This window comes from Simochromis diagramma, unplaced genomic scaffold (assembly GCF_900408965.1).
Source record: "Simochromis diagramma unplaced genomic scaffold, fSimDia1.1 OVJJ01000685.1, whole genome shotgun sequence".
NCBI classification, from domain to species: domain Eukaryota; kingdom Metazoa; phylum Chordata; class Actinopteri; order Cichliformes; family Cichlidae; genus Simochromis; species Simochromis diagramma.
Window position 1 is genome coordinate 374,304 of NW_024387477.1, and position 72,089 is coordinate 446,392.

Genomic DNA, 72,089 nt, shown 5'->3' on the forward strand with positions numbered 1-72,089 from the left:
TGAGAGTTTTGAAATGTGGCATCATTTGTAAAAGTTTAAATTTCTTTGGTATTGAACAGAAGAAACTAGGCTTTCTTGTCGGAGGTCATTTTTGAAATCAAAAACAAAAAAACAGTGGCCGACAGCACTGAACACAATGGTAGACTGGTGCAGAAAAAGCAAGCAAATAATGTAGAAAACGGAGATTTTTGATGGTAATTGATTTTCAAACCTACCCCTACTGTGTGTGTATCACAGTCCCTGTGTCTACCCGACCGCCTCAGTAAGGCTACATGTGCTCCCGCCTTTGGCCCGCGCTCCTGCTGCTAATCACACACCTGAGGCTCATTATGTGGCAGTCTACTGGCCGCCATTTAAGATGGTGGCTCAGAGCTTGACTGTTGTATTGACTCACGTTAGTGTAACCCTGGCCGTAGTAATCTCTTGTGTTTCCAGTGATTTCCTAGTTGTAATTATTCCATCTGTCTAGATTTCCCTGAACGTGTTCCTGAGGTTTTTCTTGCCGTAGCGTGAGTGTGAGCTGAGAAGTGTAACCAGTTTGCGTAGAGTGTATTGGAGTACAGGAGTGGAGCCAGTGTAGGAAGGAGTGGAGCGAGGATTGTGGAGCGAGTGAGGAGTGTGTGTTTTCCCCACATGCTGTGGATGACTTTGTACATAGTTAACGTGGTGCTTTGTACATAAAGATTGTTTTGGCTGATTTCTGAATCTGTGTGTGAGTCCTTTACGTCAGCCCTGATAGTGTGGGCTTGTTTGGAAACAAGCATGCACTGTGGACTCAAAGAAACACTCTGTTACGTCCATCGAGTCATCCATCCATCGCTCTTTATTTCAAGTCCCACCAGCACGCTCGCTGATCCATCTCACCAACAAGACAGTGTGTGTCAAATCTTAGTGAGGATATGACACTAAAACCACATTTCGAGCCTCAAAAATGTCTTCAAACTCGTGGGGAGGAGCATTTGGTCTCCATAAGCATAATACCATGCCAATTATCTGTCCTCACAAAAATGTCTAAACATGTACACACACACACACACATACACAATTCGCCCGCTTGTTGTTCCCACTACTTAACAAGCTTCAGCTAACAAACCACTTTGAAGTGACGAAAGACTCGAATAATTAGAGAACAGTGAGGAAGAGAAGTGGCAGAGATAGAAAAGAAGCAACTACTGAGAAGCCATAATAATGCCAATAAACAATGAAAGACGAGATGATGAAGTCAAGGCCAGTGGGACATATATACATACACATGTATACTGAATGACAACAACATCAGAGAGAAGGAACAGGAGACACTTGAAAAGGACCAAGGGCTCAGAGAAGAGCTAGGTGAGTGGCTCCAGTAGATCCCAGGAACAACATCCAGAAGAGCGCAGTCCTAGGAACGGCTAAGATGCTGCAGCTCCCTCAAGCTCAAGGATAGACCACCCGCAGGAGCAGGAGGTGAATTTATATATATATATATATATATATATATATATATATAACATATATAACAGTACATGTGTTAATGCTAAACAAGACTTTGTTCATGAAATAAGAGAAATGTGGAAACAATGTGCTTTAGTGCTGCTGGGGTAATAGGCTGGCCAAAGGAGGAGATAGAAGCCACTGACATAAAGACAAGAAAGCTCCTTACCATGCATGGAGGGTTTCACCCCAAGTCCAGCACCCTGAGGCTGTACGCTAAGCGGAAGGAAGGGGGCCGGGGACTGGTGAGTGTCAGCACCACAGTCAAGGATGAGACAACGAACATCCAAGAATACATTGGGAAGATGGCCCCAACTGACCGAGTGCTCAGTGAATACCTCAGGCAGCAGAAACCCAAGAAAGAGGAGGGAGACGAGGAACCATCATGGAAGGACAGGCCCCTGCACGGTATGTACCACCGGCAGATAGAGGAGGTGGCTGATATCCAGAAATCCTACCAGTGGCTGGACAAAGCTGGACTGAAAGACAGCACAGAGGCACTAATCATGGCAGCACAAGAACAAGCTCTGAGTACAAGATCCATAGAGGCTGGGGTCTATCACACCAGGCAAGACCCCAGGTGCAGGCTGTGTGAAGATGCCCCAGAGACAATCCAGCACATAACAGCAGGGTGCAAGATGCTAGCAGGCAAGGCATACATGGAACGCCATAACCAAGTGGCCGGCATAGTGTACAGGAACATCTGTGCCGAGTATAACCTGGAAGTCCCGAGGTCAAAATGGGAGATGCCCCCAAGGGTGGTGGAGAATGACCGAACTAAGATCCTGTGGGACTTCCAGATACAGACGGACAAAATGGTGGTGGCTAACCAACCGGACATAGTGGTGGTAGACAAACAGAAGAAGACGGCCGTAGTGATCGATGTAGCGGTTCCGAATGACAGCAACATCAGGAAGAAGGAACACGAGAAGCTGGAGAAATACCAAGGGCTCAGAGAAGAGCTCGAGAGGATGTGGAGGGTGAAGGTAACGGTGGTCCCCGTGGTAATCGGAGCACTAGGTGCGGTGACTCCCAAGCGAGGCGAGTGGCTCCAGCAGATCCCGGGAATAACATCGGAGATCTCTGTCCAGAAGAGCGCAGTCCTGGGAACAGCTAAGATACTGCGCAGGACCCTCAAGCTCCCAGGCCTCTGGTAGAGGACCCGAGCTTGAAGGATAAACCGCCCGCAGGGGCGTGCTGGGTGTTTTTTATATATATATTAGGGGTGCAACGATACACAAAATTCACGGTTCGGTTCGGTTCGATACTTTGGTGTCACGGTTCGATATTTTTTCGATACAAAAAAATGTTCATGCATTTTTAATTTGTCATTTATTAAAATTATAAATATATATTTTAACTCAAAAGTACAGTTTTTAAATTTAACCCTAACCCTTGTGCGCGTTTTTTATTTTGACAGCGAATGCGCACCTGCGGACCACTTATGTGCAGCCCTGGTTATTTAGCTCGTCATATTGTAGCCACAGAAATTCTTTTGTCCATGAAACCATAAAGCTGCACTTTCTTTTTGCCTTATAGTCTCATTTGTCATAACTTCTCCGTTTTGTGGTAAGCTTTTCTTTGGCTGTCACTTCTTCACCCTGACCTGTCTTATTTGGCTCAGCAGAACTAAAATATATATCGTGCTGCTTTTACACACGGACTCACATAAGCTCAGCGATTCTCTGCGCGATCAACCTCTCACATGTTTAAGCTTGCTGCAGGAGATTTCACTTGTCATGTTTGCATAGTAAGCTAACAATTAATAAGACGATGTCAGAGGAATTGGTGCACAAATTATCATCACTCACAGATCAGTGCTGTTGCTCTCTATACACAGTTCGCACGATTGCAAAGTGAAAGCAAAAAAACAAGCGCAAATTCAAACGCGATTTCAATATGTCACATATTGACAGTGGCTCACCGATGCCAATGACATAATTACCCAGCTACATTTCTGAAAGAATGCAAAAGCATTGACATATATTTTTCCTTCCTACGATAGCCCGACGGGCAGAGTAGCCCGTCTGAAAAAAATCGCTAGCCCCAGGACGTCGGGCTAGCGATATTGCGAGCCCTGTATCTGATTGAGGAATTACTCATCTTTGGAAAAGAGAGTTTATTACAGAGAAATGTCTCTTTCCAAAATAAAAGCTATACTATCCGCTTCTTCTGGGCTATATTCTCAGCAGCATAAGGAGAATCATGTGCTAACAGCTGTCTAAATGACTCGGCTAAAGTTAGTAGCATGCTTGCTTGTTTTTTTCTGCTTCCACTTGTCTTTGCACTAGGATGATGTCGGCGTAAATGTGCAGTCATATTCGTTGTGTTCCCACTAGTGCTTTCAGGTTAATCTCGTTGAAATGACCTTAACGCCACAACACGGCAAATCTCCGTTAACGAGCTACCGCCGATCGCTCCCGTGCATGGGGCTAGACGGCCAACACGTTAACGAGCTAACTGCGCTAACACACTAGTTCCCACCCATGTAATTAAGCATTGCGTGGCACATCCAACATACTGTTTTACTTTAGTCCATGACTCGCTTACCTTCAGGGTCATACGTCACATGAAAACCAAAATAATTCCAAACGCCAGATCTGAATGAGAGTGGGGGAGGTCCATCTTGCAAGGAGAGCTTAACTTCTGTCTTGCTAGCTTGCCCTGCGCTCTTCCTTCTGACTATGCTGTCTGTGTTGAGCGCTCAGTGGATCTGCGCTCGACAGTGCAGCCTAGGCGGAGTAGTCGAACGCAGATTCACTGAGCGCTCAACACAGACAGCATCGTCAGAAGGAAAGTTGATAAAATAAATTACAAATGTTGTATTGTTCGATACATATGCGTACCGAACCGAAAGCACTGTATCGAACGGTTCAATATCGATACGAATATCGTTGCACCCCTAATATATATATGGATATATATATATATATATATATATATATACAGGAGAAATGAGAAATGAAGGATAAGAAGGAAGAGGCAAAATACTGTAGTGGAGTGCTGGTACAGGAAGCAAGAGAGGGATTATTTATTTAAAATTGTTTTCTATCCGGTATCGCCTCCAGGGAGAAAAGAAAAGGGAAAAAGAAAGAAAAGGTAGAAAGAGAGAGAAAGCGCATAAGAGGGAGAGGAAGGATGCTGCCAGAACAGTTTCTGTTAAACACACAGGGAGGAAAAACATGCTTGCGGCACATAGAGAAACAAATACAGGAAAACACAGAAACAAATACAACGCCAGCACGCTCACATGCACATGTAGGAAAATACAGGATAATAACAGGGGCAAATGCACACAAATGGGTCTGCTTGTGAAAGTGGATGCACATTCCGGTAGATAAGAGAACAGCAGGCAGGACTATCAGTTAGATTGTATTGTGACCTCTGATCCACAAACTCAGCTGGTGGTTAGGGCTGAGAGAAGGAGAAACCAGAGAGAACACAGATGCAAACCCAGGAAAGCCGATTCCACACTCAGTCTAATCAGACAAATTGGGAAGAATTTTATCTTCAGCAAAGATACTGAAAGCCTTTGTTTTCATTCTCTAATAAAGTTTTGATATGAATCAGCAGCCAGCTGACAGAATTCATGGTGGTATAGTTTATGGCTCAAGTATGCCTTATAAGGAAAACTCTCTATTCCCGTTTGTTTATCCTTTACTTGTTTTACAACTGTAGGTCTTTGCTAGAGAAGAGCAGGGATAGTGCTACACTGTTTTAATGTCTAATTAAAATAGTTTGGCCCCATTACCATCTTTGACCTGTGGTAAATGGACTGATTCTTATATAGCGCTTTTCTACTCTCCCGGAGTGCTCAGGGCGCTCTAAATAACATGCTATATTCACCCAATCACAGCCATTCACACATGCACTGTCTTCTACGTTTCTTAGTGCTTCCTAACTACCATTCATACTCCGATGAACGCATCAGAGAGCAGTTTGGGTTAGTATCTTGCCCAAGGATACTTGGCATGTAGACTGGAGGAGCCAGGGATCGAACCACCAACCTGCTCTACCTCCTGAGCTACAGCCACCCAATGTATGGATTGTGATTGGTGGATGGTATCTAGTGAACCCAGTAGAGGCTTTATCACCACCTAAATCATCTGCATGCATGTTGCAACTCAAAGTTTATCTGTTTGTGTTGTTACTAAACACTATAATAATTCAAAGACTTGCACAGTTTGATATCTTCATATTATTGGATCTAGTGCCATTGGAATATCTTATATGTGTACTGCACTCAAAAACAGATCAATTCTTTAAGGTGTGGGAACCATACTTGAATTATGTGGAACCTGACGTTTCTAATATTATGTTACAAGGATTCTCTTGAGTGTTCAAACTGCAACGTACTACTGGGACCACAGGTATTGTACTGCATTGTATTCTCTCTTTATTCATTTATTTATTTATTTATTTATTTATTAGATGGAACTGAGCTGGTGTTCTGTGCTTAGCTATCAGTCTGTTTGTTTTTGTTTTGTTTATTTGTTTTTTGTTTGTTTTTGTTTTTTATTTATATATTTATTTTTGGTTCTGAATTGTACACTTTATTATGTTATGTAATTATGTATTATTTGTGAAAACAGAAAAACTAATAAAAATACATTATAAAAAAAAATGAATGGAAATAAACAGAGATGAATGAAAACCTCCTGCTAACACAAATCAATAAATGGAAACAGTGTCTTGCTGCTGTCTCAAAGGATGTTTTCGGTTTTGAATTGGACAAGCTTCATATGAATTGTTACAGTAAAAGAATATCTTTAGAAGGAAACAAGGATTTAACACTTTATTACTTTCACTTTTTAAAAGAGTTCTCAAAAGAAAAAACAATGTTTTTATAAATCAGCATTTGCAGGAGAATCTTGGACTCAACATTCAATAGAAAGTACAGCATATTCCATTTTCTACTTAAGTCATTTTTCCTTTATCCATATATGTGATTTTTCTGGGGTTGCAGTAAACTACAAGAAACTGCTGTGGACCTCACATATAGGGATGACTGATCTGGACTGCCGCGTCAGCCTGATAACAAACTTGTTAGTGAGCATTGTTCAAAGGCGATTGCTGCAAATAAACTCATTAGTGTTGACAGGGGAGATTTCCGTGGAGGTCTAGCAGCTTCAGGCTTAACAGCCAGAAGGCACAGCACTGCATACAGAGATAAGCTCTGTGAAATAATCTGAAAACGTCACTGGAGAGCTGTTCACCTGAAGAAAAGAATGAAAGAAAAACACGATGTGCCATATATAGAAAAAGCAGTTTGCAGTCTTAATATCTGCATGTGTGAACTTTTATTTTTAAATCCACCTCCTGATCAATTATAATGGCACAAATTTGCTCTCGCTGCATGAATGTGATACATCAGTGTGCATACTGAATGCTGACACAGCAGCAGTGCTTTCTATTTTACTACCTGTCGCTTTTCATCAACACACTTCAGCTGTGTCTGTTTTCTTCCATCGTTCCCCTCACCAACTGAAACCAAATCTGTGGTGTACTCCGAGCACAATTAAGTCACCATTTAGAGATTATTTAGTCCACGACTCTTTATCAGTGATGCGTAAATTAAAAATTCATTTGGCAGTCAAGCAAGAGAGTCCTTATTCATGAGGGTTTTTTTTCATTCTACAAACAAATCATTGCTTTGGAAAAAAAAAAAAAAAAAAACCCACCTCTTGACTAAGCAAAACGGACAGTTTAATATGTTTATTACAGTTGCTGTTGCTGTGCTAAGCCAAGATGCTGTTACTTCCTTTGCATTTTTCTTTTTTACACTTATATGTTTGCATTGCTTTGCCATTAAAATGAGCTATGAGTTACACTTTGAGCTAATTAATATCAAACAAGTTACTTTAACTAAAATCCAGGAAAGTGAGAAAATGTAAGAACCAATGGAGTTGAATTTGAAAGTCACAAGGTGTTGTATTTGCATTTTTAGTAAGTTAGACTCAGTCATAGCCCATAATAACCTGAAGCATGCTGATGTAGTGGGCAGCACTGTCGTCTTGGACCAAGAAGGCTCCTTGTTCAAATCTTCTGGCTTGCTTGGGTGGAATTTGCATATCCTCCTTGGGTCTCAAGTAGTCCAGCTTAGTGGAGTACTTAAAATGTAATTTGTAGTCTAAAGTGCTTTTTCAGTGCCCAGCAAGACTGAAAAGTGTAATTATATAAATGCACTTGTGTTATATTAATACCAACCAGCAACTTCCTTGGCTTAAAACATGAATAAATAAATAAAAAGAGTGTTAATGTCAAAGCAGAAGTTTGTTCCATTGAAAGGCTGGTGGACTCTGTTATAGAGACTTGCTCATTGGCCCTTTGTCTGCATGAAATGGGTTGAGATCAGGTGACTTACTTGGTCATTGAGGAATACTGCACTGATTTCTCCTGAGAATCTCTTGGGTTGCTTTTGTGGTACGTTTTGGGTCATTAGCCATTTGCACTGTGAAGTCCGATCAGTTTTGGAGCATCTGGCTGAATCTGAGCAGCCCTGTATGCTTCAGAATTCATTCTGTTACTTCTATCAGGAGTCACATCATCAGCTAACCTTACTGGCACACTTCCATTGGCATGGGCAGACATAGACATACATGCCCATTGGCTCCAGTGTGTTTGAAAGGTGATGCAGTACCTTTTGGATGATGACCTGTTCCTATGCTTCTCCATGTTTTTCTCCAGTTATCTTGGGTTCACCTGTCCAAAGATTTCTTGTTCTTCAGTGTAACCAATGCTTCTTGGTGGGTTTGTTGTAAAACCTTTGCATTTATATTCATGAAAGCATCTCTTGATTGACGACTTTGACAAGATGTTTCTTCTTTTTTTATAACCAAGAAAAGAATTCTGTGAATTCTGTATCATAATCTTCATAACATAAACTTGTCTTCTGTGGTGTTCTGGGTTTATTTGGGTTTCTGAGCTGGTCTGGTTCATTCCTTTTCTTAGGAAAGTAACAGATGGTGCTTTCACCACTCCTTTCTATCTGTGTGATAAGTTTATTTTGTGTTTCAACCTGATGACAGCATCTTTACATCAGCATTTCTTTGGACTTTAACCGGTCTTTAACCCTTTAAAACCGCTCAGAGCGGGCATGCTCCGTTTTGCGTAACTATTTTTAAATCCCGGCAGCACTGCAACCACGTGAGCTAGCGCAATAATTTTTTTTGCATATGAAACCGGAGGAGTTGTACTTACATCTTATGCCATCAGCTTGTCCTAGGTCACAGTTTCCTTCCACATATAGCTTTGCAAAAACTGCATAAAAAGCACTTGCAGCAACAAAAACATAATATTCCAGAAACACACTTTGCTGATCCGATCAGCTGTTCATAACACTTCCTACGTCCATCAGCACGAAATATCGCATGTCCGCCATGACCTGCCCGAAACCGGAAGTGACGTCATTTTCACGGAAATGTAGTTTTTTACCATCAAGTCCTCATGAGCTTATACTGGTGTTTTTAAAAGTTATGTTTGACTTTATGACTTTCTGTGTCGTTTCTGGGATGCTTAGGACTAATATTGCACTGCTGGAAATAGTTTATTTTGATGCATATGCTGCTTTTTTGCATATTTGCACTATAATGTGGTGGGAAACTATTTTGTGCAACTTTTTTGTATTTACAGTTTTGAGGGATAAGCCTCTTAAATTTTTCTAACTAGAAATATATGTTAAAAAACAAAAACGATTTTCAATTTTTTTGTAGTTTATTGCACTTTTTTTGCAATTTATGTAATTACTATGCACTTAATGCATGCATATTATTAAAATTTAGGCTGTAATGGTTGTATTTATGTATAGCAACTTGAAATGCTCCCAAAAATGGCTCTACAACATGTAAAAATATAATATAAGCTCTGGCAGGCTTGGTTCTATGGTAGGTCTTAAAGGGTTAAGTGATGATGTATGAACGTTTATAAAGGCTGTTGTGTTTTTAACATGTTTTAATTCTTTGTGTCTTGCTCTGTTTAATTAGTCATTGATCACTGGCTCTCTCAGTTTTTATTACCACTGTTCATTTTAAAGCTCAGTTTTTTAAAACCTTACAATGTAACTACAGCCCAGCCCATGCAGCAGTATATTAATAACTAACCTTGTATTGTGGATGGATTATCTCAGTTGTTCTCCTGACTGAAGTTTGGTCCGTTTACAGCATCCTGCCATGCGATTGCATTTGTCCCTAACCATCGGGAACCCTCACATTAACTTTTAATGTGAGGGTTCCCAATGGAGTGATCGTGGCTCAAGAGTTGGGAGTTTGTCTTGTAATCGGAAGGTTGCCGGTTTGAGCACCGGCTTGGACAGTCTCGGTCGTTGTGTCCTTGGGCACGACACTTCATGATCAGAGTGCCAGTGTCCGGCAGCCTCGCCTCTGTCAGTGCGCCCCAGGGCAGCTGTGGCTATAACGTAGCTTGCCATCACCAGTGTGTGAATGTGTGTGTGAATGGGTGGATGACTGGATGTGTAAAGCGCTTTGGGGTCCTTAGGGAGTAGTAAAGCGCTATACAAATACAGGCCATTTATCATTTTTTATTGAGTGGAAAAAAGTTAGCGTTCATCCTCCAGCTTCACTGTGTTTATGCTATGCTAACATAGCTGTGTCACTAGCCATCACGTAGCACACCATTATATACCAGCTAGCCCAACTTCAGTAACCCTACAAACGTCACTGCTGTTTAGTTTTCTGTCTTCATTTATGTTGGAAGTGATAGCAGAGCTGTATCTTTTAATTTGTTTCAGAAATCTCTCAGTCAGGACATGCTATATCCTGTTTAGGTGGAAGCTAGCGAGCTAACTTCCTGCTAACTTCTAACTCTGTTAATTTAATAAATTCTGTTTTCATGGATTCCTGGATGTTAAACTTAATTGTTACACCTGGTAAAGCAGCAACACTGATCATTTTATTAAAGATGAAAGAATTTAGACAGTTTGTAACTCTCAGTGATGCTGCAGTGTTCGTTTGACTTTGGGACCTGAAGCAGACGGAGTTTTGGACCCAGAAACAGCTAATGATGCAGAATTGAACTCCAGATTTTTTTTTATCTGATTTGCCATAGAATGATGAGGGAACACATCCCAGCTTGACAAGAAGCAAATTTATCTTTGTCCAAAAACCTTTGAACATAATTAGATATCAGCCAAACAACACTCATAGTTAGAAAGCATGTTTGCATTCGATAACTGGTCTGAAACTGATCTAACCAGCTCTATCAATCCAACAATCTCTTTCAAAAAGGTATATTGTATATCTGAATTGGTGGTTCCATAGTGTAGTCATTTATATATTTCCTTGACAAGCCAAAGATTGCTGCTGGAGAGACAAATTGGGTGTATGGATCTGATACAAACCAGGCAAATCAAATAGGTGGAGCTTCCTGCTATGGTAACCGCTTGTAAAAGGGAGCAACTGAAAGTAGCTTTATACTTTAGATCTGAACTACTCTCTAGCCTCTGATTAATTTTAAACAAATATGGCAGATTCTACCTTTAATTACATCTGCAGCTTATGTGAGAGCACATGTGCAATGTTTTGCTCCACTTTTTCAGGTAATTTAAATATGCAAACCTCATTTTCTTTTGAAACCACACTGCTTGTTGTTTTGGCAGCATTTGCACACATTACTATTGACTGATTAACTGGATATTTGGAGTAATACAGGGGTGCAGATTATGTTATGTGCTGTGTGTAAATAAGTCTCATGTTTTGTCATGACCGTTGATCCTTCAGCATCTCATAGTTTGGCAACACTGCTGCACATCAGTGTGTTAAGTCTTTGCTAATTAAATGAGCTGGCAACTCATTGTGCTTTGTTTGTCCCATTGCTGCTTTTTTTCTGCAGCAGACAAGAGGAAACAGGGACATGCATATTTATCAGTCCAGTACTGGATGCCGCTGTTTTATTTGTTTTACTTCTTTTCCGCAGAGCTGAATAAAATGTAACAATATCAGCAAAACAGCCCAAGGTCAGCAGAAAAACAAAGTAAACGATAAGCTATGCACGATTGTGTTATTGCTGAAGCACAAGGGAGTTGTGCCCTGGCTATAACTGCAAACTACAGTGGAAAAAAAGGAAAGAAACAAAGGCAATGCAAAAGGGCTCTAACTTCTCATTCACAGACCTAAAAGACAGAAGTATCCTCTCAGCCATCAGGCAATGTTCAAGGCAAGAAAAAGACTAACCTTGACTAACTTGTTCTTAGAGTACAAACACCGATTTTTGTGTAATGTACCATTTTTCAATGAAGTTCTCGGTCTTGTCATATGGATAAGCAGCTGTTGACAACCTTCCAGTATTAGACAATTCTACAAAGTGATAATTAGTGTATTAGCCATCTCAATAAACTTGGGGTCCAAGCATCTGTCCTCTCCTCTACCAGCATGACTCTAGGCTGAATGGTTTTACCTTAGAAAAGATTGTAAGGCAGGAAGCCAACTTCACACTGGCCAGAATTGTATTTGTGGGGCATATCAACTTATTAAATGATGTATCAGGATGCTGGGAACAGGAGGCTTTGCAGATTCATCAGCAGATTTTCCATTACAGACACTACTGGCTTGAACTACACAATAGTTCTGAAAGGGGAAATGGAAAAGAAGCAGAGAGCAATAAGTAAGTAATTGAGTAAATTCCGTCTTGCCCTCAGATGCAGGCATGGTGATGGTGTCGTGTCTGGTTTCACACTGGGTAAATTTAGTCTTTCCACTGTGCGCAAAACTCAAAGGAACTTTTAGGGAAATCTAACCATCAGATGTCAAAGCCTGTCGGTATTACCTGAGGGTGCCGAGTGGAAAAACAGGATGAGAGGAGATGTTATTTAGATGGAAGCGTGATTTGGTTATTTTACAGTCACTTGAGTTTAGGGGTAATGCTCTCATGTACTGTAATAGTCTATCAGTGAAGCAGTAGGAGATAAAAACTCTTATTTTCACTGTGAGCTTTTGTACATGTGTGAGGAAGATGAGGTATCTAACAAGTACACGTCCATGCTTCTCTGTGTGTGTTTGTGTAGGTGTGTACTTAAAACCAGCTGTGTTGTGTAATTTGTCCTGTGGGGAATCCAGGTCAGGACTAGACAACGTTTCAAAAACTCAACACTTTTCCTCTTTTACTGTTATCCTTTCGACATGTTTGGTTTGCATTATGTATGAACAGAAGTGGATGTATAGCCATGTGTTCTTTTACCCCTTCAGCGTATACCTGTAACTGTCTATCTGGAGCCTCTTCGTGTGTTTGTCAAAACCTGAATATATTTTTTGCTTGCCTGCGTGTGTTTGCGCTGGCCTGAGGCACGGTGTGTGTGTGTGTGTGTGTGTACGAGACTATGTGTTTAGCCCTGGAGTGTGTACCTGTGAGTTCCTGCTGATATATACTCTTAGCGACATTCTTCCCCTTCCAGCTCCTTTCTTTTTATTCCTCCATTTCCTTATCCAGCCGTCTTTCTTTATTCCCGTGACCGTGTTTCTCTCTCTGCGGTCATGGATTGTATTTGTTTTTCTTTTTTACATTTAGATTCTCAATTGGTTTTGACGCAGAGCATAATACAATAAAACTTCAGCTCAAGACAAACTTTGTATTACTGAGTTATGTAACAAAAATGAGTCAAAGTGTAGGGTTTGGGTTAACTTGTTACTGTTCGTACTTTTGTTGTTTAAAGAGCACAGCATGTCGTTCTCATACACCTTTGCCATCACTTTTCTCAGGCAGCTAAAGAAAACAGCAGTTACAGATGCAGTGCTCTGATTAAACATCGGCTGATAAAACTAGGAATTAAAAGTCTGAAACTGGAGAAAACACTGAAATAGCTGTGAAGGTTTAGGGCACGTCTATTCATAGTTTTCAAGTGATGCCGAATCATTACGAGAACGCCTGACTGGAGGGGGAAATTAGACTTTCTTCCACTGCCTGCCAGTTATTTTTACTACAGCTTTGTTTGGTAAAAATGTCAGAAAGTTGTTAAATCGGACTAATGACTAGTTACTCGGTTTGTTCACATCTGCTATTACAGCTCAGAGTAAGGCACTCCAGCCTAACACACTTCTCAGCTGCATTGCACCCGTGCCGCCTCCTACAGATGACGTTTTTATACTTTTGTAATTTCTTTAATTTTTTCACATTTTTACTTTGTTTCAGTTTTGTTTTGGTTAGCTTTCAGACTAGATTTGCTTTGTCAGTTTAGTCTGCGCTTGTTGAGAATTAGTTCTAATCATTTTGATTATTGTTATTATTTGCCAAGGGCAGTGACATGTGAGGATTTTTACACAAAGCAGAGATGAAGACTATTGTGGAGGACCGCACCAAGAATTTGCAATTTAATCTTTTTTATAAACTGCTATTGGTAAGAGTAGATGTCGTAATCAGACAGTGAAAATGTTAAATAGGCACAGAAAAAACACCAACATTTTCTGTGCAAGCTTTGGTGAAAGTCCATCCGTTCTCTTCCACTTATCAGTGGTGTGGTGGTGGAGCCTCTCCCAGCAGCCATAGGGCAAGAGCCAGGGTACACCCTGCTAGTCTTTTGCAGGGCTAACACAGAGAGACAAACAAGCATTCACACCTACGCAACATTTAGAATCACCACCCCCACTGACTGCATGTCTTTGGACTGTTGGAGGACACTGGACCCAAAGACAGGGAGAACATGCAAACTCCACACAGACAGCGGGATTGAACTCAGCACCCTATTACTGTGAGGCAACATTACTAACCACTGCTCCACCATGCTGTCCCTCGACACAAAGTGCTGTTGCTATTTTGCTTTGTTTGCTTGTAGTTTAACTGCATGAGTTTTCTGTTTTGAGCTTTAAAATCAGGTTTCGTTTTGTCACTTAGGAGAGAATCGGCACCTGAATTTCTTAAACTTCATGATCCAGAATTGTTCATATATTTGTTCTTCTACAATCCATAAGTGGCAGATCCAAAGAGAACCAACAGCTTCTGAGCATGTCTCCTTATGTGTAGAAAGGTCTTCTCTTTGAGAGAAAAATCTAATTCCAGCAGTTACAGTGACATAAAGTGAGCCCTGCCAGTATTGAATCAAATGTACATGCATGTGATACTGTACACCTTCTTTGATCATTTTAAGTATTTTAGTCACAACATTAACATCACGCTAAACCTTTAATTTTCTAACTGACTTTTACAACATCCGTCCATTTTCTTCCTCTTATCCGAGGCCGGGTCGTGGGGGCAGCAGCCTAAGCAGAGAAGCCCAGACCTCCCTCTCCCCAGCCACCTCCTCCGGCTTATCCAGGGGAACACCAAGGCGTTCCCAGGCCAGCCGAGAGATATACCGTACTTGTCACGGTCCTGAGTCTCCTGACCCAGCGTTTTTAGTTCTTTGTGATGTTTGTATTATTGTACTTGTGTGAGTTATTCTATGGTTTCTTGCCCTTCATGTTTCTCTGTGTCCCCTCTGTTCTGTGTAAGTCTGTGTCTGCATGTTTGAGTTCCCCTCTGTGTCTTTCGGTTCTTAGAGTCCTCTGCCTTATGGTTTATGTCTCTGTGTTTCTTAGTTGCTGTCTCCACTGTGTCAAGTTCGCGTCTCTGTGTGATCCTTCCTGTTTTACTTTGAAGGTCCGTGTCTTATGTGAATGTGTCCTGCTTTGCTTGTCTCGTCAGTCCTGATTTCTCCCAGCTGTGCCCTCCTTCTGTGTCTCATTCCCCTTGTTACTCCCCAGTGTATTTAAACCCTGTGTTTCTCTGAGTCAGTGTCGTGTTGTCCCTCATGCTGTGTGTTTTTACCTGTAGCTCCCTCTGTGTTTTGTTAGAGTCTTTCCAGTTTAGATTTTGTAGAGTTTTTGTGTTCAGCAATAAAAGCCGTCATTTTGAGTTCAGTCCTGTCTCCAGTGAGTTTGCGTTTGGGTCCAATTCCTGCCGGCACACAGCCGAACTATGACAGAACGACGCGACCACAACATTGACCCAGCAGACTTACCCGGGGAGAGCGATCTGATACGTGTCCAACGCCTAGTCGAGTGGATAACCCACACTTCCAATACAAGGGCAAAGATTGTGGGGATAAATGCTATCGAAGCAATCCTCAAAGGAAATTCCCATCTCCGCCAGGTCAGAGGATGTTTGGACTTATTGGCCAATTTGAATGAAGCCCGGGAGGCGGCGCGAGCTCGGGAAATATCAGACTTGGCCCAGCAGCAACAGACAACAGCCACCCTGGAGCAGCCGCGTCAGCCTCACCGGCCGGATGTGGTGTTGCCCGGCCCTTCGGAGCCATCTGCGGGGAAGAAACGACGATCACGCCGCCAGCGCGCCACCCCACAGCCGGACGTTCGGACTTGTACATCGCCGGCTGTGGTGAGTAAGGACTCTTTTTCTGTGTCGAACCATGGGACTATTCGTTCAGGGGTTGTGTTTTGTGCTACGGATGGTAATGTGAACAGTTTATCAGCTGCCCAGCCTCCTGAAGCTCTCTTAGCTGCCCAGCTACGAGCTGCTTCCCTGCTAGCACAGTCATTAACTCCACCACAATCTCCATTTTCACCTCTACCATCGCTTCAGTCATCAGTTCGGTCTGCCACTCAGTCGCCCTTAGCTCCATCATCCACACTACCACCTGTTTCTCTTCCACCACAACCGTCACTACACCCAGCCATTCAGGCTGCTACTCAGTCAGTCATTCAACCCATAGCCCTGCCATTAAGGCACTCTGTAGCTGAGCCATTAGCAACCCGACCTGCAGCCAATTCAGCCGCTCTTCCACCCATTACACCTCCACCACAATCCCCAGTGCAGTCTCCGGTGTCCCCAGTGCAGTCTCCGGTGTCCCCAGTGCAGTCTCCGGTGTCCCCAGTGCAGCCTCCCTTAGCACAGTCATCCACTCAACCACCAGCTCCACTTTCTCCCCAACCATCACTACCACCTCTAGCTCAGTCTCCTGTGCAGTCACCTCTAGTTCATTCTCTTGTGAAGTCATCAACTCCACCACCAACTCCACTCTCACCACCACCATTACTACAGACATCAGTTCAGTTCCCTGTGCCAGTGCAGACGCTCTCAGTTCAGTCTCCCGTGCAGTCATCTACTTCACCACCACCAGTAGCTCAGCTCCCACTCTCACCTGTGTCTCCAGTAGCTCAGCTAGCTGCCCAGCAGTCACTCTCAGTTTTGCTCATTCACTCCATGCAGGGAGATAACTTAATTTCTACTCAGGGTACTCTTCATGGTTTAGCCACCGTTGGCACAGTTTGCCACTCCGGGGCTTCCCCAGAGGCTAGGTCTCAGTCCCCAGCTGATTCTGGACCCCTGAAGTTTAAGCAGCTCCCTAAGAACTGCACCATGTTAGCATTGCCTGGGCAGAGTCAGTGCTCGGTGCAGCGGCAGTTGTCCTCATGTCCGCCAAAGGACTTCATGCCTGTTGGCTTTGTTTTGGCCTCCGCTGGAGGGTCCGAGGGACCGCTCCGGCCTTTGCCTCCTGTCTCCGCTGGAGGGTCCGAGGGGCCCGTTCAGCCACCCGTCTCCGCTGGAGGGTCCGAGGGGCCCGTTCAGCCTCCTGCTGCTCAACCAGCGTCATCCACGCCAGCTGTGGCCTCAGAGTCTTCATCCTCGCCAGCTGCGGCCTCCGTGTCTCCACCCACGCCGTCGCCTGGTCCAGCTCCAGCATCATCAGCTTCAGTGTCGCCTGGTCCAGCTCCAGCATCATCAGCTTCATCCTCGTCTGGTCCAGCCTCATCCGAGTCTTCATCCTCGTCTGGTCCGGCCTCATCCGAGTCTTCATCCCCCTCTGGTCCTGCCTCGCCTGGTCCTGTGCCCTCCAAGCCTCGGCCAGTATGCCTGACACTTGGGAGCCGCCGCCGCCTTCCACACGGCCGTCCCCCTGAACGGCTCCATCGTCTCCTTCGCCGCCGCCGCTGCCTTCCGCGCGGTCGGCCCCCTGAACTGTTTCCTTGTCGCCGCCGTTGCCTTCTGCCCGGCTGGCCCCCTGGCCTGTTCTTTTTTTTTGGACTCCTGTTTTGTTTTGGGGCTTTCTTGTGCTTCGGTGTTTTGTTTCGGGGCCCTCCTTCCTGGGCCCCCGCCGCCCACCCTGGTCGGGTTGTTTTCTGTTTTGGGCGGTTTTTGTTTTTTTTTTCTTTCGTTTTCTTGTGTTGGGCTGTCTGGAGCCAGCCCTTACGGGATGGGGGGTACTGTCACGGTCCTGGGTCTCCTGACCCAGTGTTTTTAGTTCTTTGTGATGTTTGTATTATTGTACTTGTGTGAGTTATTCTATGGTTTCTAGTTTCGATCCCTTGCCCTTCATGTTTCTCTGTGTCCCCTCTGTTCTGTGTAGTCTGTGTCTGCATGTTTGAGTTCCCCTCTGTGTCTTTCGGTTCTTAGAGTCCTCTGCCTTATGGTTTATGTCTCTGTGTTTCTTAGTTGCTGTCTCCACTGTGTCAAGTTTGCGTCTCTGTGTGATCCTTCCTGTTTTACTTTGAAGGTCCGTGTCTTATGTGAATGTGTCCTGCTTTGCTTGTCTCGTCAGTCCTGATTTCTCCCAGCTGTGCCCTCCTTCTGTGTCTCATTCCCCTTGTTACTCCCCAGTGTATTTAAACCCTGTGTTTCTCTGAGTCAGTGTTGTGTTGTCCCTCATGCTGTGTGTTTCTACCTGTAGCTCCCTCTGTGTTTTGTTAGAGTCTTTCCAGTTTAGATTTTGTAGAGTTTTTGTGTTCAGCAATAAAAGCTTTTGAGTTCAGTCCTGTCGCCAGTGAGTTTGCGTTTGGGTCCAATTCCTGCCGGCACACAGCCGAACTATGACAGTACTTTCTGGACTATAAGCCGCTACTTTTTTCCTAGGTTTTGAGCCATGGGGCTTATACAAAGGTGCGGCTCCTCTGTGGATTTTTCGTCCACCACTAGGGGGACTCTAACCAGAATTAGAATAAAAAAACAAGATAGATGAAAAATCAATGCAAAGAAGAATACGCTACTTTTTCTTTAGCAGATAGAACACGCACAACAAATTACCAACTGGTAATTATTTTCAAATCCTCGCCCCTTCATCATGGAAACCACACGAAGAAGTTTGTATGATGCAAGTTTTAAGTTGAAGCCATCGATCTTGCTATCCAGGAGGGAAACCGCGCTGCTGCACGCAAGCTTAGCGTCAATGAGTCTATGGTGAGACGTTGGAGGCGACAGCGGGAAGAGCTCATGCAATGCCAAAAGTCGAGAAAAGCTTTCAGAGGACATAAAAGCAGGTGGCCTGAACTTGAAAATGTCCTGGAGGATCCTGTTCCGTTTTAATCAGCAAAGTTGCTGCCGTGTTAAAAGGCATTGTTTGGAAAAAATCTGTTCAGGTACATACATGTACATTTGCAGTACAAGATTGTTCTGTACATGCAGTAAATATCTATTTTTTCATCATAGATATCTGCGGCTTATAGCCGGGTGCGGCTTGTATATCTTTTTTTTTTTTTTTTAATTTTTAAAAATAGAGCGGATGCGGCTTATATACAGGTGCACTCTATTGTCCAGAAAGTATGGTAATCTCTCCAGCGTGTCCTGGGTCTGCCCCGGGGCCTCCTCCCGGTGGGACATGCCCCGAACACCTCACCCAGGAGGCGAGGAGGCGAGGTGGTTCGGGCATCTTTGTCAGATGCCCGAACCACCTCAACTGGCTCCTTTCGATGTGGAGGAGCAGCGGCTCTACTCTGAGCCCCTCCCGGATGGCTGAACCTCTCACCCTATCTCTAAGGGAGAGGCCAGCCACCCTTTGGAGGAAGCTCATTTCCACCGCTTGTATTCGCGATCTGGTTCTTTCGGTCCCACAGCTCGTGGCCACAGGTGAGGGTAGGGACGTAGATCGAGCAGTAAATTGAGAGCTTCGCTTTTACACTCAGCTCTCTCTTCACCATAACGGACCGGTGCAGCGTCTGCATCACTGCGGCCGCAGCACCAATCCATCTGTCGATCTCCGGCGCCTCGCCTCTGTCAGTGTGCTCCAGGGCAGCTGTGGCTACAATGTAGCTGCTATCACCAGTGTGTGAATGGGTGGATGACTGAATGTAGTGTAAACTGCTTTGGGGTCCTTAGGGACTAAGTAAAGCGCTATACAAATACAGACCATTTACAATCACTCGCGAACAAGACCCCGAGATACTTGAACTCCTCCACTTGGAGCAGGAACTCATCCCCGACCCGGAGTGGCACTCCACCCTTTTCCGGCTGAGAACCATGGCCTCAGATTTGGAGGTGCTGATCCTCATTCCCGCTGCTTCACACTCAGCTGCGAACCGTTCCAGTGCAAGCTGGAGGCCTTCACCCGATGAAGCATCCGCAAAAAGCAGAGACGAGATTCTGAGGCCACCGAAGTGAAAGCCCTCCGCCACTTGGCTGCACCTAGAAATCCTGTCCATAAAAATTATGAACAGAATCGGTGACAAAGGGCAGCCCTGGAGGAGCCCATCGCCCACCGGGAACGAGTCCGACTTATTGCCGGCAATGTGAATGCTTTTACAACAGCTACTCCAAAATGGTAAAAAATAAAAGGTATCAGTTTCATTTCTGCGTTCATCTCAGTCATTTTATCTTGTATCTACATTTTTGTCTCTCTTTCACCTGATGGAACACCTGCCACAAACATGACTTCTCTTGTCTAGAGCCAAAAAATATAAAAATCACAATTGTCTGCTTTGGTTTTTAGAGCTCCAGATTTCCAAATGTCCCCAGTCCATCTTTTTATGGCTCACCTGGAGAGGGGAATATTTTCATATGCGTTTTAATCTCACATGGCGTATTAGCATGGGGGAGTCCACCAAACATTGTTTTTGTTTTGTGGTAAATTGGTGATTTGGTAGGAAATGTTCCGATGTCCACTTTCCAGTCCTTTCCAGTCCTTATGCTTCTAATTTTAAGCTTAAACAGAACAGTCGGCTCTAAGCAAACAGCTTGCCCTCCCTTATATGTTGTCACCCATTTTATATGTTGGGTTCCTTTTGAACCTTGGACTTAAGGACTGTAACAAGCTCTAAATTCAGTGTGTAAATAATTGAAAGTTTAGGGTTCTATGGCGTTATTTTTGTGTCACTATTCTGAGTGCACGTAAAAAAATAACGCCATAGGGTTCAGGGTAAGCAACCTCAAATATCATACATGTGTGTTCTAACAGACTTACAGTGAAGCTGCAGTCGCTCGCACATGCCTAAATATGTAAATAAATAAATCAAAATAGCAGAAAGATTAAATTTATTCTGTACTATCACAATTTATAAGTCATTTAAATACAGTTAAATGACTTAAATTCTTTGCTGTAAAGGATAGAGCCGACAACAGATGAGCCTTTCATGCCACATTAGATTCCACTGAGTGACGTTACCTGTGATAAAAATGTACATCTGACAACAAAAACATGATGTTCTCTTTGCTGAATTACACCTTTCAATAAATCTGCAAATAAAACATGTGGAAATCATCTTGAGAGGCAGATCCAAAAGCTGCCCGTGTACAGCAGTTTACTTATGCACGTTTCTTTCTTTATTTTTTACAGGCTTGTAAAAAAGAGAAAAAAACGGAAAATTTTCTTTTCTTTTTCAAAAATGTTCTCATTGATTGATACAAATGATTTCAGTGAGCCTGCAAAATGAACAAGATGATTTTTATTCTTTGTCTTTTATGTGACTGCCTTCAGGGCCTTTTGTGAAAAGAGGAATCCTCTAACCAGCACATTTTGTCTATACGATTCTTTGGCACTTTTGAATTGGAAATGTGATCATTTGGAACATTTCTATATATATTTATGCAGAGTGTGTGTGTGTGTGTGTGTGTCCCATGCTCAGCTGGTGGTCTCGTGAATAACTCCAGGCAACTTGAGGCTGGAAAGCAGACTTTTGCATCACGTGCTTCCCGCTAACTCTCTCGTCAGTCTTTCCCTCTCTGTCTGCTACTACCCAGATTTCCTCTAATTTCTTCCTTTTCCCTTTTTCTTTACTTGGCTCTCTGATCCCGTTTGCCTTTAATTCTTAGTGTTTGCTCTTGTTGGAACCATCCAGCTAATTTTAGCAGCAAATAACAGCTGGGAGGATGAACTCTACATTTTGAACATGCCATACACACTCATGCGCACATACACAAAGTTGGAGCAGCAGAGACATTTCTCGACTCTGATCTCAGCGTTCTGCAGAATAAAACATCAGGCTGAATAACGCTCCTTTCCAAATTATTTATTCTCCGCATTAATTCCTAATCAATGAAGTAACAAATTCTTTTCCATCGTTGTAATAACATTACTGCAATCTAATTTCTTGTGATCTATTTTAATATGTAAACATGTAAACGTAGGGTGAACTCTCATGGCTGTTTTCTTTACTAATTTATTTTCCTTGGGTTGCAGTCATAATGCATTCCTATATTAACTTTGTCAAACGTGAGCACGAGCGAGCTTATGGGGCTGGTATGACTACAGAAAGCTGAAAGTGGGAAAAGGTAATTTAGTCCTCACGAATAATGGAGACTACCAGAAGAATCTATTTACATGACAAACCAGGGTTTTTAAGGAAACAAGATGGCGCCGAGTATGGCAGCCTTGTCGCGAGCTCCCCCAAGCAACAGCTTTTTTCTGTGTTTAATTTTACTTTTCCTTTATTTTTTCGCGAGTAGCACATGTCTCCTTGTGTACGACCGACAAACCTTACTGGACATAAAAGACGGTCTTTCTTATAACTTTCCGGAGTTCAAGTTTTGCAACACGGACGCTCCGTTTGCAGACCCCCCATTCATCTCACCTGAGACGCCTTTGTTCTCTGGCCCTGGAGGCCGCAAACGCCGACGCAGAGGGAGAAGATCTGGCGTTCTGGTTCGACTGAGACGGCGCACTAACAGACCACCGTTACCCAGTTTATTACTGGCTAATGTGCAGTCTCTGGAGAACAAGCTGTGCGAGCTTCGGGCACGGATCTCATTCCAGCGAGAGATGCGGGACTGCTGCGTGATCTGCCTCACAGAAACCTGGCTATCGGACAAGGTACCGGACTCCGCAATACAACTACCGGGGTTCTCCGTGCATCGCGCGGACAGGTCACAGGAATCTTACTGGGAAAAGCAGAGGCGGTGGTGTGTGTTTCATGATCAACAACAGCTGGTGTGATTATGCGAACGTGCACCCGGTCAAATCCTTCTGCGCACCGGACCTGGAGTACCTGATGATTAAGTGCCGGCCATTCTGGCTACCGAGGGAATTTACAGCAGTGATTATTACGGCTGTTTACATTCCCCCACAAGCCGACACTGACCGAGCACTCAGGGAACTGTACAGCGCGATCAGCAGCGAGGAAACCGCACACCCAGAGGCAGCGTTTATCACAGCCGGAGACTTTAATAAGGGAAACCTGAAGAAAGTCTCACCCAAACTCCACCAACACATCCATTTTAACACTCGTGGAGATCGGCTACTCGACCACTGCTACACCTCTTTCTGGGATGCGTACAAAGCCCTCCCCCACGCCCCATTCGGCCAATCAGATCACCGCTCCATCCTGCTCCTGCCTGCCTACAGGCAGAAGCTGAAACAGGAAGCTCCAACCCGGAGGGCGGTGCACTGTTGGACGGACCAATCGGAGTCTGCGCTGCGGGACTGTTTTGATCACGCGGACTGGGAAATGTTTCACGTGGCTGCTAGGGACATTGATGAATACACAGACTCAGTCTGCGGATTTATCAGGAAATGCGTGGAAGATGTCGTCCCATCCAGAACAGTTAAATCCTTCCCAAATCAAAAACCCTGGATTAACGGAGATGTTCGCGCGGCACTGGCGGCACGGAGCACCGCCTTTGCCTCCGCGAACACATCGGACTACAAACACGCACATTACCAACTCCGGAAGACGATCAAAGCAGCCAAACGTGAGTACAGCGACAGGGTGGAGCAACAGTTTGACAACCCTCGGAGTATGTGGCAGGGACTAAACACGATCACAGACTTTAGAGGGAAAACCAGCACACCGCAGACCACGGCCTCTCTGTGTGAGGATCTAAACGTATTCTACGCTAGATTCGACGCAGTGAACACCATGAGACCGGACAGTGTGCGCACCGCGGATGACGTCAGTGCGCACACTGTGTCTGAGGAGGATGTGCGGAGGTGCTTCAGGAAGGTGAACGCACGCAAAGCTACTGGTCCGGACGGGATTCCCGGCCGCGTCCTCAAGTCATGCGCGGCTCAGCTGGCTGGAGTGTTCACGCACATCTTCAACCTTTCCCTCTCTCTGTCTGTAGTCCCAGCCTGCTTCAAAATGGCCACCATCGTCCCTGTACCCAAATCCTCCACCATCTCCTCATTGAACGACTGGCGACCTGTAGCCCTGACCCCCATCGTAAGCAAATGCTTCGAGAAGCTGGTCAGGGACTTCATCTGCTCTGCACTACCCGACTCACTGGACCCTCTACAGTTCGCATACCGCCACAACAGGTCCACTGATGATGCCATAGCCCTGACACTACATACTGCCCTGTCACACCTGGAGAAGAGAGACACGTATGTGAGAATGCTGTTTGTAGATTACAGCTCAGCATTCAATACCATCGTTCCCTCGAAGCTGGACAGGAAACTGCAGGATCTAGGACTGAGCAGCTCCCTCTGCAGCTGGATCCTTAGCTTCCTGTCTGACAGACGCCAAGTGGTCAGACTGGGCAGCATCACCTCATCCCCCGTCACACTGAACACTGGTGCTCCACAGGGGTGTGTACTGAGCCCTCTCCTGTACTCACTCTACACCTACGACTGCACGGCCACTAACAACTCCAACATCATTGTGAAGTTTGCGGACGACACTACAGTGGTAGGTCTTATCACCAACAGTGATGAGACAGCTTACAGGGAGGAGGTCAGCGCCCTGACCCACTGGTGTCAAGACAACCATCTCACCCTCAACGTCGCAAAGACAAAGGAGTTGATAGTGGACTTCCGGAGGTGCAGAGAAGTACACACCCCCATCACCATCAACGGCGCTGCTGTGGAGAGAGTGAGCAGCTTCCGGTTCCTTGGTGTACATCTGGCTGAGGATCTTACATGGTCAGTACACACAAACAAAACAGTGAAGAAGGCGCAGCAGCGCCTCTTCTTTCTCAGGAGACTGAAAAGATTCCGCATGAGCCCCCGCATCCTCAGGACCTTCTATCACTGTGCCATTGAGAGCATCCTCACTGGATGCATCACCACCTGGTATGGCAACAGCACCGCCTACAACTGCAAAGCTCTCCAGCGAGTAGTGCGGTGCTCTGAACGGATAATTGGAGGTGAGCTTCCCTCCCTCCAAGACATCTACAGGAAGCGGTGCCTGAGGAAAGCGGGGAGGATCATCAAGGACTCCAGTCACCCCAGCCATAAACTGTTCAGACTACTTCCATCAGGAAGGAGGTTCTGCAGCATCCGGTCCCATACCAGCAGACTGAGAGACAGCTTTTTCCATCAGGCCATCAGACTGCTGAACACTTCATAGACACCTCAGCTTCACTACTGGAACTTTAACATTATGCACTCCACACTGTACAGTAATGCCACTGTTTTGCACATGTCTCACTCTGTATATTTTATTTTATATATTTTATTTATTGTTTACTCTATTTAATTTGTAAAATATGTGTACACACACACACACACACACACACACACACACACACACACACACGTAGAAAAATATTTAGTATACACATCCAGAAATGCATATACTATTATATATTGTACATATATTTATTAGTTTCAGATGTAGCCATTCTTGTATTTTGCTTGTTTACATTATTGTATTTTGCACAACTCTGTTGCTTGTGAAGCTCGCACACAAGAATTTCACTCACATGTGCTGTACCAATGTACCTGCACATGTGATGTGACAATAAAAGTGATTTGATTTGATTTTGATTTGATTTGAATAACAGCAAAATGAATGGACACAAATCCCTGCTAATTGCCACGTTTATTGCTCCTGAATATTGCCATCTATAAAAATGCTTACAGAGAAGTCTATTTTCAGCATATGTGTTTGGTCCCTGGAATTCAATAACAAATAATATTGTCCAGCAAAAAAGTAGGCATTGAAGTAACCATGGAATATAAATGCCAGGTGCTTGGACCCAGAAGAAAAGTAGTTAATAGATGCAAGGCTGGTATGTTTGTGCTTAGAATTATTTTAAAAAGACTGCAGCAGAGCAAAAACAAAATGCTAAACAAAATCCTCAATCTTGCACCTAGTGGTAAAAAAGAGAATACGCTGTGAATTAATGAAGCATACAACAAAGACGGATAGCAGAGTTAAGAGTTCTTCAAAGGATTTTTAAATAAAAACATAATTAACTACGGCAATAATCGAAAGAGCAAAAAAAATCTGAAAATGTTTAATCTGCAGCTCAGCTGAACTTAAATACTTAATTTCCCGGATATTGACCAAAAAAAAAAAAAAAAAAGACAACACACATTAAAAAACAACACATCCGATTTGGATGAAAGAAACATCAGTGAAAAATCTTCACTGACAAGCATTCTGTTATTTCTTGAGAACAAAGAGATGTAACATTGATCTGCTACTAACCATTTAACACCAAAACAATCAAAGATTATTCAGGCGTTCCATTAATTGTTTTTGAGCAGTTGTTACATTAAAGGTGCGAGAGGAGTGTGTTCATTGTCTGTTTTGTGATGCTGAAAAATTTAAATGTTGCTAATCAGACTCCAGGTAATGCTAGCATGCACACAATGTCTTCATTTCCCACACCCTAAAAAATTATTCAGGGGCTTAGTAAATATCATTATAATTCTAAGTTAGATGACCTTGATTAAATCTTTGAAAATCACAAAAGTGTTATCTTGAGTTGAAAATACTGAAAAGAATGCTTAAATTTCCAACACCAGTTTTTGAGTTGAACTGAGCTCTTTTGTTCAAGTTTATTTAAAAGAAAAAATTCTGTATTTGAAACACAGGGTGCATTATTTAAATCTACTCAATATATCTCATAGAAAGTACTCAAAATAACTGAGACACTGGTATTCATACTTATCATTGTCTTTAACTTTAATTATTAATGGTTCAAAATCAATATAATTTTGTCCCCCAATACTAACTTAAAACTTTGAGTAAGACTAATGACCTTTGGCATGTACCGCGCGCGAGGAGCATGGCCTCATGGGAGATTTTCTGCACGTTGAACGAGACAGACACACATCCACTGCAGACTTGGTAACGTTTTCAGGTAAGTGACCAATTCTTACATTAGCTGTCTTTATCCACACCGTTCTTTTATAACATGTTCTGAAGAAAGCGTTTGTCATGGTGGCTCAATTTTCGCAGCGTGTTTGTGCACGTTAATTTAAGTTTTCAACCAGTCTTCCAGTCAAGGCGACGGGAAACCGCGCCCTTTTATCCTTTTACGTTCCGAGTCGCTATCTGCGTTCCGGGTAATTTGACTGGAATGTCCCGGTACCAGCGACCTGACCGTTTAATCGGGGGCATTTTAGGAACCACGTGAAAGCAGGTGTGCTCAGACATTTCTAGAAAATGGCCCTGTTGAGTCGGGTGCGGGAGCTGCGGTAGTCACGCGGCCTGACTCACTCCGTCAGGTTGTTCAGGAGGAGATGAACAGACGTCATCAATGGCTTTGGTAACTAAGAAGACCTGCCCGCGGAACAGTTCATAGCAGCAACCATGCTGCTTAGCTTTCTTGTTCTATGTGGGGTCTTTCAGAGCATATAAGACGCTGCTTTCATCTTTGTCCCGAACAGGGCCAGTTTTTGAGAGAACGCTGAGAGGACCGCCCGGGTCAGCAGATTACCTCATCCAGGGCCGGTCCAAAGTACTATGGGGCCTTAAGTAAATTTAGACTCGGGGCCCTACTTCCTTTCAGATCCCAGAAAATAATGAAAAAAAAAAAGCTTTGGTCCTTTGGGTCAAGCCAAAAGTACCATCATTTCCAGTATAGTTACTCCCAATTAACATAAATAAATGTTTATTTCAATCCAAGCTAAAATTTCTTATAAGAGATTGATGTTATGGCAGATTACTCAGTGACATGTTTTGTAATGATAAAGTTTTGATTTGTATTTTTTCAGCACCATCTTCACCACCAGGAGAAAAAAATCTGCATCAACTACAAAGTAAAGCAGGTAATTTTACTCAGAGGACTTGGTGTGTTAAATTTTGGAATGATATGATATTGTTTTATACAAGCTGAGTAGTGGATGGTGATACCACCTAAATATTTATACTGGTTTTGTGGTGGGTTATTTTAGTCATACAAATGCCAAATCTAAATTTTGAGAATTTTTCAGTTCGGTAAATATATTGATGAGTTCATGGTCTGTCAACTAGTGTCACCATACTATCTTTTTATTTATACAGCGTGGTGATGTGATTCAGATTATTTCAATGTGGTTAATAAGTATTGTACTTTGTTCCATGTTGACTTATTTGTAAGTTGTATCCTCCACCTGAATTGGTAGTGAGTATTGGTTATTCAATCAGTTAGTCATACAAAAACTGTGTAAATATGGTTATACACCATTCTGTCATCTTCATACTGTGAGACATATTTTCTCACAATTTTTTAGGTCACAGGTGATGAGATGGCAGTGTAAACTCTGCAAACATGAGGAGTCATCAAAAGTGTCACTACTCAAACATTATCGAGTGAAACATGGTACATTTGGTCATGGCTATTCCATACCCTGTCTTCATTTGAATTGTCCTTGCTCTTTTAAGACATGGGGTGCCTTACGCTCACACTTGTCTAGGTCTCACAGTTCGCATGAAACGGAAGAGTGTGAGGTCCTTCCAACTATTAGATGTAAAATCTGTGACTCTTTTTACCCAAACACAAAAGACTATTTTCAACATATAAATTCCCATTTGAAAAGCCATGAAACCATAGAGTGTGTTTTTGATGGTTGTGAGTTTAAGACAAACATTTGTGGGACTTATGCGACTCACAGAAGTCAAAAGCACAGATTTTGTTCATGGAAGCACTTTAAAACTAACTTGATTTCAAAGCAAACTGTCAGTACATCTAATGAAATCTTCTTACCAGCACTGGAATTAGAAGATCACGAGGACTTGGATGTCACCATTGAACTTGGTTGTGAAAGGGAAACAACAAATGAAATTTTGAAAAATATTGGTGTGCTCTTGTTAAAACTGGAAAGCATCTATAATGTTTCTGGTAAATGTGTGGATGACTTGGTGGAACAGCTCAGTTATATCTGCACATTATCACTTCAGTATATTCCAAAGTCAATAAGTGATATTCTTATTAAGAATAACTGTAATATTGATCAGTCTTTTGTCAGTGAATTGGCTGAAAAAATATGTCACTGTAGTCCTTTATGTGCAGCCCTTAGTCCTGATGGTCCCTTTGCTTCAAGATATAAGAGACAGAAACAACTCCACTTATATGGATTTATGTCTGGATGAGTAAATTAATCTTTTGCATGTTAGAAAATAAGGTCCAGGTTGCAAAAAATGGTAGTTCCACTTAAAGATTTTTTTTTTTTTTTTGATTGAATCAGAATTTTGGCCTTCAGATTTTTGTCCTTGGTTTTTTGTCCTCTCCCATCCAGGTCAGTGCAGAGTTTCATAGGATCACGACCCTGAACCTTGAACCAAAGTTCATGTCATCGTTGGACTTGTATTCATCCAAACTCCTGTCCTTGTTTCAAGCCAAGAAAGGTTCTGCTGGACAACGCCACAGGGCACAGTTAAACCTTCTGCTTCAGGTAAGAAAGATTGCATTTTCTAACCACAAAAACGTTCCAACACAGCATTGAAGAGGCCCTTCCACTAAAAACGGCTTTTCTTAGGTTTCTGTTCAATATTTTAGCTCCACAGGTGTTCTTACCTTGATGGTGGGTGTGAAAACAGGTCAACAACAGAAAAAAAAATAGTTATGTTTAAGCTAGAAATGGTAAGTCATGTTTTAAATGTGCAAATTTTGCCTCAGTTGAGACTTCCTGTTTTACAGAGTGGAAATTCCATCGAGAAAAAACGAGAAGTCATCATCAGATGTCTCATTGACCATCTGGGAGAGGATCCAAGTGCCTTAATCAAAACCTTTGAGGTTGGTGCAATAAATCTGTTTTAGGAATATTAGTAGTTTATTTTAGCTTGTGAGATCATAGAAAAGTTTTAAGATACTGTTCTAAAGAAAAAAAAAAAAAACACTTCAAAGCATACAAAAGAATAGCATTTGCTCAAAGATTTTGGAGCACAGTGTCCACATATTATGAGTACCGGTGATGTCATACAAATGAAACTTTTTGTTTCAATGTTTGGAAATATGTGAGCTTAAAACAGTTGTTTCTCTTTTTAAAGGACTGTGCTGATGCTGTCTTTGTTGAAGAGGCTGTGGCTGAGGAGGTGATGAAGATTTACCTGCTGCAGAATCAAGACAGGTCAGGCGAACCTACTGATGTGGGTATTGTTATTGAAGGCGTTACTGTTCTGGGCAAACTTGGGAATCTGAGCAAAGCCTGTTGCTATCTTTTGGGACTGTGCTATGCTCTGGATCTGAAATACCCCAAGAATTTCAAATGCACATTTGAAGCATTTCAAAAAGTGTTCATGGAGCTGGATCCAGGAAACCTTTCTGTCAAGGTTCAAAGACTGAAAAATGACCTCTGTTCATTGTAGACATAATTTCACAGGGCTGTGCTTAAAGTGTTAGACTTGTTAAGTGACATGTAATGCTCATCAAAAGGTTCAGTTGCGGCATTACATTGTGTTGACATTCCTGTTCATAAATAATGTTTGTACCATAAACTGTGTTTTTGTATTAACTTTCCAGATTCACATTAAGGTGTAAATGGGAGAGTATCTTCTGTATGTTTTTTTTTTTTTTTTTTTTTTTTTTTTGCGCAATCCTTTTTGCAACCTTTTTATATAAATTATGGATGTTTTTTGGTCACTCTTTAGTTATAATCTTCCCAATTTTTTGGAATCAAAAAAAGATGTTCAAAAACTATGTCACAGTGCAAATGTGTTTTTTTTTTTTTTTGTTGTTGTTGTTTTGTTTTTTCAGGATTTATATTTTTTTGGGATCTTAATTTTATTTTTGTCATTTGACCTTTTCTGAAAAGGTAAAGCACTGCGTTCACTTGAGCCACTTTTATTCTTTGTATGGCAGGTACATTTTTCTTGTTGTTAGCATCAATATGCCAGTTTTACAGAGTTTTATCAAGCATGCCAATTTGGATGCAATTTTATTATATGAGGCTGTTGTGACTGAAATTTTATCCAAGTTTTATCCACTGAATGTAGAACAGATTTCAGCTCACTGTGTTCAGAGAAGGAATTTGCTAAATGTGTGATTCACAAAAAAGCTGTTTAAAATAAATCATTGTGAACAATGTTGAACTGACGTGGTTCTTTTTTCGTATGTATGTATGTATGTATGTATAAAATAAACACTTAATTGTAATTAACGTTTTTGCTTAAGTTAACTTAAAAATATTAAGTAAATTGAACCATTATTTAAAAACAAATAATTGTAATGGTGTAGGTTAAATGTGCCAAGCATTTCAGCATTTCCTAATTAATATTTTATGTAGTTTGAACTTCTGGTTACTGTTGTTTTAACTTACATTTTCAATTGTATTTACTCAATTTTGTATGTTACTGTAACATCTTTAATTGTTCATAACAACTTATTCCATTTTAGTTGGATTTACTCAATTAATAAGGTGTATTTAAGAGATGTGATTGTTTTTGCATTTACTCATTATTTTTGAGTGTAAAAGTGTTGCACCAAAATATTTAAGTAATTATCAGTTTTAGTTCTTAGAGTGCATTTTCCTGGCAAGATATAAAGAAATGAGGTCTGCACAGTAATGTAACTGGGCTCTGTAATGTTTTGTGAAGCATCTTAAAAAACTCTATCTGGAGTGATAGTCAGGTAGGGCTGATCTTTTCAGTCAGAGGTTTCTGCTCCTCATCACAGCAGATACATTATTACTAGCATACCATAGTATAACACCCAAATGTAGCCAGTCTTAATTGTCAACCCTTAATCAAACTGGCTAATGACTTGTCAGTTTGTCATTAATCATTATAACCATTGTGGTAATCTTACCACATTTGTTTCACCTCCCAGCTATACACCAAAGCTCAGATTCTGAAAAGAGACTGACAGTTTTAGATCATATTCTTAGACAGCAACAGAGATTAAGATTGAAAATGTCAGTTTCTTTTAGTTTCTGTGAGATTTATCTAACACCACACATCAAACAGGGTTATTATTTTTAATTAAAACTCACTTGAATTTACAGCATTATGCAAGTTTCTCTTCAGTGCAAACACAACCTCTTTCATTCTCTCCCTCTCTCTCGTTTTGTCAGTTGACTGACCCTGTAGAGGAGTTGGATGTATTTATTATGGAGCTGGCTGGTCTTTGATCTGTTGATCTAAAAGGCTTCTGTCTGCAAACAACTCAGACACACTGTCTGCCTTGTGTTTCAAAGTCCTTTGTGCAAGTCACACAGTGTGCATACACTAAACATAAATACGTTTCTAATATTTACCAGCAACTGGGCCGTACGCTCAGGATGAATTTTTTGTTTTGTGGGAAGCTTTTAACAGTTAGCTTTGCCTTTGATTTTGTAGTAAACATGTGTAAAAGTCCAAATATTCTTTGGTCAGTATGCTGTGAATTGGCCAAATGTGGAGACAGTTGCTGTAGAGATATCTACCTTCATTTGAACATAAAAAGATATATATGTATATAATCAATAAAGAAATACAGTTTGAAACACAATGTCACTTTGAGCACCACAGGAACATCTGCCACATAGTTCAATAATATTGGAGAGAAGTCACACATCTATATATTTGGGGAATTTAGTACAACAGATCAAAGAAGAATGTTGCACTTGATAGTAATTTCAAATTTAAAAACCGTAACGTTTATCATGAACAACACTAACTTCCATGGAGACACTCTTGTTTAAACATGTCTCCTTACTCCCATTAAAAAAGGGAACATAGATATAAACACTGACATAGCAAAGTACAGCCAATGAGGATGTGCCTTATTGCCATTCTCTTTAATGCACAGCAGGAGGCGACACCAGTGGTTGCTCACGTAACTTTTTAAATAGAAGTCTATGGAAAAAAAAAAACGCTCCCTTCCCTGATGACCTCAGTAAACATTTGTCAGATGATTTAATGGCAATTACGTAATTTGTCTGACACATGATAACTTGTAGTAGTGCTCAGACTCACGTATTAGATGCCTGCTACCAGGTCAGCTCTCTTTGCTGTGAAGACTCACTTGAGAACACGATCCTCAAAAACCCAACAAAATAAGAAGCTATGATAAAACTACAGCTTATTGTGGAAGTCATATATACAGCTCTATGAATTTCCAACAACGAGGTGCCTCCCGAGCAGTGGCTTCTGCATGCAGACGACAGTGTTTTCTCTGTCTTCTCTGTCATATTACAACGTGTTAAGGGGAAAAATAAAGCCAAGATACTGTTTACATTTTATGGGAAAAATATTTCAAATCTTAATGTAATCACTTTACAAAAATGAATTATTTTTTACGACAACAGTTTTGAAAAGAGGCAGCAGGGTTGAAAACTGTATAGTTTGCAGCTGGAGGATGTTTCTTTGCTTTCTTTTTGTCGGACTCCTGCAGCCCAGCCTGAAGCAGGTAATGAGTTCAACTGCGGTAACAATGATTGAACAACAAATGACTAGTTTTCCTGATGACACACCTGCTAAGCTTCATTTAGCCGATAAACAGTCTGCTTCAAGAATATTTCGATATTTCATCGCTTTATGTTTTGGCCATCATGTGTAATCAAGTGTGTAATATAAGAAAAAGGCACATATACCTGTATGAACACCAATGCTATTATATAACTATTCGGCTGCAAGAAAAATTCAGCCATTCACAGACAAATTCACGCTCCGGGGAATGTATGGTCCACTTTTTCTTTAAAGGTCTCATTTTAAAAAGGAAGAAAGAGGAAAAAATATTTAGGATTTCTTCCATGAAAAATTAAATAAAATATTCAAAACTCAAGTGTAAGTGGGACAAACAGAGATGTTCCACTTAATTTGCTGTCGTACCTTAGTACAACTGTGCAAGCCTTTAGGAGTTTTTAAATAAGATGATTTAATTTTAAAACCTAATTGATCATAGCCAATATTCACAGCCTCAGACAATGTTTCAAAACCAGTATCACTTTGTTACTAAATAGGTAAAGAAAGAAGGGAAACATTAAAACTGTCTGACTACAAACAATGACAATGATTGTTTGATTTCTATTTTATTTCCTTTCCTTTATGTCGTCATTTCAAAGAGTGTCTGGATCATGCTGACCTGATTTGCATCACAGGAGTTGTTAAAGTGAGTACAAAACTGCAAACATCTGCCTGTGCCAGTGTTTTACTACATGGCTTAGAAGAAGCATGTCTGTGTGTCTTTATGTCCCAGACCTACTGGGAGGAATAGACCCTCTGTCTACATGCTGGCATCTGGCATTAACAAGCATCCTGGGTTCTCGCGCTGTGTTCAGACAGAGCAGAGACACATCAAATACGCATGCGAGTGCACCCAAGATGCTCTGCGGATTCTCCCAAGATTACCACTGGAGGTAGTTACCGACTCATTAAAAACAAAGTGCACTGAAATGGAATCAAATGTGTCACTCAAGGGGGAGTCATCTACTTTTTCTGGTACAATTTTCCTTTTATGCTTTATTATTATTATATTTACTACTAAATATAGTAACATTTTATTTTTTTAAATGTCTTGTAATCTGTATTTTAGTTCTGACATCTTTAGTGCTTGAAAAGCATCTGGACCTAAAAACTGCTGAGGCACTGTAGAGATTTACAAATGGCTGCTGTCCCAGGTGTTAGTTTAATGTCCAGGCAACCAGGTGAAAAAGAGGATTTACAACCTTTAGCAGAGTTACAAGTTAGTTCCTCCTCTTGCTTTGTGTTAACTAAGAGTAGTCCCAACCAGGACTTCACTTTGGAGTGGCAATGTGCTAATTTCCCATCAGCCTCTGCTTTTCTGCGATACATGCTTGTAAGATCTGGGCTGTCAATATGCTGAGGTCATTTGCGTCTCATTTCCTCTCTCCTCCCACCTTCCTATCCTTCTATAAATAGAAACCCCCAAATTGTATCATCTACAGAAACAAGCCTCTATTCTGCCTGTCCTCCTGTGATTTAACACCTACCAATGTTTGACAGCTGACCTGAAGGGGCCATTTTTCCCCCTGCAGTCGGTATATTCTGAGCATGGGTCCGTTTGCACTGTCAGATGCCAAACTTTAACCCAGTACATCCCTCTGATCATGTATATTCCACACACACACACATATATATATATATATATTGCATACATAAACGTTTCAAACACCAGCTGTTGGATAATGAACTTGTATCGGAGACGGAAACTGTCTCTATTCCTGAGAACAGAGAACGCATCTTGTAGTTAAACAAGCACTTAGGACGCAGTCTCCGATTTGTTGTTGCAGTCGTACCTGTTTCAGAGGTATTCCCAGGCTCCCACCTACTGCTAAGATGCACCACCTAAAGGAATAACAGCACAGGTCTAATGAAGGCAGAAACACCTCCCAAAGAGCTGAAAAAAGATAATCTGCCACCGCCACAGGCTTAACATTCAAACTCTCTGACAAGTAAAGAGCGCGTGGGAGGCAGGAAGTCAGATGTTTTTCTTTTCTTTTTTCTTCTTCTTCTCTGTACCGGCAGTCTTTCAGTCTTTAGACCTTTTTCAGGATGTTTTAGATGCTGTTCCTTCATGCTTCAAAAGAAAATGTAATTGTCCCTAATGGGAGATGTGGTTCGAGGCAAGGCGTATATCACAATAGAGTCAAAATATACACTGAGAAACAGTCAAGAAACATAAAAGAAACATCCCTCTAATTGAACTCTGGAGCTTTTAGCCTCGTTCTTTTTTTAGCTTTTCATTCTGATACAGCCACAACAGAATCATGAGGCCGGCAACAGCCCAACCTTTCTTCTTCTTCTTTTATTTGGCTCCTTCGAATTGAAGGATATTTTACCATCTCTACTTTGGTTAAAGTTTTTTTTCAACTGAATGACTAAAGCTTTACAAAGAATGCAAGCATGGACCCACAAAATGTAATAGATGGAGCATGACGTTATCCCTAAGGGACATTTTAGTTTCTAAGTAGTTTGTTAGCTTACTTAGCTTTAAACTAAGTAGTTCGTTCGATCTTGGTGTTGCTAGAATGGCTTTGAATGGTTTTTGGACTCTGACCTGTGCCTGTCCCCTTGCTGCATGCTGCTCGAGCAGCAACCAGACAGGTTTTAGATGTTGGGCTTGCATCACTTCTTCTAGATTAGAATTTCATTGACAGGAAGTACAAATGTGTACCTTCTACTGCATAGGGGCATACATGTACCTCCTGTGTTGGCTATCCAACAAATAAGGCAGTTTCCTCACGTTTTTGTCTAAATGTTCCCTCTTTACCTTTGGGTACTTGTTATTACTGTGGCATGATTTGGGGATTGCACCACCGATCGTATACTCACCAGCAGTGATGCCGGTAACGCGTTGCTTAGTAACGCGTTACTCCGAATATGACCACTTTTTCAGTAACGACTAATCTAACGCGTTACTATTTCCATAACAGTAGTCAGATTAAAGTTACTTGTCCAAACCACTGTGCGTTACTATTTTTTTAAGCAAAAAGATTTGGTTTCTTCTTTTCGTCTCAGCGGATGACAAACGCATACGTGTCGTGAAACGTCACATAAGCGACAGGTCACGTTTCCCGCTCACAAGCAGCCAGCGACGTAAAAAAGTGTAAACAACAATGGAGGGAGAGAGATGTTCGTTCTTTAGCTGGAAATATGGTCACTATTTTGAGTTTCTGTCAACTAAAGATTTAAATATTAAGGTTCGTTGTACACTCTGTGTTGGCGAAAAAGTGTTATCTACCTTCAAAAACACTACGTCAAACTTAAAGAAACATTTGGAGTCGCAGCACAGCACAGTCAAACTCACAGAGAGAGTCCCACCAAGTGGTCCGAAGCAGAGAGCCGTGACTTCCGCAGAAGGTCCTACACCCCCCAAACAACAAAAGTTGGACTTTGGTGCAAAACCAGTAAGTGATGAAGAATTGAAGAAGTTGGTCGCGCAGTATATTGTAGAAGAAATGCTACCTATAAACACTGTTGACTCGCCCTCGTTTCGTGCCATAATAAAAAAGATCCCTACTTCTGTTAATGCCGAGCTGCCTCACCGAACGACTTTTACTTCTTACTTGGAGAAGGAGTTTACAGAAATGGAGAGAAATTTGAAGGCCACACTGAATGAGATTGACTTTGTTTCAACTACCGCGGATATTTGGACTGCTAACAACAGAAGCTATATGGGAGTAACGCTCCACTGGATCAGTAGAACCACATTAGAGCGTCACAAGGTTGCATTAGCATGTAGGCGAATTCGTGGTAGACACACGTATGATGTCATTGGTACAGAAATCGAAAACATCCACTCCTCTTATGGATTACTCAACAAAGTAGTTGCAACAGTTACTGATAATGGATCCAACTTTGTTAAGGCGTTTCAAGTTTATCATCCTGTCACGGAGTCCGATGATGAGACGGAGGAGGAAGAGTCCAGCCCCAAAGACGATGATGTCACTTTTTCTGATCTGTCAGAAATCCTCTCGGCTGAGAATGAAAGTGATGGTCAGCTGTCTCTTCCCCCGCACCGCAGGTGTGCTTCGCACACCATCAACATAATTTGCACACGTGATGTGGAGAAACATTTAACAACCAATGCAGAGAGCAGGGCTGTGTATAGGAGCAGCACAGCAAAATGCACAGCTCTTTGGACCAAATCGAGTAGATCTACACTTGCATCAGAAACAGTGGAAGAAATCAGCAAAAGAAAGCTCCTAATACCAACATCCACAAGGTGGAATTCCTTTTTTGATGCTGTAAAGAGAATTGCAGAAATCCCCATGGGTGAGCTGAATACTCTGTGCACAAAGCTAGGACTGAAGTGCTTCAAAGATCAAGAATACCAGTTCCTGCATGAGTACTGCATGGCCATGAAACCTCTGACTGCAGCACTGGACATTTTACAAGGCGACTGTCCATATGGAACTTTACTACCAACACTTGAAGTTCTGATGCAGAAGACCCAGGCTGTGAAAGATGACCTCTCCAGGATGACTGCAGGCCTTCCAGATGCCATTGTACAGGTACGCTCTATCTTGAAATTAGTCAGATTTTTTGCTTCATACAATTCACAAACATGGAACAGAATATTAATTATCATTGAAAAATAAGATTAAAACAATTAAAATGTTTACAAGTAACCTAAAACAAAATAAATCCATAATACTGATCTCATATTAGGCATGGTTTGCAAATAATTCAATAACATAATAAATTGTAGGCATAAAAATATCAATTATGTTTTTTAGGCTATTCAGACTCGTTTCGCCGGTGTGCTGGATGACAAAGATGCCCTTCTTGCAGCTGCCAGTTGTCCAAAATTCAAACTCCGATGGCTGAGAGATGCAGGAAGGAGGGAGCGAGTAAAACAGCTTCTGACAGCAGAGTGTTGCACCACTGCTCCTCTGGCAAAAAACCCTGCCAGTGTGCCCAGTGCTACTACATCTAGCAGCCAAGGTGAGATGGACTTTTTCACTTTTGAGGCAGAGCCAGAGGAGGAGACCTATTCTGCAGAAAAAGAAGTCATGGACTACCTGATGTCAGGCTACGACCTTCAGATTCTGCATAAATTTTCAAGCATAAAGACAATTTTTTTAAAGTATAACACTCCAACCCCATCAAGTGCTCCTGTGGAGCGACTTTTTAGTCTGGGAGGTTTGGTGCTCACGCCTAAAAGAAATCGACTTTCTGACAAAAGGTTTGAGAAGCTTCTGTTAATGAGGTACAACCACTGGTTTACTCGCTCCACTCTACTGTTTCCCCCATAACATGCGATGACAACATATACTGAAAAAACAGAGAATGGGGAATCCAATTTAAATAATTCAATTACTTGTAAATAGTTAAGTTTATCAAAGTCACTTAATAAACTTATTAAAGTTTTCAAGTTGATTAACTTAAAACAATTACCTGCAAGGAAGTAAGGCAATTTAAGTTGGACCTGCAGTCTCTTTTTTTTTTTCATAAGATTAGTCCAAAGTTACAAAAGCGGACAATAGTGCTTACATGTGGATGGTATAAAAAGTATCTTAAGGGAAGTCAAGAAAGACTCTTTGTTTGTTTGTTTGTTTGTTTGTTTTTTTTATAAAAAAGTATTTATGTTAAGTGAAGTAACAAGACTGTCTTTATTTTCATACAAACAAGTATTTCTGTCAGGAAAAAAGTTTTAAGTTCAACTTCAAATGTCAGGAGATATATTGTTGACATTACTGTTAAAATACACTTCCAATAAAGTGAGTATTGGCAAAATCGGTTGATGTTTTTATGTTGAGGCAGTGGGGAGTGTTATTGGCAGCTTCTGAAAGTAACTAATAAAGTAACTAGTAATCTAACTTAGTTACTTTAAAAATAAAGTAATCAGTAAAGTAACGAAGTTACTTTTGGAAGGAGTAATCAGTAGTCCGTAATATATTACTTTTTCAAAGTAACTGTGGCAACACTGCTCACCAGCAACTTTATTAATTAGCACTAATCCAGTAGTGTTCTGAAGGCAGGACTGTGATGCAGTTTTCTACCTCGCCACTAGAGGGCGCGGCCGTTTTGTGAGTAATGTTTGACTGGGATGGAAAATGGTGTTCATGAAGGCAGTGTGAATCACAAGTTATGCTCGGGAGCAGTTTATGTGGGTTCAATGAGAGTGAGCGTCCATAAGACTGGTGAGTTACAGGATATTTCTTGTGTAAGAAGGATAGCCTGTATGTTTTCTTGCTCTGGACATCCTCTGTTTGTACATTTTCTATAAGCCAAGTTATCGCTAAGCTAAGCTAAGCGGGCTAAGCTAAGCTAAGTTCGCCTAGGCCAAACTGAGTTCAGTTTGAGTTGGTGATTTGTTATGTGTATTTGCCTTCTTTAGTTGGCATCATAAGTGAGTGGGGCACAAGAGTTAAGTGATGGGAAGATGTTTATTTTCTTTGTTGCCAAATATGGTTCAGACTATAAGTAAAAGCCGCCAGCTTAGTATTAGGGCCTATAAGACAAGTATGTGGCTGTAATATGTTATATGGTGATTATTGTTGTCTATAATTTGATTGTAATTTGTGTTCTGTTTTCCATTCTGTTTGTAGAACCACACACACACACATACCCACACCCACGCTAAATCTGCCATTAAAGAGCTGAACGATCATCCCCTGTCCTCGTTATTTTCTGGAGGGTCATAGTGGCACTTGACCTGTGCACACCCTGCGATCACCACCGTAGAACTGAACCTCATATCAGAAATCATCATAACAAGTAGTAACAAGGTGTACCTAACAACACGTTCAGTGAGTGTACTTTTTTGACTCTTATAGTTCTACATAGTTAAATTATACATATTTACACTTTCAGAAATGGACTTTTATTATATTCCTATCTGTGAGAGTGTGTAATGTCCCTCACTGGGAAGTTGCCAGACATCACACACTGCTGCTAAGACAGCAGTTGTGTGTCCTCTGCTGCTGTGGAGTTGGGGATATATGTTGGGGCTTGTTTGGCTTGCAGGGGTATTGTATGGACATTCCTGAGCAGCTGTGCAGTGTGGTGGGTTTGTTGTCCTGCTAGGGAAGATCACTGTTGTGTTGTTAAAGTGACGCCCCATGCCCAGTTTCTAAGAAAACCTCCGTGGGTTCAGTGGTTCAGGATTTTAAGAAATAATTAAGATTCATATTGGTTGATTTCCCAGGCCTTGTTCTTAGTTTGCTTATACATTTGTAGAGTAATCAGCCTTTTGGATGTAGAAGATGAGTTTTTGGACAAGAAAGGTGCAAAGGAGAAGACAGACAGCTTGCATTATGTTTTCCTACTTTTATCTCCGTAATATTAACCGTCTTCGTCCCTCACTCACTCCACACAGTACCGCCATACTTGTCGATGCTCTTGTCACATCTCTTCTGGATTACTGTAATTCTCTTCTCTATGGTCTACCTCATAAATCCCTCCATAAATTGCAGTTAGTTCAAAATACAGCTGCTTGTATTATTTCCGGAACTAGATCCAGTGAACATAGCATGTGAAGAGCGTGTGAATGTGTGCGTGAATGGGTGGATGACTGGATGTAGTGTAAAGCGCTTTGGGGTCCTTAGGGACTAGTAAAGCGCTATATAAATACAGGCCATTTACCATTTACCATATAACACCTGTTCTTAAACAGCTCCATTGGCTCACAATTCACCTCCTTGTCAATTTCAAGATCCTGCTTCTCACTTTCAAAGTGCTTCATAACTTTGCTCCTCCATATCTATCCTATCGTCTCCATACATACTCACCCCCTTGTACACTCCGCTCTACTTCAGCTTCCCTTCTGTCTGTTCCACCTGCTCGCCTGACTACCATGGGACTCAGAGCCTTTAGTTGTTCTGCCCCGAGACTTTGGATGCACTTCCACTTGTTCTCTGGACCACAGACTGTCTCACCACTTTTAAATCACATCTCAAAACTCATCTAATTAGAATTGCATACAGCTGATCTTAGTCCATTTTTACCTGCTCAGTTTTTATACTTGCCTTTATACTTTTATGACTGTTTATGTCTACATTTTATTTTACCATGTTTATTATATATAATTTTTTTAACGTTTTTTTTTTATTGTTCACGTGTTATTGTAAGGTGACCTTGAGGGTCTGAAAGGCGCCTATAAATAAAATGTATTATTATTATTATTATTATTATTGTTTTAAAGCAGAACACAGAGTACAGCTTGCCCCATATGCAGTAAATTTACACACACACACACACACACACACACACACACACACACACACACACACACACACACACACACACAGAGCATGCACTACAAAGCAAATTCACACTACAGAGGAAAACCAGCACGACAACAGGAGTCATCACTGGAGTCCTGCAGCAACCTAAACCCAATTATCTCCATTTCTTCTAATATGTAAAATATATTTCAAAGTCAATATTTTACGGTAAAACAAACACACAAAAAAAGAATTTTTTTCTGAATATAAAACAAAAAACCCTTTCAAAATAATTCTGCTTTTTTAATTATTTGGATATAATTTATGATCCCACAGGCACAAGGCAAAGTGTGGTATGTATGATTAATTGATCATGGAGCTTTATTCTGTTCACAGCCAGTTGTAGATGGAGTCCATGTGCATGTAGAGATTGTGCCCTGAGCATCAAGTGGCTGCCAGCTGGCAAAGACTCATGTACAGCCTGGACAGCACCCAGCATGAGGGAAGGAAGTGCTGGGTGGGCGGACAGATGCAGGGCAGGCCAGAGACTTCTGTGTTCATCCCAGCGTAAATCACACAGCAAACATGGCTGTCACATTCATGTCCATGACTTCACTGTGACTTATTGTGTGGCTACTGTAGATACTGGGTTACATCTAATTAGGAAAAAAGTGACAGCAAAGTCACATCAGCTCCAAAACTTTTCTTTTACTATCGTTTTGTAAGAATGCCCCCGTGTGGTTCATGCTAATGAAGATAACACAGGTCCTGCATATCCTAATTTAAATAATTTAAATCCTAAATCATGTACTTCAGTGCAGTTGCCATATTGCAGTCACATCTTTTAATGCATGTTTATGGAGGGAGATCAGTCCACTCTCACTGACTGTTTAACAATTTGTCAAGAGGAATTCTATTTGTGGGAGATTTTTTTATTTACCCTGAAAGTAAATCTAAAGCTATAAAATATATTAAATAAGCATTATCTGAATAACAAAACTCGTACCTTGTCTTTAGTGACAGAGCAGAGTCATGTGAGATAAATAAAATTGCTGCACAATTAATGACAGACAACACAGTGAATGAAAATATGACTTTGAATATGAAATTAATATAAATTACCTTATTTCGTTCCAGTGTCTGATCTTCTGAACAAGATCACTGTGAGGTTTCAAACCACATTTTTGGCTGTTTCAGAAATAGATCTTTATTTATTTATTTTTTTAAATCTGATTAATTTAAGTTACCAAAAAAACAAAAACAAAGCTATAAAATAGTAAGGAGTGTTTGGCTCACTGCATATTCACAGGGCCACAGAGGCTGTGATGGCTCAGTCTCTCACAAAATGAGCATCCTGTATTTCCCAGCTAATTAGAGCTCAAACCGTTTGACCAGTTTATTGCTGTGTCTAAAATCCTTACTAATGTACACATCCTCCAGTGGATTTACAAGACAAAAAATAAATGAGAGTAGCTGACATGTTAGTCTCTGTATTAAAAGGTCTGTTGGTCATTTTAGAGCAGCCGAGTTGTAAATTAGATTCAATAGAAATTGTGCAAGTGAAAACTGCAGATGTAACTGGAATTGCACACAACATTTTGCCTCCTCTGCTTTAAAGAAAACAAGGAATTGTGAAACTAGATGGCTTTAAAAATATGTATAAGTGAGCCTCTTTATGTCAGAAGGGTTGACCTTATACACCAAGCAACATAGTATCAGTCATTCATCAGTTTTTGCTTTATAAAATCCATCCAGACCATTTGGCACAATTACATGCTTATTATAACTAAGATCTGAAAATGGAATAGATTTAACGACACGGCAGTGAGTGAAAAGGTACAGAGGCTTAGTTCATGCAGCAGCATGCAGTAAGTACAACAGCTGCAGTGGGAGACCTGTCAGACCTGTCAATACAATTAACAGCTTTAAATTCATTAAAGAGTAATGAAATAATCTGGACGCACAGCCCTTCAGTGACACATTATGACAAAGAAACCAGACCCCACTACCAGTGGAGCTTTATACACATCTGTTACATGTTGTAGACTTCATAGCTAAATCAGGTGGAGCAACACAAACTTTAGAAGATATATATATATGTGTGTGTGTGTGTGTGTGTGTGTGTGTGTGTGTGTGTGATATGTTTAAACAGTGACCTTGTTTGGAAATGTAATTTGTTTCAGTTCGCCCTTTCTGACAGGACTGTTGAGTTGCACTTCACATGCAGAATCACACACGCTCTCTTCCACTGACTCACCCACACACCAAATCAGTTCTTCGCAGCAGCTGCTGCGTTAGCATCTTATTTTCCTGAGGTATTGATTTCTTGCTTGGCATTGCGCCCTCCTCTTCCCTCGTCATTATGCCCACTCTGCCCAGAACATAGCAGAGAACAGCCAACACTACCGTTGGACTGGAGGTTGTATCTCTTGCAGATAAACAGGAACAGATCAATGTGTAGTAAACTGATGAAAATTTGTTATTTGGCAAAAAATAAGAAACAAAAAAAAAAAATCATTCACCCTCACTTTGTCTCTTTCAGGGTTTTCTGTACCAGTAATGGTCAGTTTAAGAGACCTTGAGGAAGTAATGTATTGGAAGTCAAATCAAAACATTTTACCCTATTTCAAAGCCTGGAACAGCCCAGAATTAGTCAGCATACAGAGGCCTTCACTGTGAAAACTGGCTCGCCTGGAGACAAGAAACATGGCAGAATATTTCATTTCAATGGTGGTGTTGGACATGAGGCATATCCCCAGAGGTCTGATTTAGAGCTTTGACCTCCAAAAACACAAACATTTTGACAGTGTGCTGTATGAAATACTTGTTAACACCACACTTTCAAACAGTGAAGTCAATCAGGAAGCACCTTCTTCACTCACTATTAATTTGTTTAGTGTCATTATGCCAGAGGTCTACATTACCAGTTTTTAACAGCATATATGTAGTACAGTACATACTTAGTCAATAGCTCTACTTTTGCTAAAAGAACAAGTAGCTTCTGTCAGCAAGTTCCCACAAATAAAAACATTTCACTTCATTTCAACATATTTCCCATCAGTGTGGCTACTGAGAACATGTTGGCAGCTCAATGACATTTATTGTAAAGATAAAGGCATTACAAAACAGGCACATGGATTGTATATCAAGACAAAATATTTAAGCTTCTTGCAACTTTCCAAAAAGAACTTTTTTATAAATGCAAAACTTTAACAGTCTGGCTAACTGGAATGGCTATTTTTACCAGTGTGTAAAGGAACTCCATGTGTCTTCCTTTGTTGAAACAATATTTCATATTTTAGTTTGTAGAAGTTTTATTAAGCACAGCTTTATTTTGGTTGTATACGTCACCTAAGAACAACAGAAAAGGTCTTATAAATAAACATAGCAATTATATAATTATTAAGTAAATTATTACTTAATATCTTTCTCTATACTGTAGACAGGATGTCTGTTAAGAGAAGATTTGTCACGGTTTTCCATGATCCCAACCCACATACTCAACTCTGCTGCTCAACCCAAACATGCCTCCATTTAAGGGGAATAAACAGGCTTTCCAATGGCAGAAGATTTAATGTGAAAGAAGTATTGTGACAATAAAATAATAAACAACCAAACACAAATTTCCTTACTTTTGTTTGTGCTAACTTTAAATCTTACCTGTCTACAGTCCAGGGCCGGGCAGAAATTAGGTAATAAATTAGGTATAATCTCATCTGTATTAATAACTTGAAAATGTGACTAATTTATTGTCAACACCAATGAGGATGAATGAACCAAATAGTTTTTGGACCCCTTAGTCTTTGATGCTCATGGGCAGTTACTCACACTGACTTGTTCTAAGGCAAATAAAGTAATAAAGCTTTGTGCTTTCCACTCTAACAATGTCCCTATAATTTTCAAACAGAAAATCCCCGTTGATGTTAAGAGGATTATTTGTCTTAAGAAGCTGTACTTGTTTTGTTATCTGTAGTTTTTGATTGATTGTGTTTATTTGTTACAAAATTTACAAGTATTCATTCATGCATAACAACATTAATCTTCTTAGGACGCATGAAAAAATAATCTTAAAATATGAACTGTCACCAAAACAGACCTGTTTCAAAGATACACAGTTTTTATGGTGCATCAAAGATCAGGTCAAAGCTTGTAAATGATTCTAATTTTGCAATAAATAAAAAGTACATAAGTGTTCTATAGACTGGATATTATGCGGCTTGTGTGAAAAGTGTGAAAGTGTCATAAACATTCTTTCTAATGGCCACTCAGTGGTAAATCCTCTGCAACTGCAATAAAGTGAAGCCCATGAGGAGATGACCCTGCTGATCACTTGATTTATGACCTTGGTAAGTATTTTCCTTGTGATGGTCTAGCTAACATGATCATTTTGTAAATTATGCTCTCATTTAGACGGTATTCGACCATAAAACCTTGGACTTTGACCTGGTTTTCAGAAACTGTATTAAATATAAGCAGGCAGTGTTTTCTTAGCCACGTCCACCCTTCACTTATTTCAACAAACCATGCAGCCAGAATAGAAGGCTTCAGAGTGGGAGCATACAAACCAATGAGTGACATCAAGGTGGCTATAAGTCAGTCTTATATTTACAAATTTATGGAGATGAGGAGTAATTTTTATCTGCAGCACCACCTGTCACAGGTTTGAATCCATCGTCTGGCCGGAGCCTTTCTGTGTGGAGTCCTGCTCATGTCTCTGTGGGCTCTCTCAGGTAATCTGGTTTCCTCCTCCAGTCCACAGACATGCAGTTAGTGGGTTTAGGTTAATTAGTGATTCTAAATTGCCCGTAGTCTGTCTCTCTCTTTGTTAGCCCTTCAACAAACTGGAGACCTCTCCAGGGTGTACACTGCCTGTCGGCCTATGACGGCTGGGATAAGCTACAGCCCTCCAACAGCCTTAAATTAGTGGAGGCAGTAATTACACTGAATTATGTTCATGGTATAGTCTAGTAACAATATGTCCTATTAAAACTGTTACAATAGAAAACGTAGTTGCTATAGCGATTCATCAAAGCAGCACTAGGAGAATATCATAAAGTAACACGTGTGGTTTTATCCTACTTTTCACACTTACCATTGAGATGAGGATTTGTTTTTAAAGCCTTTGGCATTAGGCTCAAACTCCCCGCTTGTCTCTTGTTAGTGAAATGACCCATTCGGTATCTGCACGTTCTCTTTGAAGTTTTTTTCTCCCTTTGAAGAAAACCGACATCCTGCAAATGATAGCTCATCTGCATAAACAAGGGTTCATAAACCTCACTTACATTATTTTCTCTGACTTCTACCTTGTTTACTGGCAGGTAATAAAAGCAACATGAACAATTGTTTGTTTATTCACGTGTGTTTGTTGTTTTGATGTTTGCTCAAGGTCGAACCTGGACTTCATCCTTATTTGTAAGAATGATTAAAGCTCTTTATTATTTTTGTCTTCATTCTGCATTTTTTTTTCTTAAAAACTGTTTCATCTCAGTGGATGCTAATTGGTAGACTGGAGTGAAAAGTTATTTTGGTTTATTTTCATTTTTAATAAAAATGAGCACTAAGAGCTAAAAACCATCAACACATGAATACGTCAAACAAGTCAACAACAACTTTTCTTACTTGTAAGCTGGGCAGTACTTTACGATATCCTGATATAAGCAAACTTACATCCATAATAAGATGATGTTTAGCAGCTAAAGTTAATTATAACACCTCACAGAAAAACAAGCTGACACTGATGCCAGTGCTAATGAGGAGATTTGAGGGGTTTAATTTTTGGCCTGTTAATAGTGAGGATATTGCCAAAGTCACAACAGTCCAGCCAAGGAGCTACAGGAAAGGTTCTTCATTACACTAAAATGCTTATTCCTGTACTTTATTCTATATATTTTATACACTGCTTTTAACACACCATTTCACAGAAAAAAATGCACTTTTAAAACTATGACACTGGAAACACACGGAAATACTGACATTCAGAAATGTAGCTATTTCTCTATACAACACAAATCATCTGGCAAAATATGTAGCTAAAAGGTAAAATCTGCTGCACCTGGGTAACAATTGTTGATTCATCCTTGGGGACCATGAATATATGTCTAAAATTAGAAAACTGTAAATGGAAGTGTTGGATGAGTCATCAAATCAGTATTGCTACTTCTGAAGCTGTTAGCTTGGCTTAAACAAAAGTGGACGAATAAGCTATTTTCTGTATTTTAGCCCTTTTTGCATTCAAATAAATAAAAATTTCTCAAGGTTGCTTAATACTATGTATTACTATGTAATACTTAATACTATGTAATACCATACTACTACCACCAGTGGGACTTGAAAATATTAGCTCATGCCTCTTTGCTCTAGGTGCTTCTTTAGTAACTGCTACTACAAACAGCAACACATAAGATATACCAGCTTCAAAAACAATAAGATGGATAGTTTGAAAAACATAAGCCTTACCTATTTTGCTTAGACTTTCTCATTTCCTCACAAACAGAAATCTAGAATACTGGAATCCTCTTCTTGTGAGAACACGAGCGTACAGTGGTGAGAACTACTGTCGTTTCGCTTTATAGGCAATGCAGCCAATACAACCTTTGCCCTTTCTGGAGGGGGCTACCAAATACTGATGTTTCTTGAATGTATTATCCAGTCAGTCTTTAAGTTCAAGCTGGCAGAATATGATTGAACCAAATATTAGGTCAAATCTCTGCCTTCTGGATCACAGGGAACAGGGAGAAAGGAAATGTAAGGAGTTGAAAGGTAAGGAGTAAGGAAAGGAAAAATAACATCTTCCAAAAAAAATGAATCATTTTTACAAACCCTAGAATTTCTGAATTCAAAGTCCATGAGAGTGGGCACGGCCATCTTCAACACATGGGCATGCTGAACATTGTGTTTTACTTCAGAGAGCGGCCACATACTTGGATCACTAATAGCGCTTTCAAACTATATATGACAATTTACTCCATCTCCTTTCTCCATTTCAATTCAGTATTATTCTGTCACATTTATATAGCGTCATTTCCCCTTCATCATCTTCTCATCTCCTGAACTGAAATCAGGGCTCTATCACACAAAATCTTGCATACACATACTTATTCATTCTCGATATTGTCACAGCTAGTTATTGTTAGCAGACATGTGACCCTCCTGTTTCTGGTCAGCTGATAAAAGGCTGGCAAAACAACAACAACAGCTGGTTATAAGCTAATCTTATAACAGCTAATGTGTGGCTCGAGTACCTTAAAATCCACACTTTCCCTCTAATAAAAGTTTGATTACATTCTCACATTAGGGCCAGGATGACTTGGGGATAGAAGCTCCTCTTGAGTCTCTCTGTCCTTGCCCGGATGATGCGGAACCTTCTACCGGATTGCAGAAGTTGGAACAGTTTGTTGCCAGGATGGGACGGGTCCTTCAGTATCTGCACTGCTCTAGTCCGGCATCTCCTGTTGTAGGTGTCCTGAAGCGGGGGGAGAGCAATCCTGCAGCAGCGTTCTGCTGAATGGATCACTCTCTGGAGAGCTTTTTGGTCCTTAACACAGCTGTTCCCAAACCAGAATGTGATGTTCTGTGTGAGAATGCTCTCCACAGCGCCTGTATAGAAAATCCTGAGGATCTCTGGAGAGACCCTGAACTTCCTCAGGGTCTCTCCAGGCGCTGCCTCGCCTTTTTGGTCTGGACCTGAATGTGGGCAGACCAGTCTGAGGAGATGTGGACACCAAGATACTTGAAGGATTATGCACTTCTGTTTTTTTGGTAGGGTTAAGAAAACAAAATTCAGTTGACTGCAGTCCATCATCTACTGAAATCTAGTTGTAATAATTTGCACACTACCTTTAAAGAACTTTGAATGGCCACATAGGGCAAAGGATTTCTCTGAGAAGACTTGCATTGCTTGCATGTACATTTGTTGTACTTTACAGTTTTAAATGTATCTTAATACAGTGGCTTGCAAAAGTATTCGGCCCCCTTGAACTTTTCCACATTTTGTCACATTACAGCCACAAACATGAATCAATTTTATTGGAATTCCATGTGAAAGACCAACGCAAAGCGGTGTACACGTGAGAAGTGGAACGGAAATCATACATGATTCCAAACATTTTTTACAAATAAATAACTGCAAAGTGGGGTGTGCGCAATTATTCAGCCCCTTTGGTCTGAGTGCAGTCAGTTGCCCATGACATTGCCTGATGAGTGCTAATGACTAAATAGAGTGCACCTGTGTGTAATCTAATGTCAGTACAAATACAGCTGCTCTGTGACGGCCTCAGAGGTTGTCTAAGAGAATATTGGGAGCAACAACACCATGAAGTCCAAAGAACGCACCAGACAGGTCAGGGATAAAGTTACTGAGAAATTTAAAGCAGGCTTAGACTACAAAAAGATTTCCCAAGCCTTGAACATCCCACGGAGCACTGTTCAAGCGCTCATTCAGAAATGGAAAGAGTATGGCACAACTGTAAACCTACCAAGACAAGGCCGTCCACCTAAACTCACAGGCCAAACAAGGAGAGCGCTGATCAGAAATGCAGCCAAGAGGCCCATGGTGACTCTGGACGAGCTGCAGAGATCTACAGCTCAGGTGGGGGAATCTGTCCATAGGACAACTATTAGTCGTGCACTGCACAAAGTTGGCCTTTATGGAAGAGTGGCAAGAAGAAAGCCATTGGTAACAGAAAACCATAAGAAGTCCCGTTTGCAGTTTGCCACAAGCCATGTGGGGGACACAGCAAACATGTGGAAGAAGGTGCTCTGGTCAGATGAGACCAAAATGGAACTTTTTGGCCAAAATGCAAAACGTTATGTGTGGCGGAAAACTAACACTGCACATCACTGTGAACACACCACCCCCACTGTCAAATATGGTGGTGGCAGCATCATGCTCTGGGGGTGCTTCTCTTCAGCAGGGACAGGGAAGCTGGTCAGAGTTGATGGGAAGATGGATGGAGCCAAATACAGGGAGATCTTGGAAGAAAACCTCTTAGAGTCGGCAAAAGACTTGAGACTGGGGTGGAGGTTCACCTTCCAGCAGGACAACGGCCTTAAACATAAAGTCAGGGCAACAATGGAATGGTTTAAAACAAAACATATCCATGTGTTAGAATGGCCCAGTCAAAGTCCAGATCTAAATCCAATCGAGAATCTGTGGCAAGATCTGAAAACTGCTGTTCAATAACGCTGTCCATCTAATCTGACTGAGCTGGAGCTGTTTTGCAAAGAAGAATGGGCAAGAATTTCAGTCTCTACTGTAGATGTGCAAAGCTGGTAGAGACAAACCCTAAAAGACTGGCAGCTGTAATTGCAGCAAAAGGTGGTTCTACAACGTATTGACTCAAGGGGCTGAATAATTGCGCACATCCCACTTTGCAGTTATTTATTTGTAAAAAATGTTTGGAATCATGTATGATTTCCGTTCCACTTCTCACGTGTACACCACTTTGTGTTGGTCTTTCACGTCAAATTCCAATAAAATTGATTCATGTTTGTGGCTGTAATGTGACAAAATGTGGAAAAGTTCAAGGGGGCCGAATACTTTTGCAAGCCACTGTATATGCTCAGTTTACACATTCTATATGCTTTTAATTCTTTTTGAGACTTTAAAAGGCTGAATAGATAAATAAAACACCTCCATTACTACCTCTGGTGATGCAGTAAATGTACATTTAATGAGGAAAGACAGCATGGATTCAAACAGACATTAGCTAGTCAGTATGAGATCAGAGCAAATTTCAAACATGCAGTTGTTGATGCTTCTAGACAATGCTAGAAATTCACCATAATAAGAGACAGATGGGCAAAAGGAGAGAAAGAATTGTTTTGTGCAGGCAATTTGGGAGGTTGAACCCCTGACCTTCAGTGGTCTTCAATCACTTGCTGACTCTTCAAAGGCATTCTTTACAGATGTAGCACTTCACTGGCTCTGAGGATGTTCACTTCACAGGGCGCTGCTACAAATGAATTTGTAAGTCAGGGTTCAAAGATTGAGACCCTGTCACATTGTCCTGAACAGCACAAAGTAGCCCCCTTGTTATGTAGATCTTATACAACCATCAAAGAAAGAGCAGAACATAGCATCAGGGTTGGTCACTTGCAGAGCAATAGCAGCACCCGACTGCCAAACCACCAGGACTCCTTTCTACTGATTGTCTTTTATTTTTAGGCTTTTTTTCTTTATAGAGAAACTTTGCAACCCTGCTGTTGTGAGGCAGAACAATTTCTTTGTTATTTTGGTTGGTTGGTTACAAATTCTATGAAAACCTTTAGATGCAAAGTTTCCTGGTTAGATGCAGTCTAGAGTGGAACGCCATCAATGTGGCGTGGTCAGGTCTGGTGTTTTTCAAGGGTCAGGGGTCAGTTATTCAAATGTATTCATTATATTAACATTTTTTTTCAACCATGCACTGTCACATTTATACTGATACACTGTTTTACACTGCACCTTTCATTACAGTTTACACTCTTGTGTTTAGCCACTTTAATGCCATCTGACATTATCTCTACTGTTGTATTTTTGCTTTGTTTGGCATAGTTCCACCTACTGATTCATTATTTTATAGATTATAATTTAATATTTATATTTATTATTTTGGCTTTATTGTATTTATTTGATTCATTTGGTCATACTGTATTCTGTTTTCCTGAGCTACACACTATTCATATTTAAACTGTTTGTTTTACATTCACATTATTAGGCACACCTTGCTGATACCATGTCATTTCATAAGAGTTCAACATCTGAGTTCACCTCTTTGCACTCTGTGAACATGTCATTTTTGCCTAGTCGCTTTGTTGTAGTTGAATTATGAACAGTGAGGTGCTTTAGATGACCTCCTGGATGAGCGGTCAGCTGTGGTATTAGCTCTGGAGAAAATTTGGAACAGTTTTTTTCTCCAAGAGAAAAAAAAAAAAGTACTCCTTTTGGGGATAATCGGTGTCCCTCATTGACTGGATTCCCAAAGACTTAGAAATGGCCATGGTCTTGTACAAAGGCCGGCAACCTGTGGCTCAGGAGAGCTGCATGTGGCTTGTGAGCCTTGGGTTTAGAATTAGGGTTAAACTTAGACTATATGCATTAAAAGGGTTATGTATTTATTTATTCTTTCCCACTTACATCTGAAATCTGCCCACCTGTTGATTGTTAGTAGGAGCTAAAATGGCCTGTTTGATGGTAGCTGACGCTTAGTAGGTCTGCTTCATCTGAAACAAATATGAAAAAAAAAACAAGAAATTAGGAAGAAGGCAAATACGAAAAATGAAGAAGAAAATGAAGAAGCCCCATTTGAACTGCAACTAATGTGATCTGTTAATGCTGTTAACATGTTTTGGACTGTGGTTTTGTTGCAACACCACTGCATTTACACTGTACTGCAAAGTCACATACACTCCAAATATAGATGTTTTAAGTTGAAAATGAAGTTGGTTAAATTGTCAGACTTGACAACAAAAGATAAAACAGGATAGAAAGGTTCCAAGGCTTTTTATGTCTTTAAAGGCTGCTGGTCTGAATCCTTAGAAACCACATAATACCTAAAAAATACTCAGACTTACGATATCTTCTCAGAATGTGCTGAGACTTTAGAGTTAAAAATAGATTTTATATATGAGGCGATCATGGCTCAAGAGTTGGCAGTTCTTCTTGTAATCGGAAGGTTGCCGGTTCGAGCCCCGGCTCTGACATTCTCGGTCATTGTGTCCTTGGGCAAGACGCTTCACCCGTTGCCTACTGGTGGTGGTCAGAGGGCCCGGTGGCGCCAGTGTCCGGCAGCCTCGCCTCTGTCAGTGCGCCCCAGGGTGGTTGTGGCTACAATGTAGCTGCCATCACCAATGTGTGAATGTGTGTGTGAATGGGTGAATGACTGGATGTAGTGTAAAGTGCTTTGGGGTCCTTAGGGACTAGAAAAGCGCTATACAAATACAGGCCATTTACAATGAGATACAATATCAATAAATGTATGTTCTATATAAATTTATAAATGTAACTACCCAACAATACATTGGACATAACACCTGCACATTATTGCTAATATACCATCGTATAATAAACTCCAGCAGATTATTGTTTGTGGCTAAATGCCTCATTTTGGATATTTTAAGCGCAATTAAATACAGCAATAATTCCACATTGATACAATATAAATGTGTGTGTAAGATGTGCTTCTTTTACATGATAACACAACATTTTTGTTATTATTATTTTTAAATAAAGAATGCTTTCTTCACCCCTGTGATTTTACATTCGTTAGCTCAGAGCTTCTGTGGAATATGTCATTTCTGTAGTTCTGTAGAAGTTTTACTTCAAGAGGCATCATAAATGAGGCGGTTCTGTGACAGTGTGGTCTTAAAACTTCAAAGGGTGTCCTCGAATATGTACCTGTAATTGTGATTCACATATATAGCTCATTTGAGCTCTCCGAATTAAATAGTGACTGTAGGCTATGCAAATCAAGGGGTCCTAAAACAATCCACAATACAAAGGAAACTTCTGGAAGCAGTCAGGCGAAAACAAAAGACCAGACATTTTAGAACTTGCTGTCCTGGCAGAGGTATTATCATGTGGTCAATTAATTATGAGTGCACTTCAAATTAAATCAGTTCGTTACACTGTCTATTAATATGCTGTTTGGCGAGGGAGCTAAAGTTTTAAGGCAAACTTAAGAATAAAAGCTCTGAAACATGAACAATGAGAAAAGTAAAAAATAAAACAAAAAATATCCATTTAACTGCATTTTCTTTTAGTTTTTAACAAAATTAGACCAATTTATTTTATTCTCATTTTTACTATTTTATAACATCGATGAGCTACTGTTAAGGCCTAACAATTCTAAAAAAAGCGGCTGTGGACTGAGCTTATTTTAACTGATTTCAATTGCAGATAAACCCACTTATTCATATAAATGTTAGACATACTAACTATAAAGGGAAGATAGCTCTTAACTTTCTATTCCATTTGCTGCTTCAGAAACCCGAGTGTCAAACAAACAAAGATCGCCTCAGTTATGGTCTGAGTAATGCAGAAAATCCACAGGAAGCTTGTGTCCACAGATGAGAGAAAAAAGTCTTTATAATGTGAATGAACAAAAAGTAAATAAAATCAAAACTGATGCTTCCCAGTACGCTGACTTTGTTTTTATGTTACCTCAAAATACGCAACATGTTTCTGTTCTGTGTGAACCAACGAGCTCCGAACCCTATTCTAGACTTATGTTTTCCAACAGAAAATTGTTCTTATTTTGTTTTCTCAATGTCAAAAAAATTGAAAGCAATGTAAATAGAGGAAAAATTACATTTCCTGATTGCCAACAGACTGGGGCTAAAATGAGGGTGAGGCCCTTGTTGATGAGAACTTAGACCTCAGAAAGTAAAAGTTGTGCAGCAACCGATTCACATGAAATGGAAATAAAAGCAGCTCTTATGTATATTAAGATAAGCAGGAATATTATGCTTATAGAATATAACCAAACGTCAGCCATGAGCTTCTTAACCCTGAGGTACGAGTTCTCATTATTAATGTCCACCCTGCTCTGCTCACAATGTCTCCTTTGAAAATATCGGTGTCCTCTGGGAAAGTAATTAGTTATTCAGAAATGATGGTAGACATCCAAAGAAAGTTGGAGCAAAACTTCTTTTCTCAAACATACAGTGGGAGAAATAACTATTTGATCGATGGCTGAATTTATAATTTTGCTCAGTTACAAAGAAATGATCCGTCTCTACTTGTTATGGTACTTTGATTTAAAGGAGAGAAGAATATCACCCCACCCCTGAAAAAAACCAAGAAAAAAGAAAACAGATTAAATAAAGGTTTAAATTAGTATTTGATAAGTATTTGATCCACAAACAAAACATGACTCAGTACCTGGTGAAAAAACCCATGTTGGCAAGTGGTAAGGTCGTTTTGTAGCTGGTGACCTGGTTTGTATATATTTCAGGAGAGATTTTGTCCCAGTCCGCTTTAGAAACTCTCTATATCCTTCATGTTTCTTGGCTGCCGCTTGGAAACTCAAAGCTTCAGCTCCCTCCACATCAATGACACATTTTCAGTGTTCTGGCAGAGAGAAGGCAATTTTCTACCAAGATGTTACAATACATGGTTCTGTCCAATGGTCCCTCATTGGCATGAAGTCCCAAACATGATGTTTCCACCTCTGTGCTCCATTGTGACGATAGTGTTCTTTGGGTCATACTCAGCATTTCTCTTCCTACAAAGATGCCAAAGAGCTTGATTTTGGTTTCTTTTGATCTAATTTCATAGAACTTTGATTTATAGGTAACCTTTTAATCTGTGTGCTGAAACCCATCAATCTGTGTAAGACCGAATTCTGTCTGTGTTACTTATTAAAAATTCCACAGGTGATCAAATAATTATTTCTCCCACTTTATCATATTGTTTTATCTGTTCAGCTACTTTTGTCACAGCTGGTGAAACCAGTTCATCACGGTCCACTCAGTCTGCCCAGTCGTACTACTAATGAGGCCATGTGGGTTCAAAATCACTAATGTCATTTATCAGTGAATTTTCAATGTACGCATTGCAGTACTGTGAACATGTGATGAAATGATGAACAATTTCTCGAATGCCATCTATCAAATTATTGATCTTAACGCTCCTATCAGAACTGCTAATATACATAGTCAACCAGCTATGAGAAGACGATGATAAAGAATCTGCTGGAGAGCTGAGAGAAAATATAGATAAACTACAAACTGGCTTTGAAATTTATAGAAATGTATATAATTGCTACAACAATGAAATAAAATTAGCCAAAATAGCCTACATTTCCCTGCTGACTAACAATAATATAATTCTGCTGTTTTATTCTCATCCATTCAAAAATGACTTAATTCTTCTAAAACTGTGTCAAAAGAGTTTCAATCCACAAATAAATGTAATAAATTTGCTGCTTTCTTCCAAAGTTTCTAATACAGGTATAATTAGAGGTAATATCTTAGCCTCCTGTAGTACTTTATTTGACATTGTCTCATATTCTGCTCAGTTCCTACATTCTTACCTGTGCAGTCTACAGATCCTGTAGATCTGGAAATATATACATATATATTTATTTGAACAATGAAACAAGTTTTTTTCACCTGTTTACTGAAACATATTGCAATTATAGTTATATATCATGGACATGGACATAATGTGTAGACTGTCAGCTTTCATTTGACAGTTTCCACAAATCAGATGAAGGGTTTAGGAGTTTCAGCTAACATGTGCCACCCTGTTTTTAAACGAACCAAAGGTAATCGGACAGTTGCCTCAACAACATGCGGCAGGTGAAACAAGCCATCCTTAAGCTGCGGAAAAACTGAAAGCTGACAGAGCATTAAAAGGAGGAAACCCAGAATCTGGTGATGTCCATGAGTTCAAGACTTCAGGCCGTCATTGCCAGCAAAGGGTTTTCAAAAAGTATTAGAAATGAACATTTTATTTTCAGTCATTTAATTTGTCCAATTACATTTGAACCACTGAAATGAAGGGATTGTCTTAAAATGCTGTAGGTCCTCACATTTTTTGTTAAACCCGCTGAATTAAAGCTTAAAGTCTGTATTTCAACTTCACCTGAGTTCATTTAAAAGCCATGGTGGTAATGTACAAAACCAATGTTAGAAAAAGGTGTCTCTGTCCAAATATGTATGGACATAACTGTTGATCTGTGAATATGAGCCATATCTCAGACACACAGAGGAAAGTGGGATGCAGAAGAACAAAGACGATAAGCTAGAGAACTCAATAGGTACGCAAATAATCCGAGAAAGCTTGGAGGAGACTGCAGGAGATCATTCTTAAATACAGGTGACTGATGAAGTAGAGAGGCAAGCGGTGTGGAGGCCAAAGAGTGGGAGATGAGGGGTACAGTCTGAAGCAGAACCTTTCCTGCCCAACCGAACACTTGATAGAGTGAGCATCTAAAGGTGCAAAAACAACATTTAATCAGGGGTTTGTTAAGGGGCAGTCCTAACACCATTTCTCTTTAACACAACCTCTTTGAGACTGAGAGATTTTCTGTCAACTATTAAACACCATTGCCAAGATGTTCTGGCAACCTGTGTTTTCAGCATTTTTAGATGACACAGCACACCAGAGCTAATCTGCATGCTACCACAAAGCAGTAATGCCAATGTGCATGAAACAGTAAAGAGATGCCCAAGCATTGGAACTGTTGAAGGACTCAAACTCTAATGTATCCATGCTATGATCAATTCACCTTCTTAATTGCATTTGATGGAAAAGCCAGTGAGTGCACTGGGTCAAATCAGGATAACAACAAAACAGAGATGAGGGGAACACAAAATTATCATCCAAATCATGGACGAGCCAGTGTCAGAATGCCAAACAGAAAGTGGGGCAAAGAAGATGAATGCAGAAAGAAAGGACATCCAGTTAGGAACCTGAAGATTCTGATTTATAAACAGCCTTTTATTTTGAAATTCACCTTCAATACTAATATAGTAATAAGTCCACAGATGGCTGAGATCTAGTGGAGGAGATTGGTGGTTTTGTCCGGGTGGTGTTTTGAAATTATAAGCAGCTCCTAAAATGCTCTGCACAGGAAATAGATGATTTATATCCATTCTGCTGCTGACTTGTTCAGCCATTGTTTGTGTTTGTGCCTACTATGGATAATTTGTTGGAAACCTGTCGCTTACACATACATTAAGAAAGTCATTACTCAGGTGGAGATCAGCATTGTAAAGCAGCTACAACTCTCTCTCTCTCTCTCTCTCTCTCTCTCTCTCTCTCTCACACCCACACTTGCACACACACACACACATATCTCAATGTGCAGAAACCATATAACTCTCTCACAAACACACAGAAACATCATCTCTGAATCAGCAGGATTTATTTCTGCTTACATGTTAGGAAAAGTTGAGCATTACCTACTGAAGAGCCAAAGGCAGCATTTTAAATGTCTTTTTAGCTAAAAAGACGAGTCTCCAATATCGTATCTACCTCATTAGTGTCCCCCAAGAGCATATAATGGTTCCTGACCATGGAAGCCAGTAAATATCAGTAACAGATTAAATGCGCACTGCGTATCAAATTACACAGAAGATAGAAGGGAATGAAATATTTTGCCTACCTTCGGCACAAGAAGACTCTTTTTGACAAATACAATTTTTTCAGGTGACAGTATGATGCTGGTTACAGCTGCGTTCTTGAAAGGCCCAACAGCAGAGCCCGAGGGTGACACACATTCATCCCCTCACCCTTATTAAACTGTTGGCATCTTTATATAAAAACCCATGTAGAAGTGTAGTAATGGTAATACAAATAGACCAACCATGTTTGGAAACTAGCAGTGCAGTGATACACACAATTAATTGTAAGTGCACACTAATTATTCCCAGAAGTATGCAGAATAACACACTATCAGACACTTCATGGAGAAACCTAAAGAACACAGTGTGTGTCTGAGTGCCTGCTTGTGTGCACATCTATCTTGTTCGGCTGGGGCCTTTAAACGTATCTTGCATTAGGAGCGCTGCATATGCACATGTTGGTTGTTGTCGTGCTTTCTCTGCTGTGTTTTTGTTGTTTTGTTGTTGTTTTTTCTTCAGCCGGTGTCGAAGCAGATTTCCAGTGTTTGCTCTCCCCTCTCTCTCTCCTTCTGTGAACTCTCTCCCCAACTTCTCTTTCTTTCCTCTTTTTCTTCTCTGTCCATTGTGATTGTAATAACTCAAAAATCCAAATAAAGTTTGAATAAAATATGACTGTTAAGTAGACCATTATGGCAAATGGTCCACTTAGCAAAGTAAAGCATGTTTTGGCCTTCAGACAAAAATTCTGATGCTACAAAAAAGAAATAAATAAATACTTGAGTAAATTCTTTGATCAGAATGTGTGTCATACCAAAGGCCTGGTGTAGTGAAATGCATATTACATGAATGGCTCTACGTTATGTTTGCCAGTCAGCCTCTGTTATCAGGGTTAGGCTCAAACCTTCCTGTGATTCTGAACTAGATGAGCGTTTAAGAAAACAGATGATTTCTCTTTGCTTTCTGCGCAGCATTTTATGCTGTGTAGTCTTTCCCAGAACACCCACCTGACTTTACACTAACCTGTACACTACTTCATGTGTCATTCAGCACTGTAAAATGACTATGTAATGATTTCATAAATAGTCAGTGTAAAATGGCCAGAGGCAAGTATGCTGGAAGAAACAGCAGCAAGCTAAATCAGTCTTTATTACACCGTCTCTGTGTGACAACCTTGCAATTTTAATTTATGGTGCACCTCTGTTCTCTTCATTCTCAGGTTATGGAGTGGGCTAGTAAAAGCTTAGATTTGACACCAACTGAAACACTGTGGGAGGATTTGTAAAGGGCAGTAAATGGACACTGAAACATTTTGCATCTGGAGGAATTTTGCATCCACGAATGGTCAACAATTACAGCCAGTGGATGTAAGTGACATGAGGACTGCATACAAAACATCTTCAAGAGGCTTCTTCTGTTCAACGGAGCAATGCTGGATACTAGTACAAAGCATGTTCTTACTATTTTCCCTAAGAAGAATATATTATCTATTATTTATTTCTTTAGATCAATTGATATTTGTTTACATACTGCCAAAACACAACATCAGTCACCTCAAAGATTTATACTGTAAGATAAAGACACTAAAATAAAGCATGGTCTACGGTGGCCCTCAGAGGTCAAACTGCAACTTGTGAAAACACCAGCAAACAGAAAATCTTTCCTCAAATCTTTAAAATTAGCCAATAATTTTCATAGAACTGTTTAGGTCCTGTAAACTACCATTCAAATATTCAGGATTGTTGAATTTATTTTGAAATTACTTTTGGAAAACTCAGAAATACATTCAATATATCTTATGTAGAGCAAAATTGACTTGTTAGGATAAAAAAAACATTATTTGTTCCTGATGTCGTTCCACCATCTCTGGGGAAACAAGGCAGGACACTGCTCATCACTTCAGTATCGAGATGATAAAATAACACATTATGTCAACAAATTACTTAAACAACCTGATTTGTATTAGAAACAAGCACATATTTTCCTTACTTCACTGGCACACTTATCCGTCTGTTGTTTAATTAAGTAAATGACGATTTAAGACTGAATAGGCAACTAATTACTGCAGTTGATTATTCTTGATTACTGCCTGAATGGAAGTCTTTGGGATCTCAGGGAGTGGGCATCCCACCACTAACCCCTCATACAGTTTCCCAGTCTAATGCAACCATTAAAATCACCTTAAAAATGTCAGTGAGGCACAAAAGAGGATCTGATATACAAAAAGTATGACTTTCTGTCAGATACCGTAAGACTTTAGAGGTGTTGGTGATACTAACTGCTGTCTCTTGTCATGGGCAAGATGCCCAATTTAAATTTGGCTGTCCTTTAACATTTCGCCTAATCCTTTCTAGTCTGGTTTGCTCTGCCTTGCTCCATTTTCTGCCTCCATAGCAGAAAAGTAAAAAGCAAAAATTTTATTTGTATAGCACCTTTCAAGATAAAAATCACAAAGTGCCTCACAGAAAAGATAAAACATAGAAACAGAAATCAAGTCCACAGATCTCAGGCTCAAAGGAAGGGAGTTCCAGAGTCTGGGGGACACAGGTACAAACGCTCTGTCACCTTTTGTTTTCAGCCTCGTATGTTGGACGACCAGCAAGCCCTGATCACATGACCTCAGGGACCTGCTGGGGATGTATGGATGTAAAAGATCTCTGATATAGGTTGGTGCTTGTCCATGTAGATCCCTGAATGTCAAAGTCAAAATCTTGAAGTGGATTCTGAATTTTATGGGGAGCCAGTGCAACTGGATCAGCAGAGGTGTAACGTGGGAGTACTTAGAAGACTTGGTCAGAAGTTTTGCGGCAGACTTGGAGACGATCCACGGAGGCTTTACATAAACACGTGAATAAAGAATTACAATAATCCAAACGAGATGAGACAAATGCATGGATGACCATTTCTAGTTCTGAGCGTGATATAATGGGACTCAGCTTAGCAATATTTTTTAATTGATAAAAACAGGAGCGAACCAATAAATTAGCATGAGTGTCCAAAGTCACAGCTGAGTCAAAAGTTACACCAAGGTTCCTGACAGAAGGTTTGGCAAATGTACTGAGAGGGCCTAAGCTATCCATAACCATAGGTACCAATTTTTGGGAGCACAAACACGGACTTCAATTTTCTGCTCATTTAGCTGAAGAAAGTTATCAGCCATCCATTTCCCCTAATGGAATCTAAGCACCTATGCAAAATCTGTAGTTTGAAAACATCTTGGGGCTTAAAGGAGACATACAACTGAATATCATCTGCATAGCAGTGATAAGAAATATCTTTAAAAGTGCTCAATAAGTGCTGAATAGGGAGTATATACTGCAAAAACAATGAAGGCCCCAAAACAGAGCCCTGTGGCACACCATATTCAAGAGAAGTCGAAGAGGACCTGTATTTAGAGTTAGCCACAGAAAAAGATCTTTCACACAGATAGCATGCCAACCATTCCAAAGCAGACCCCGATATACCCACCCAGTGTCTCAGCCTATCTAGCAAAATGTGATGGTCAGCAGTATCAAAGGCAGAGGTCAGGTCCAACATCAGCAAGACAGAACAGTACCCTGCATCACAGTTCATCAAGATGTCATAAGCTGCTTAGCAACAACCTTTTTCTAAAATCTTAGCAATGAATGGTAATTTTGAAATTGGTCTGTAGCTGCTAAGAGGCAGCGGACCACTAGCGGATGTGGTATTGGAGCGACGATTTCGTTTTGCCGGTCACGTTCTTCGCCAAAATCCGGAACGACTACCGAAGATAGCCATGTCGTGGAGACCCGCCCTGGGGGTCACGGAGCCGCGAACGACCAAAACAGACGTGGAGATGGTCATTCATTGAGGACCTGAAAGCGGTTGATCTTTCATGGGACGAGGATGGAGATGTGGCTGCAAACTGAGCCCGTTGGCGATCCCTTGCCTCCCAAAGGAGGAACTAAGTCTAAGTCTAAGTAAACTGTAAGAAGAGAACCGTCAAGGTTAGGTTTTTTTAACAGTGGGTAAATAACAGTTCAAGTTCAAGTTCAAGTTGGCTTTATTATCACTTCAACCATATACATTTAGTTCACAGTGAAACGAAACAACGTTCCTCCAGGACCAAGGTGCTACATGCAACATAAATTTACAACATAAGTTAACACTAAACTAGCTAACTAAGAGGCCTAGTTAGCTGGCTAGCAGAGACAAGACAGACTGACCTAACATAAATTACAACATAAATTAACAAAAAACTAACTATCTAACTATCTAAGCAAGACTAGGAAGTAAAGAAGTTAGTGCAAAAATCCAGTAATAATATTGTGCAAAAGAGCATTTACAGGTTGGTGTATACGATAGTTTGGTGGTGTGGGTCGGTGTGGGTCGGTGTGTTTGCGCTTGTGTTGATTAGTCAGTCTAGACTCAATGCTTGAGGTAGTTAAGTTAATATAATGTTGTGTGTGTGTGTGTGTGTGTGTGTGTGTGTGTGTGTGTGTGTGTGTGTGTGCGTGTGTGTGTGTTTATCAGTCCAGTCCCTTTTTGTTGAGGAGACGGATGGCTTGTGGAAAAAAGCTGTTGCACAATCTGGATGTCTGTGCCCGAATGCTTCGGTACCTTTTTCCAGATGGTAGGAGTGTGAAGAGTGTGTGAGAGGGGTGTGTCCGATCAGCCACAATGCTGGTGGCTTTGCGAATACAGCGTGTAGTGTAGATGTCCTCAATAGAGGGGAGAGAGACCCCGATGATCTTCTCTGCTGTTCCCACTATCCGCTGTAGGGTCTTGCGGTCCAATATGGCACAGTTCCCAAACCAGACAGTGATGCAGCCGCTCAGGATGCTCTCGATAGTTCCTCTATAGAAGGTGGTCAGGATCGGTGGTGGAAGCTGGGCCCTTCTCAGTCTTCTCAGAAAGAAGAGACGCTGTTGGGCTTTCTTGTGCAGGGAGCTGGTGTTGAGGGACCAGCCGAGGTCCTTCTCCAGGTGGACACCCAGGAATTTGGTGCTGTCGACAATCTCCACAGAGGAGCCGTTGATGCTCAGTGGTGAATGGTCGTCTCGTGTCCTCCTAAAGTCAACAACCATCTCTTTTGTCTTGTCAACATTCAGAGACAGGTTGTTGTCTTTACACCAGACCGTTAGCCTCTGCACTTCCTCTCTGTACGCTGACTCGTCGTTCTTGCTAATGAGACCCACCACGGTCGTGTCATCAGCGAACTTAATGATGTAATTTGAACTGTGTGTTGCTACACAGTCATGAGTCAGCAGTGTGAACAGCAGAGGACTGAGCATACAGCCTAGTGGGGCCCGAGTGCTCAGTGTGGTTGTGCTGGAGGTGCAGTTCCCGAACCGTACTGACTGAGGCCTTCCGGTCAGAAAGTCCAGGATCCAGTTGCAGAGGGAGGTGTTCAGGCCCAACAGGCTCAGCTTTCCGGTCAGTTGTTGGGGGATGATTGTGTTGAATGCTCAGCTGAAATCTATGTACAGGATTTGAACATGTGTATCCTTCTTGTCCAAGTGTGTGAGGGCAAGATGGAGTGCAGTAGAGATGGCGTCGTCCGTTGAGCGGTTATGGCGGTACGCAAATTGCAGTGGGTCCAGTGAGGGGGGCAGCAGGGTCTTGATGTGTCTCATGACGAGCCGCTTGAAGCACTTCATGATGGTGGGTGTAAGTGCAACAGGATGGTAGTCGTTGAGACAGGACACAGAAGACTTCTTGGGCACGGGGACGATGGTGGTGGCCTTGAAGCACGTGGGAACGACGGCACTGCTCAGAGAGATGTTGAATATGTCGGTGAGAACATCTGCCAGCTGTTCAGCACATTCTCTGAGCACTCTGCCTGGGATGTTGTCTGGTCCAGCAGCTTTACGTGGGTTGACTCTGTGTAGAGTTTTCCTCACCTCAGCTGTAGTGAGACACAGCACCTGGTCGTTCGGAGGAGAGGTGGACTTCCTCGCTGCCACGTCGTTCTGCCTGTCGAACCGAGCGTAGAAGCTGTTCAGCGCATCTGGGAAGGAGCTGTCACAGGCAGGTGATGTCGTCCTGTAGTTAGTGATGGCTTGTAAGCCCTGCCACATGCGCCGTGTGTCGCCACTGTCCTTGAAGTGGTTGTGGATTCTCTGGGCATGTGCGCGCTTCGCCTCTCTGATGGCCCGAGAAAGTTCGGCCCTAGCTCTTCTAAGCGCCACCTTATCTCCCGCTTTGAAGGCAGAGTCTCTGGTCCTCAGAAGTGCACGCACTTCCGCAGTAATCCACGGTTTCTGGTTGGGTCGTGAGATGATGGTCTTGGAGATAGTGACGTCATCGGTGCACTTGTTGATGTAGCTGGACACTGATGACGTATACTTCTCCAAGTCAATGAAGTCGCCGTAAGTTGCAGCCTCCCTAAACATGTACCAGTCAGTGCTCTCGAAACAGTCCTGAAGAGCAGAGATGGCTCCTGCTGGCCAGGTTTTCACCTGCTTCAGAACTAGTTTTGATCGCCTGACGAGTGGTCTGTATGCTGGAATTAGCATAACAGAGATGTGGTCTGAGTAGCCGAGGTGGGGGCGGGGCTCTGCCCGATATGCGCCGGGGATGTTTGTGTAAACAAGATCCAGCGTGTTTTCCCCTCTCGTTGCAAAGTCCACATACTGATGGAATCTAGGAAGCACTGACTTGAGATTTGCATGGTTGAAATCTCCAGCAACAATAAACAGTCCATCCGGGTGTGTATTTTGCAGTTCACTGATCTTTGTATACAGTTCCCCTAGCGCTTCCTTAGCATTAGCGCCAGGTGGAATGTACACTCTGATAATGAAAACTGTGGTGAATTCCCGTGGTAAATAAAAAGGTCTGCATCTAACAATCACAAACTCCACCAGCGATGAGCAATAACTAGAAACTAGCAGAATCAGAATCAGAATCAGAATGGGTTTTATTGCCAAATGTTGAGCAGGTTTACAACATTAGGAAATTGCTGCGGTGCTTCAGTGCAAACATGCTGTCATAAATTGCGCTTAAATAGACATGAAAAAATAAAAGTAAGAATAAGAATTAAAAGTGCTACGTAGAAAGATATATGCATGAGATATACATGAGATATATACATGAGAATAAGAATTAAAAGTGCTACGTAGAAAGATATATACATGAGTGCAGGTGGTGATCAGTGCCAAAACATGGAATCATGCAGTGAACACAGCGTAGGGTCATGAGTTAGTGGTGGGGACAGTCGTACGTTTATTGTCCAACAGCAGAGGGGAAGAAACTGTTCTTATGGCGAGAGGTTCTGGTGCGAATGGACCGGAGCCTCCTGCCTGAGGGGAGCAGGTCAAACAGACTGTATCCAGGGTGAGAAGGGTCAGCTGAGATGCGAGCTGCACGCCCCAATGTCCTGGAGGTGTACAGGTCCTGCAGAGATGGGAGTCTACAGCCAATCACCTTCTCAGCAGAGCGCACAACACGCTGCAGTCTCTGTTTGTCCCTGATAGTGGCTCCAGCGTACCACACGGTGATGGAGGAGGTGAGGATGGACTCGATGATTGCGGTGTAGAATTGCATCATCGTCCGTGTTGGCAGGTTGAATTTCTTCAGCTGCCTCAGGAAGTACATCCTCTGCTGGGCTTTCTTGATGACGGAGGTGATGGTGGGCTCCCACTTCAGGTCCTGAGTGATGGTGGTACCCAGGAAGCGGAATGAGTCCACAGAGGTGATGGGGGTGTCAGTCAGGATGATGGGGGGGAGTGGGGCTGTGTGCTTCCTGAAGTCCACAATAATCTCCACTGTCTTCTGGGCATTCAGCACCAGGTTGTTGTGGCTGCACCAAGACACCAGACGTTCAACCTCCCTCCTGTAGGCAGACTCATCCCCGTCCGAGATGAGCCCAATAACGGTGGTGTCATCTGCAAACTTGATTAGCTTGACAGACTGGTGGGTGGAGGTGCAGCAGTTAGTATACAGGGAGAAGAGCAGAGGAGAAAGAACACAGCCCTGAGGGGAGCCGGTGCTGATGGTCCGAGAGTCCGAGACATTCTTTCCCAGCCTCACATGCTGCTTCCTGTCCGTCAGGAAGTCAGTGATCCACCGGCAGATGGGATCAGGCACATTCATCTGGGAAAGCTTGCCTCGGAGATGGTCTGGAAGGATGGTGTTGAAGGCAGAGCTGAAGTCCACAAACAGGATCCTGGCGTAGGTTCCTGGGGAGTCCAGATGCTGCAGGATGAAGTGTAGGGCCATGTTGATGGCGTCATCTACAGACCTGTTGGCTCTGTATGCAAACTGCAGGGGGTCCAGGAGGGGGGCCGTGAGGGTCTTGAGATGGGAGAGAACTAGGCGCTCAAATGACTTCATGACCACAGATGTCAGAGCCACGGGTCTGTAGTCATTTAGTCCAGTGATCCTAGGTTTCTTGGGGACAGGGATTATGGTAGAGGACTTGAAGCAGGCAGGCACATGACATGCCTGCAGTGAGGAGTTGAAAATGCCAGAAAACACTGGGGCCAGCTCGTTTGCACAGTGTCTGAGGGTGGCAGGAGACACACCGTCTGGGCCGGGAGCTTTTCGAGCATTCATTCACAACCACTTCAGCACAGAGTTCTTGCACCATTTCGCGTTGATGTAAACACACAAGCTGCCACCGCGAGTCTTACCACACAGAGCTGAGTTTCTGTCGGCGCGAAACGAGGCCAGCCCGTTTAGCTGAATAGCGGCATCCGGTACTCTGTCGCTGAGCCATGTCTCCGTAAAAACAAAGACACTGCAGTCTCTAACCTCACGCTGTGTAGCCTGCTGGAGTCGGATGTAATCCAGTTTATTATCCAGGGAACAGACGTTGGATAAGATGATGGACGGGAGAGCCGGCTGGCTAGGGTTTGTTTTTAGCCTAGCACCGACTCCCGCCCGCTTGCCGCGCTTCCTCTTCCTCGCGCACCGCTTCCGATGTCCCCTCCTCTGGCTGCCGGCATCAGACAACGCCGAGGCTTCGAGGCCTGGTACGCGGAGCAAGCCGAGTTCACGTAGAGTTTCCCGCAGCCCATCTTGGATGTCGTTAACCGGGTTATTTAGGTTGAAAAGTGTCTGGCTGTTGTATGTACGGACACCAGTTATGACGATATCCATACATAAAGTAAAAAAAAAAAAAAATTAATTAAAAAAAAATAAACACGTTACACACAAAAACGATGTAGCACCAAATTTTGGCTCCGGAGCGGCCGCTGCGTGCTACTGCCGCGCCGCCAGCTGGGTTAGATCAATCAGCATTCTTACAATAACCAGGGACCTGACCAGAAACCAATGAAGTATTGATAATTGTAAGCATACAGGGACTGATTGACTGAAAGACATTTTTAAACAAAGATCCAGGGAAAATATGAAGAGAGCAGCAGGACGCTTTCATCAAATTAACTAATTTGAGCAGCTCAGATAAGGACACAGGTAAAAATCTTTCTAAAATAATAGGCCTAGGTGGAGTTGGAGCAGACAAAAGTGACACAGAAGGAGAGATATTGTTCCTGACATTACTAACTTTTTCAACAGAGACAAAAAGAAAGTTTTCACAATCTTCATTCGAGGTAACTAAAACAGACTGAACACTCCTTCAGTCAAATATTTTGGGTTTTCTTTCGGTAACCTCAACAGAAAACTAATAAGTCTTTACCTCCCCCACTTCTCTCTCTGTGCTCTCACTCTGTTTTTAAAAAAAATATCCATCAAATTCATATTAAAAATAAGAGAACCACATGAGTGAGGGAAAGCACACAGCGCATCAGCTCTCACCTCACTTCCTGCTATCAATTTCAGAGCAATTAGGTCTTGCAAAGGGTTTTAATTTCAGATGGGAAATTGAATTCTGTCAAGATATGATCTGCATTAAGACATGTTCACAGCCTAACACTATACTATGCATATCTGTGACTGTATTGTACTGCTTCAGACACTCATCACACACACACACGCACACATTCAAAGACCATTTTATCACACTTTGACAGGATGGGATCAATAAGGAGATACTGGGATATATTAATTGATAAAGGAATCTTAATAAGAAAGTCTATAGAAAAGCTGATAAGTGACATAACTGTTAAACAGCCGCAGCTTTTAAACACCAGACCCTGCTGACATGGCTGCAAGCCTGCCTAATACAAAAACAGGAAGTAATGACTTAAAGAAATATTTTCACATATTTTTAGTTTCCTTTAGGAGTGAGATGAGTTTGTATGGTGTAAAGCTATAGACAGCATTGCTCAGCATTTTAACACATATGCTGGGGCTGAGAAATTAAAGTGGTCCATTCTCCAAAGCACAATTAGAAACAGTAAAGTATACAACAGCATCACAAAGTCAATCCATCGAGCTTTGTTCACTGAAACACGAAAAGCAATTTCATGGAATCCACTAAATCAAGAACATTGTCAGAAAACAGTTGTGAAAAAAATGCTATAAAGCAGTAATTTAAGAGGATGATTAGCAGCCTCTACACCCACTTTTTCTGAGGGGAGGGCAGAGTATTTTGCAGTGGACAGTAGTGTCACGTTGTTTTAATACCTCAACCAGAATGAGACCACCATTGTTGAAGAGAATAAACATTTAACAACAGTCAGTCACAATATAACCACGTCAAATAAAACACTGCCTCTGAACTAATGTGACTTCATTATGCGAGATCTGATTTATCTCCAATGACAATGGTGTGATGGAGAAAGTAGGTGTCTGGGGGTGGGCGTCCGGGTACACACCGGCTCACTCCTTGGCGGCCGCTTATCGGGGCCTGGAGCCTGGGGCTCGCTCGGGCCACTTCGGAGGTGGGGTGCCCCCGGCCTCTCGGCCTGGGGCTCGGTCACTCAGGCACAGCTGGCTGCCGGCGGAGCTCACGGGCGCGTCACTGCAACTCCCCCTGGCTTCTGCTCCGCGGCTGCTGAGTGAGCCCTCATCTGGGACTCTCCTCAGCTCTTACTGGGACAGTGGCGCGGCTGCCCCTCTGTTGGTCTTCCTTGGTCTCTTGTGTTCTGGGGGCCTCTGGATGTCTGGAGTTTTGATCTCCTCCATACCTGCTTCATACCCTGGAGGACGGGGCTGTGGCTCCCCACACTCCCTAGCAGATCGTTACACGGAGAAACCTTTGGAACGCAAGCATGCTGATCCACACAGGTATGCACACAGGTGTACACACGGGTATTCACAGACGCGGACTACAGCTTTCTTGGCTGCTGCCTCAAAGCACATTGTGCGCTGTCTATCTTGCGTGCTGCACAATATTGTTTATTATTTAGTATCTACTGATATCTACTGCTAGCTAGTTTATTGTGATGGTGCCGGTTTTTTTTTTATTATATTGCTCTTTGTTGTTTGCTTTCTCTTCTGTTTTTTTTCTCCATACAGGTGACCCAGGTGTTTTTTTTTTGTTTGTTTGTTTTTTTTTTTCTTTCTTCCCCCCCTTCTCACCGTCTCTTCTCCCCTTTGGTTTTCTTTCTCTCCCTCTCTTTCTTTCATTCTTTCTCCCTGTCCTATCCCCCAGTCATGTCTGTCCCGTTTGTAGCAACTGAAAATAAAATAAATTCATAATTATAATAAAGGTCAATCAAATGGACCAATATGGCAAGGCCATGATGATCCACTTGGTAAAATAAATCCGCTTGGCATCTTTCTTGGCCTTAAGACAACATTTCTGATGGCTAAAGATCCAAACGGGACACACACAAAAAAAAAAGTAGGTTCTCAAGGTGGAACAGCTTTAAGATGTTTAAAGAATTAGATGCACAATCTAATCAACATGGCTACAATTATCCATACAGGCTCAAATAGATACATGCACTCACTTTTAATAATAAGTCATGCTGAAGGTTTCACAATGTTGTTGAACTTGTCAAAATCAAACTTTCACTAGTAATCATGACTGACTAAAACTGGTAGTTTCTCTTTGGCAGCACTCATTGGACTGACCAATACAAAGCAAGAACTCGGTGACGATCTAACAAGATTTACATAAGTGGGGACTTCTCTTGCAGCCATTTCTAAACAAATGCAAATTTCAAGATGATCGGTTTAATTGTACATAAGTACAGGTGTGGTGGGATGTTGTATGTCGATTGGCTGAACGGGAGGGGTGGTGCAGTGCATTTAGGAGGCGGTGCCAGAGGGAGGCTGTCAAGCACAGCTAGAGAGTGTCTATATGGGTCCACTCCTCTGAGTGTTAAATTCAACACTCAGAGGAGTGGACCCATATAGACACTCTCTAGTGTTAATTTAACACTGGAGATCATGCCTCCCATATTTCAGTATAAGAAGAAGGAGCCGTGAGCATAAAGTTGCACATGGATACGTCATGGTAAAGGAACGTGAGACTGAAAAGACCATAGATCCTAAAGTCAACATTGTGCTTGCCGAGTTAACACAACTATATGTTACAACCGTTTTTTTTTTTTTTTTTTTGCTCAGATGCAGAAGAAGACCCAAACTCAGATGAGAGGAAATTGGTACGGGTGAGGAATAAAGTGCTTATATAAAAAATGGACCCCAGTAATGACTTCAGTACTGAAAAACCGTCAATAACTTGTGAAGTCCATGTAGCTGCTGCCATTAAAGCAAAAGTGAGAACAATTACTAGCATATATTGAAACTTTTTATGGAAATGTAACCTTTTAAGCCAACATGATCTTCTGTTATGTAAAAAAAATTAATATGATAAATAATTTTATCTTATTTATCTTTATTCTTTATCCTACAGTGTGCTCTGGGGCACATAAAACATTCTCAACATGAGCAAAATCAGAAGTTGTGCTCCTCTAACTTCTTGACTTCACATTTGTTAAGCAAAGAAATGCTGTTGTTAAATGCTTCTCAGTGCATTTTAGAATCTGTTTGAAGATTTAATTGTTTATAAGTCATTAAATGGTTTAGTACCTTTCTGATCTTTTAACTATGCATATTCATAAAAGCTCACTATCCTTTATGACCTCCCTACGTTTGTCTTCACTGATTACAAGCTTGTGGTCAGCTTCAGTTACGAGAATGTTTCTTCTCCTTCAGTGGACATCTTGGCTGACACATTAATCATCGAGAGGATTCTTCTGTAGACCGCCCAGTGCAGACAGATGATCATTAACACTCAGCATGTTTCTCTGGATCTCTGAATATTTTTGGATAACACACATGGTCACAACTGATTGACCCCAAGCCATTAAATATGCAAATCTGATTATGTAGCGATTAATCATCATAAATGTGGCAATTACAGCCATGTCACTGAAGTCATCCACACTCCAGTATAGTAAGCAGGGTTACTGTGGCATTTAGACAGAGTTACCTGAATCATGATGTAAGAACAGACCATGAAAGACAATATTTCGTATCTTTGCATAGCGATATGGTTCATTACTTGATCCCAGTGATCCTCCTAGTCTGAAGATGAGTGCAAATTCATTCAAGTCATGACTAATGAAAATACATTAACAGTAAAAAGTTTGGTCACACCTTCTCATTTAATGTTTTTTCTTTGTTTTCATGACTGTTTACATTGTAGATTCTCACTGAAGGCGTCAAAACTATGAATGAACACATATGGAATTATGTCACAAACAACACGCGTGAAATAACTCAAAACATGTTTTATATTTTAGATTATTTGTAATATCCACCCTTTGTTTGATTACTCCTTTGCACTCTCGGCATTCTCTCCATGAGCTTCATGATGTCGTCACCTGAAATGGTTTTCCAACAGTCTTGAAGGAGTTCCCACCTGTTGGCCCTTTTTCCTTCACTCTGCGCTCGCTCCCATCTA

At 41.4% G+C, this 72,089-nt stretch overlaps 1 protein-coding gene and 1 long non-coding RNA gene across 2 annotated transcripts; both read left to right on the plus strand.

Moving 5' to 3' along the window:
- The first annotated feature begins 22,831 nt into the window (after positions 1 to 22,831).
- On the plus strand, positions 22,832 to 39,762 carry LOC120724294. The gene is made up of 4 exons (XR_005693879.1): positions 22,832 to 22,842; positions 27,459 to 27,469; positions 35,105 to 35,109; positions 39,117 to 39,762. It is a non-coding gene; the product is annotated as an uncharacterized LOC120724294 (long non-coding RNA).
- LOC120724292 lies at positions 35,970 to 38,712 on the plus strand. The gene is made up of 2 exons (XM_040016407.1): positions 35,970 to 37,660; positions 37,886 to 38,712. Exons 1-2 carry the CDS (start codon positions 36,263 to 36,265, stop codon positions 38,402 to 38,404), a joined length of 1,917 nt encoding a protein of 638 aa, XP_039872341.1. The 5' UTR covers positions 35,970 to 36,262; the 3' UTR covers positions 38,405 to 38,712.
- Positions 39,763 to 72,089: the final 32,327 nt, after the last annotated feature.

What these genes read in the sequence shown, in the direction of transcription:
- LOC120724292 (XM_040016407.1), top strand. Translation starts at nt 36,263, where the DNA reads ATGGAGGGAGAGAGATGTTCGTTCTTTAGCTGGAAATATGGTCACTAT. An exon ending in TTCCAGATGCCATTGTACAG is followed by an intron (nt 37,661 to 37,885) that starts GTACGCTCTATC and finishes TATGTTTTTTAG; the next exon opens with GCTATTCAGACTCGTTTCGC.